The 72089-nt window shown below is 41.7% G+C and overlaps 2 protein-coding genes across 3 annotated transcripts in view; both read left to right on the top strand.

Moving 5' to 3' along the window:
* The window catches only part of LGI2 (leucine rich repeat LGI family member 2), a 22381-nt gene extending 17131 nt beyond the window's left edge, over positions 1–5250 (top strand). The window contains exons 7-8 of the mRNA XM_070756548.1: positions 1227–1391; positions 4117–5250. Coding sequence (XP_070612649.1) covers positions 1227–1391; positions 4117–4934 — 983 coding nt within the window. The 3' untranslated portion in view covers positions 4935–5250. The remainder of the gene's footprint in view (positions 1–1226; positions 1392–4116) is intronic.
* Positions 5251–31813: 26563 nt separating this feature from the next.
* On the top strand, positions 31814–68342 carry CCDC149 (coiled-coil domain containing 149). Of its 2 annotated transcripts, XM_070756957.1 has the most exons (12): positions 31815–32134; positions 43400–43561; positions 44863–44901; positions 46222–46329; positions 47853–47969; positions 49361–49533; positions 51648–51720; positions 54549–54633; positions 57607–57751; positions 60723–60799; positions 62271–62375; positions 65972–68342. In XM_070756957.1, the coding sequence occupies exons 1-12, from the start codon at positions 32087–32089 to the stop codon at positions 66409–66411; spliced, it is 1572 nt and encodes a 523-aa protein (XP_070613058.1). In that variant the 5' UTR covers positions 31815–32086; the 3' UTR covers positions 66412–68342. The 2 variants fall into 2 exon arrangements, with proteins under 2 accessions (XP_070613059.1, XP_070613058.1); XM_070756958.1 differs by lacking the exon at positions 62271–62375 and having other exon boundaries at positions 31814–32134.
* The last annotated feature ends 3747 nt before the right edge of the window (positions 68343–72089 follow it).

Below are 72089 nucleotides of genomic sequence, written 5' to 3'. Positions count from 1 at the left end.
CCCATCTCAGAAGGACGAAGGCTGAGTAAACTTTGAGCTGGTCAGGATTGAACTCCTGGCAGTGGGCAGTGTTAACCTGCAATGCTGCATGCTAACCACAAGCAAGGAAAGAACGAAGGAATGAAGGAAAAGGAAAGAAGGACAGGGAAGGGAGGGAAAGGAAAAGGAAAGAAAGAAAAGGAGAGGTGAAGGGAAGGGAGGAAAGGAAAGGGGAAAAGAAAGGAGAAAGGAAAGGAAAGGGGAAAGGAAAGGAAGTAAATGGATGAAGAAGGGAAGGGAAGAGAAGAGAAGGAAGGGAAGGGAAAAAGAGGAGAGGAAAAGGAAAGAAAGGAAAGGAAAGAGAGAAGAAAGGGAGAAAGGAAAGGAAGTAAATGGATGAAGAAGGGAAGGGAAGAGAAGAGAAGGAAGGAAAGGAAAGGGAAGGAGAGGAGAGGAAAAGGAAAGAAAGGAAAGGAAAGAGAGAAGAAAGGGGGAAAGGAAAGGAAAGGAAGTAAATGGATGAAGAAGGGAAGGGAAGAGAAGGAAGGGAAGGGAAGGAGAGGAGAGGAGAGGAAAAGGAAAGAAAGGAAAGGAAAGAGAGAAGAAAGGAAAGGAAAGGAAAGGAAGAGTCAACCTTGAGCCTGGTTGGATTTGAACTGCCAAATTGCAGTGAGGATTATACAACAGGCAATAGGACCTAGAAATGGAGAATCTGAATGAATGCGAATGGTACACGCAAGTAGACCTTGCATTACAACCGGTATCTATTCGACTGAAGTGAAACATTTGTCTGGAGAGTTTGGCCCCATTTTACGATTTTTTTTCTTGCCATCGTTGTTAAGCGAATCCTTGAATTGGTTAAGTCAGTAACCAGGTTTTTAAGTGAATCTGATTTCCCTGTTGACTTCGCTGATCCGACAGTCGCAAAAGGGGAAAACACATGACCCACGGGGGGACATGGGCCACTGGTCATAAGTGTGAGTCGGTTGCCAAGCCTCTGAATTTTGACCATGAGGAAGGTTGCCACAGTCATAAGTCTGAGAAATGGTCATTAAGTCGCTTTTTCCAGTGCCGTCCTAACCTAGAAAGGTCGCTAAACAAACCGTCGTAAGTTGGGGACTGCTCGTAGGTTTTATTTTATTATATTTTAGTGCAGGGTTAGGGTCCCCAAATCAGCGACGAACAGCTTCCTGCCTCCTGCCGAGTTCCATTGTAACACGCTTGTTTTCGATTAAATATGATTACAGATTTTGTTGTCCATCAGATTTTGCCCTATCAATCCGTCTCGATTGACACCTTCAACTCCAAAAACGACGTCTACGTAGCCATCGCGCAAACCAGCATGGAAAACTGCATGGTGCTGGAATGGGATCACATTGAAAAAAACTTCCGGAGTTATGACAACATCACCGGTAAAAAAGAAAGAAAGAAACTCGATGTGCCACTCTTTAAGAATCACGGCTTACTTTGGGGTTCATGCAGTACAGTGGTACCTCCACCTAAGAATGCCTCTACTTACGAACATTTCTAGATAAGAACCGGGTGTTCAAGATTTTTTTTTGCCTCTTCTCAAGAGCCATTTTCCACTTACAAACCAGAGCCTCCGAAACTGTAACTGGAAAAGGCAGGGAGAAGCCTCTGTGGGGCCTCTCTAGGAATCTCCTGAGAGAAAACAGGGCTGAGAAAGATGGGGAGAAGCCTCCATGGGGTCTCTCTAGGAATCCCCTGGGAGGAAACAGGGCCGGGAAAGGTGGGGAGAAGCCTCCGTGGGGCCTCTCTAGGAATCTCCTGGGAGGAAACAGGGCTGGAAAAGGTGGGGAGAAGCCTCCATGAGGTCTCTCTAGGAATCTCCTGGGAGGAAACAGGGCCGGAAAAGGCAGGGAGAAGCCTCCGTGGGGCCTCTCTAGGAATCTCCTGGGAGGAAACAGGGCCTCCACCCTCCCTGTGGTTTCCCCAATCGCACACATTATTTGCTTTTACATTGATTCCTTTGGGAAAAATTGCTTCTTCTTACAAACTTTTCTACCTAAGAACCTGGTCACGGAGCAAATTAAGTTCGTAAGTAGAGGTACCACTGTATTGGGTTCCCATCTGGATGGGAGGGGGGCAGTGTTCCAGTAGCGAAAATGGAGCTGTGCGCGCAGCTCCGGGTGACCAGTGGGCAGGGGAATGGGACTTTTTGCCTCTGCCAGTTGGAGGAAGCTCTTTCCTCCGCAGCAGCTGATCGGCTGCTGCCTTCACTCCCTCGCCCAAAGGCCCCTAGCTCTTTGCCCCAGCCGTGGGCAGGCGGGTGTGCCCAAATGAGATTTTGCTTCTGCGCAAGTGCAGGAAGCAAAATTTGTGAGAGGATGCACAGCTGGGCGAGATTGGGCGATTTTCAAGATTTTTTGCTTCTGCGCATGCGTAGAAGCCAAGAAACCTCCCAAATCTCATGAGTGCATGCGCCCCCTCATGAGATTTTGCTCCCTCTGCATGCACAGAAGCAAAATCTTACTTGGGCAGGTGTGCATGCGTGCCAGAATCACAGAGCTCTGCGGGAAACACACTGGTAGCAATGGCAAGCGGAATCCGCCCCTGGGTTCACAGGGTGGGTTTTCTCATTCTGTGAAGGTGGTATTGTGGATTTGGAAAAAGTTGACTTTTTGAGGAGAGCGTTTCAAGAAATTACTGTATTTTTCGGAGTGTAAGACGCACCTTAGTTTTGGGGGAGGAAAACAAGGGAGAAAAAAATTCTGCCTCTGCCTCCCAGCAATTTGCCTCCTTGCAGCAAACAGCGCAGATGATATACACTGTTTGCTGTGTATTTCTGTACAGGTGTGCCTGACCCATAAAAGTAGCAAAGCATTGAAGAAATGTACATTATGGCAGTATACTAATGCCAGAAAGTTTTCCTAAATGTAGTCACACTAACTCCTCCCAATTATTTAAATATATCTACCCCTCTCAAGTTCCCATCAACATCAGGCCTTCATCAGACAGAAACGTTCTCCTCAAAGGTATTCTAAACCGGTAGAAGCTGAAGGTGCTCCTGAGGATATGAAGAGTCCCAAGAAGTTTCACAAAGACAAAAAATGGTCTTGAGAGAGACCTCGGAGTCCTAGGGGATGATCCCTTAAACACGATCCAGGCATGTGTGGCAGCAACCAAAAAAGCCAACACAGTTCCTTGCTGGGTTGTGTAAACAGAGGCATCGAATCAAAATCATAAGTCCTAGTTACTGCTTCGTAAAGATTGTGTGACTGAATTAGTTGTATTCAATTCAATTGCTTAGCCGAATTCATGCATTTAAAGCTATATACAGTGATACCTCGTCTTACAAACCCCTCGTCATACAAACCTTTCAAGATACAAACCCGTGGTTTAAGATTTTTATGCCTCTTCTTACAAACTATTTTAACTTTACAAACCCACCACCACCGCTGGGATGCCCCGCCTCCGGACTTCCGTTGCAAGCGAAGCACCCGTTTTTGCGCTGCTGGGGTTCCCGAGGCTCCCCTCCATGGGAAACCCCACCTCTGGACTTCCATGTTTTTGTGATGCTGCAAGGGAATCCCAGCAGCGCAAAAACGGGCGCTTCACTGGCAACGGAAGTCCGGAGGTGGGATTTCCCAGTGAGGGGAGCCTCAGTGAAATCACAGCATCGCAAAAACACAGAGGTCAGGAGGTGGGGTTTTGAGGACTTTGGTGTTTTTGCGATGCTGTGATTTCACTGATGCTCCCTTTGCTGGGAAGCCCCACCTCTGGACTTCTGTTGCCAGCAAAGCACTGGTTTTTGTGATGCTGGGATTCCCCTGCAGCATCGCAAAAACACGGAAGTCCGGAGGTGGGGTTTTCCATGGAGGGGAGTCTCAGGGGAATCCTAGCAGTGCAAAAACGGACGCTTCGGCTGGCAAAAGGGGTGAATTTTGGGCTTGCACGCATTAATCACTTTTCCATTGATTCCTATGGGAAACATTGTTTCGTCTTACAAACTTTTCACCTTAAGAACCTCGTCCCAGAACCAATTAAGTTTGTAAGACAAGGTATCACTGTACATTAACACAGCGAAATCTTCATATATACATTGTTGGTTTATATATTGCCAACCCAATTGTTTGGGCAGAGTCCTAACACTTATCCTTTTGTTTGAGTCAACAGGTCAGTCCATAGTGGGTTGCAAAGCTATCTTGATTGATGACCAGATCTTTGTGGTGGTAGCTCAGCTCTTTGGTGGCTCCCACATTTATAAGTACGAGGAAAGCTGGACCAAGTTTGTCAAATTCCAGGACATCGAAGTCTCCCGCATCTCCAAGCCCAACGACATCGAACTCTTCCAGATAGACAGCGAAACTTTCTTCATCATCGCCGATAGCTCGAAAGCTGGCTTGACCACGGTTTACAAATGGAACAACAAGGGGTTTTACTCCTACCAGTCCCTGCACGAGTGGTTCCGGGACACGGATGCCGAATTTGTTGATATTGATGGGAAATCTCATTTGATCCTGTCCAGCCGCTCCCAGATTCCAATCATCCTTCAGTGGAACAAAAGTTCCAGAAAGTTCCTCCCGCATGGCGAGATAGCCAACATGGAAGACGTGCTGGCGGTGAAGAGCTTCCGAATACAAGACAACCTCTACATCTCTCTCACCAGGTTTATCGGCGATTCAAGGGTTATGAAATGGAACAGCAAGGAGTTCGTGGAGATCCAAGCTCTACCTTCCCGGGGTGCCATGACCCTTCAGCCTTTCTCGTTCAAAGACCGCCATTACCTCGCTCTGGGGAGTGACTACACCTTCTCCCAAATATTCCAGTGGGACGAGGAGAAAAACCTCTTCCAAATATTTAAGGAGATCTACGTGCAGGCGCCCCGCTCCTTCACCGCCGTGTCGACAGATAGGCGAGATTTCTTCTTCGCCTCTAGTTTTAAAGGCCAAACTCAGATATTTGAACACATTGTCGTGGACCTGAGTTTATGAAGCAGCCTTGAGCGCGGGAACTGATGTAGGACAGATACTTTTACATGAAAACAAAGTGGGAAGGTGGGGCGGGAAGAACAGATTATTCACTTTTGATAGCTAGAGAGAGGAAACCATTGGCGTTACTCAGCAAAGGGTTGTTCTTTTGTTTCTGGAACTTTTTAGAAGTTTGCCTATTTAATCAGGAAATGCATTAACTCTGTTAAGCGCATGCCATGCCAATTTTACCCTTGGCCAGAGGTATTTTTTTAAAGCCTATTATTGCTCATAGACTGGGGTGCAGGGCATTGGTTCTAAAAAAACGACGCAAAACTGAAAGGAGGAACAAATGAAAAAGTGGGATGAATGCCGGTTGAAACAAAGACAATGAGAGGTGGTAATGATGCTGCTAGGAAAAAACGATGGTGTTTTGTCTCTCCTTCGGGACTTGTGAGGTTGAAAGCTATTCCTTCTGAGTGGTTTGTGATTTGCAAGTGGGTGAGCATCCTGTTGAGAAAACCCGCTTGCAGGATTCTGTGAGAACGAAGTCGTTCTGGTTTCTGGAGCCTGGGAAATTAAGGGGAGGAAATCTCTAAGTGACATCATGGAAAAGAGATTGGTAAAAAGAAGGGAGAGGAGAAGGAGGAAGGGGAGGAGGAAAACGATGACGACTGTGGGGTCATTGGTGTTTTCTGAGCTGGGTTGTTTTCTTGTAATAATATCATAGCCCAGCTAGGTGATATCGGTACTAGAAGGCAGGAGGTGGAGGAAAAGGAGGAAAAGGAGGAAAAGGAGGAAAAGGAGAAGGATTATGTGTCCTCATTCCCCAAGAGTTGTTTTCTTGCAAATGTTTCATAACCCAACTAGGTAATATCATCAGTATTCGAAGGGGGTGGGGTTTGCAAAGAGGAGGAAGAGGGGAAGAAGGAGAAGAAGAAGAAGGAAGAAGAAGATGAAGACGAAGTAGAAGAAGAAGAAGAAGAAGAAGAAGAAGAAGAAGAAGAAGAAGAAGAAGACTACTTAATTAATATTCTTCCTTGGTTGGCTAGTTGATAGACTTGCATTCAGTAGTCCATCAGAATAAATAGGATAAGATTGATCGGTAAATTAGATTATATTAGGTGTTTTCAGCTGCTGAAGAAGATTCTATCTTTTCAATATTGACAGCAAAAAAAGGCATTTGACACATTTAACGTGACAGCTCTGCGTCCAGCCTTTATCTCCCTCTGTTTTTTTGTACTCTGGGGTCTAGGCACAAGTCAAGCTTAAATTCTCATTTTAAACTTTCAATCACAGTGATAAAAGGTGTATACATTCCTTTGAAAGATTCTGGGAAATTGTAGTCCATTGGCTGAAACTCATCCCCCATGAAAGGATCAATACATATCTGAGACAGAGCATGGATTTGAAGTCGATTTGATTGAGTTGAATTTCCAGATCAAATGGATCGATCAAAAAAAAAATTGATTTGAATTATTGGATTGGTTACGTTCTCATTTATTTCAACCATTTTTCAGTATTTCGGTTCTACAGATGGGAATAGCTTTTTCTGAATTTGATAGGGAAATCCAGCTTCATTCAGCTAAGCAATTGAATTGAATTCATTTTCCAAATCTCTTTGAACGTTTAAATTAATTGATGCATAAATTACATAGTTCGGATATTTTGTATGTAATTTGTTAATTGGGGTTCCCTCACCCCTGGTTGCTCACCTGTTTTATTCACCGCAAGCTTGAAAAACTGAATCTGGCAGAGTTGATTGGATAATTGGGCAAAAACATGTCAATTTTGAACGCAGCTATCAATTTTCCAATGATTAAAAATCCCAATACTCTGTTGCAAGAAAAAAAAAGCTCTTTATTGCATTAGAACAATACAATTCAGAGCTTTGTAGCATTTGAGGATTTGGCAGTAGAGGAACGTTGGGTCCCAAAAGTCTATTATAATTTTTGAAATGTCCTGATGGATTTTTTTTTTCAACTAATGTATTCCCGAACAGAAAATGAACCTTATTATGATCATTATCAATAATAATGACAGCATATTAACTTGTCCAGACCCATCTCGAAAAGGCTTTACAAATAATAAATATATAGTCTAAAATGCTTTAACAAAATAAATATATAATATCTATGTGCTTTGTTCTGTTCGAGGTTAAGACAATTCATGGTTACATACATCTGAATATCTTCCATTTACGGCCTAAATGCTTATCCAGACATTGTTTGTTAGTTAGTTAGTTAGTTAGTTAGTTAGTTAGTTAGTTAGTTAGTTAGTTACTTACTTATTTATATGCCGCCCTCTCTGTGGACTCAGGGCGGCTAACAACAGTAATAAAAACAGCATGTAGCAATCCAATAATAAAACAACTAAAAAACCCTTATTATAAAAACCAGACATACATACAGACATACCATGCATAAACTGTAGAGGCCCAGGGGGAAAGAATATCTCAGTCCCACAATTCCTGACGGCAGAGGTGGGTTTTAAGGAGCTTACGAAAGGCGAGGAGGGTGGGGGCAATTCTGATCTCTGGGGGGAGTTGGTTCCAGAGGGCCGGGGCCGCCACAGAGAAGACTCTTCCCCTGGGTCCCGCCAAGTGACATTGTTTAGTTGACGGGACCCAGAGAAGACCCACTCTGTGGGACCTAACTGGTCGCTGGGATTCGTGCGGTCTTGTGGTCTTGGCAACCCAATCTTGTCTATTTTCCCAAATTCAGTAAATCTTAGCAGGGATTCTGTTTCCTTCTGGCTAATGGGAAATTCAAGCAATGCTACACTCCTGGCCATAATGCCAGCAAAATAACTTTGTGCTTCTGAGCCCCAAAACATCCTTAGCATGAAGCCTTTCCAGAGGCCCCTTGTTTCTTTATTCCCAAAAATAGAATCATCATCTGTGTTTAATGACCCCATAATGTCTTATAGCATGGAGTCAGGGCAACTGAACGCAGCTAGCAGAGTATTTACTGGTGTGCTGCCCTTCCCTGTCACCAATGAGGAGTTTTGTTCAGCAGATATATTCTCATTGTGCCCAGAGAGAGAAATATCTGCCTCTACCTAGAATCGAACTCATAGCCTCCTAATTTTGAGGTGAGAGCTCCACCTCTAGGCCACCGCACCACTCAATACCCAATGACTCTAAAGTGTGCAATAGGGTTGATATTGCTGGAAGGTTCTGTAATGTGGTAAATGATTTAGCTTTACTAGATAAATGGTCAAAGCAATGGAAACTGCAGTTTAATGTTTCCAAATGTAAAATAATGCACTTGGGGAAAAGGAATCCTCAATCTGAGTATTGCATTGACAGTTCTGTGTTAGCAAAAACTTCAGAAGAGAAGGATTTAGGGGTAGTGATTTCTGACAGTCTCAAAATGGGTGAGCAGTGTGGTCAGGCAGTAGGAAAAGCAAGTAGGATGCTTGGCTGCATAGCTAGAGGTATAACAAGCAGGAAGAGGGAGATTGTGATCCCCTTATATAGAGCACTGGTGAGACCACATTTGGAATACTGTGTTCAGTTCTGGAGACCTCACCTACAAAAAGACATTGACAAAATTGAACGGGTCCAAAGACGGGCTACAAGAATGGTGGAAGGTCTTAAGCATAAAACGTATCAGGAAAGACTTAATGAACTCAATCTGTATAGTCTGGAGGACAGAAGAAAAAGGGGGGACATGATTAAATATGTTAAAGGGTTAAATAAGGTTCGGGGGGAAAGTGTTTTTAATAGGAAAGTGAACACAAGAACAAGGGGACACAATCTGAAGTTAGTTGGGGGAAAGATCAAAAGCAATGTGAGAAAATATTATTTCACTCAAAGAGTAGTAGATCCTTGGAACAAACTTCCAGCAGACGTGGTTGGTAAATCCACAGGAACTGAATTTAAACATGCCTGGGATAAACATATATCCATCCTAAGATAAAATACAGGAAATAGTATAAGGGCAGACTAGATGGACCATGAGGTCTTTTTCTGCCGTCAGTCTTCTATGTTTCTATGTTTCTAATAGAATAACCAAGCATAAAAGAAGCACCTCTCACCATAGTCCATGCCTGTCCTTCTCAATACTCTGCCTGCCGCTTGGATGCCCAGTTCTTGCTCACCTCTCTCAGGGATGGGCCGCGAGCTGGAATAGCGGGAATGCCATTCCGGTGGCGGAAATGGAGAGTGTAGCCTCGCTCTATTGCCACCAGGCGTGCATGTGTCATACACATGCAACCGGAAAAATTCCAGTAAAAATTAACAGGGTTTTTTGCTTCTGCACATGCACAGAATGAATGGAATCGGCAATTTTTGCCCAAGTCTTGCTGTCACAAGGACGTCCGTGTGAGATTTCGGCTGCTGCACATGCGCAGCAGCCGAATCTTTCTGTGGCACCTAGAACAGCAGGTGGGGCCAGCAGCAACAGTGGCCTGCCCAAGCTCCGGCCGCATGGCCTGCTCTCTGCCCTTCCATGCTGCAGGCATCTTTTGGTGCGCATCGGAGAAACAGAGCAGGGGGCGCAGCCGGAGCTTGGGGCCACCCAGCCTGCTCCCCATGCCATGACCCATCGACCTGCAGGAGATTGCAAAACAGCAAGGTAAGGGCCCGGCAGCGGCACAGTGGAGGGGTGAGCGGATGGAGCTGCTGCTCATGGTGGAGTGGGCAGGCCACTTGCGGCACCGCCACAATGAGCGGAGCGGTGAAACAAGCGAGCAGATGGGAGCGGAGTTGGAGTGGGCCGTCTGCTCATGGCAGTGCCAACATGAGCAGATCCACGCAGAGTAGCAGACGGGACCAGAGTCGGAGCGGGCAAGCAGACAAGCCATTCGCAGCAGAGTGGCCAGCAGCTCTTACCTTGTTTTCTTTGGTTTCCGGGCCTTTTTGCTTCCACGCATACGCAGAAACAACCCCCCCCCCTGAAATCTCACATGCGCGCACCCTCGCACGATAGTCGGTCTTTGTCGGATAGAGGTCAGTGGCAGGCCACCATTCCCAGCCCACGTGGAACGGGTGGGGAGCGCTTGCGTTTGTGGGCACTCGCTCCCCACCCGTTCCAGGAATAGTGGCCTGCCGCTGACCGCTATCCGTCAAAGACTATTGTGAAGATTGCAACTTACATTGGTGTTTAAATGGAGCACTCAAACGTTAAAACAGTAGGTCACCATTGGGTTAGTGCCAAAAACGATAATTTGGGAGGCAGATTTTAAGCAAGAAATGTTAGAATGCAGGCCATAACCATCATCAATCCAAACTGGGGTGGCTTTGCAACACGAGGAGACCTTTGTCATGGCTTCTTGGGTGAGAAGTGAAACATCTTCAAAGAAAAACCAGAAAGTCCAGGCGCCTCTTGAAAAAAAAAACTTTTGGGACAGCCATGACCTGGATGACGGAAAATCTCCATGGACGTTAAATCTGGAAAGTGAACTCTGAACAGCTGGATTCCTGCAGTAGAAGAAAGTAATTAAGTTAAAGGTATGGAAAGGGTCATGAGTTTAACACCATGAATGGCTTGGCTTTTAAAGTCAAGAACTGCTCTCATGAATTGTGTATTGTTTCCAATCAAGATTTATCCATTTCAATCAAATTGGCTTCAAGTAGGGATAAAAACTTCCAGAAAATAAATCAATCAATTGTCCTGATCTAGCTGCAGGGAGTGTAGTTAAAAGTTGACAAAATTGAACGGGTCCAAAGATGGGCTACAAGAATGGTGGAAGGTCTTAAGCATAAAACGTATCAGGAAAGACTTAATGAACTCAATCTCTATAGTCTGGAGGACAGAAGGAAAAGGGGGGACATGATCGAAACATTTAAATATGTTAAAGGGTTAAATAAGGTTCAGGAGGGAAGTGTTTTTAATAGGAAAGTGAACACAAGAACAAGGGGACACAATCTGAAGTTAGTTGGGGGAAAGATCAAAAGCAACATGAGAAAATATTATTTGACTGAAAGAGTAATAGATCCTTGGAACAAACTTCCAGCAGACGTGGTTGGTAAATCCACAGGAACTGAATTTAAACATGCCTGGGATAAACATATATCCATCCTAAGATAAAATACAGGAAATAGTATAAGGGCAGACTAGATGGACCATGAGGTCTTTTTCTGCCATCAGTCTTCTATGTTTCTATATACCCACTAAAACCCTCATTGCGTATTGGACTAAATAAACAAACAAACAAACAAACAAACAAACTTTTTTGTCTAAGGTGGCATTCTTACCTCTCCCGCCACCCCAACCGCCACCCCCATTAGAGCCGAAGATCGTTTGATGGATTGCTCTTATATAACATCGTGTTTTCTTGTTGAGATGTCGGACTTTCTGGTTGCTTTCCACAACGTCCCCTCTGAAACAAGAGCTCGATAATTTATTTGGGAACATGTGAAAAACCTGAATTCTGGGCACGGCCGGCTGGAGATTCTGGAGCAGCCTAAAAAGCATACTACAATCCTTTTCGGGAGGAGTGGGGTGGAGGGAGAAGCCCCCAGGGAGCTTCTGCCAATGGATCTCCCCATGCTTTGGCAGGCCTCCATGTACCTGCTCGCAATAATTTACAGCCTAGGAGAAAGGAGAAAACTCAGAAAAATAAACAATGGAAACAAGGTCAGTGGAAATCTACAGCTTTCAAACTTTGGCCTTCCTTCAGGTTTCAGACAACTTAATCTTTTTTTAAATCCTTCCTTCCTTTCTGTAGTGGTCAGTTCTTAGTATATTATCACCTCAAGGTTCGATTACTGCAATGCTCTCTACATGGGGCTGACTTTGAAGACTATTCAGAGACTATAGAATACCCTACGAGACTAGACTTTAAATCCTGGGCCTAGAAAGTTTAGAACTAAGATGCCTTAAACAAGATCTAAGGATTGCCCACAAGATCATATGCTGCAACGTCCTGCCTGTCGGCGACTACTTCAGCTTCAACCACAACAACACTAGAGCACACAACAGATTTAAACTTAATATTAACCGCTCCAAACTTGACTGTAAAAAATATGACTTCAGTAACCGAGTTGTCGAAGCCTGGAACTCATTCCCGGACTCTATAGTGTCATCTCCAAACCCCCAACACTTTACCCTTAGATGATCTACGGTTGACCTATCCAGATTCCTAAGAGGTCACTAAGGGGCGAGTACAAGTGCACTAGAGTGCCTTCCGTCCACTGTCTTATTGCTCCCCTATATCTCCTATTCCTTTCTTCTATTCCTATATCTCTTCTTCTGTTCTTTCATTGATATGTTCTATTACTATATCTTCTTTTCTATTATTTCTTAGATATATTTTACTATGAGTATCTCCTCTATAACCTTCATCATGTATATATATATATATATATACCCACTAAAACCCTCATTGTGTATTGGACTAACTAACTAACTAACCAACTAAATAAATAAATAAATAACAAAAACTATAAATTGTGCAAAATGCAGCTGTGCAAGCTATAGTGGGGTTACCAAGATCTACCCACTTTTCAACATTACTCCGCAAAATGCAATGGTTGCCAATTGGTCTCCAGGCTGAATTCAAAGTTCTGGTTATGACCTACAAAGCCCTACATGGCTTAAGACCAGATTATCTTCGGGACTGTCTTCTGCCTCATGTATCCCAGCAGCCAGTTTGGTCCCACACAGTCGGCATTCTCCAGGTTCCGTCAGCCAGACAATGTCGACTGGTGGCGAGGCCTAGGGCCTTCTCTATGGCAGCCCCGGCCCTCTGGAACGAACTCCCTCCGGAGATACGTACCGCCCCCTCCCTCCTGGTCTTTTCCGACCCAGACGAGGCCCTAGCTGGGGGTTCCACAGGCACTGCAGGGCCTCCACCTCTACTTCTCCAGCACCTTCCGTAAACTCCTTAAAACCCACCTTTGCCGTCAGGCATGGGGGAACTGAAACATCTTCCCCTGGGCATATTTAATTTATATATGGTATGCTTGTGTGTATGTCTGTTAGTATATGGGGTCTTTTAAAAAAATCTTTAATATTTTAAATTGTCAGATTATTTATGATTTGTTTCCACGTGTTGTGAGCCGCCCCGAGTCTTCGGAGAGGGGCGGCATACAAATCTAAGTAATAAATAAATAAATAAAATCTCTCCTTCCCCCTGTCTGAGCCCTCCGAGAGCCACACAGGTCTCCGATGCTCCGACAGACCCGGCTCATTCGGTTCAAAATCTGTTACCAGAGGAGCTGGCTGTGAGCCAACCACAACACCATGTAACCTTACTTTCCGTATAACCCTTGTACAACCCCAATCATTGTTCGTGTTTTCTTTTCCTTTTCCGCATCTTTCCAGTTCTGTTGGTACTTTTCTGCAAATTCTCTTTTTTTCCCTTCTGCCATCCTCTTCCAAGGTCACTCTGGAAAAGCTTTGTTGATAGCTAGCGTTATTTGTTGATTTGCGTCCATCCATAAATTTCTATTTTCTGCTTGGAGATTATTACCGGATGGCGTGAAAAAACGAGCGTGTTTTATTTCCTCCGCGTGGCTGTTTCAGTATTTTTTTTTTTTTGAGGATGCGGCTCTGCTGACTGAATAATTTCCAGCAGCAGGTGCCCGTATTGCAATTTCTGAACTTCATTGTGGAGAATGTGAGGTCAGTGATTAATTACAAAAGCCTCTCGCCATCTGCTATTATCAATACACGCCTGATTTTAAATGTCCACGGAAGAAATGTGCTAGCGGATGTGAAGGGGTATAAACTCCTCCATATGCTAATTATGATAACAACCCATTTCATAATCTCGAGCCTTCAAATTAAGGTTTGGCAATCTCACACAAATCCATAGTTAGCATTTGCTGGCTGCAGAAATTTCGACTTTAGCAAGCATATCAAAAACGTGATCAAAAAAGCACGACAAAGAATGTTCTTTCGGCGCCAACTCAGGAAGCTCAAACTCCCGCTATATAGAGAGCTGGTGAGACCCCATTTGGAATAATACTGTGTTCAGTTCTGGAGACCTCACCTACGAAAAGATATTGACAAAATTGAACGGGTCCAAAGACAGGCTACAAGAATGGTGGAAGGTCTTAAGCATAAAACGTATCAGGAAAGACTGCTCCACTCGAAATAGAATACCCTATGAGACTAGACTTTCAATCCTGGGCCTAGAAAGTTTAGAACTAAGACGCCTTAAACAAGATCTAAGTATTGCCCACAAGATCATATGCTGCAACATCCTGCCTGTCGGTGAATACTTCAGCTTCAACCACAACAACACAAGAGCACACAACAGATTTAAACTTAATATTAACCGCTCCAAACTTGACTGTAAAAAATATGACTTCAGTAACTGAGTTGTCGAAGCGTGGAACTCATTACCGGACTCCAACACTTTACCTTTAGATTATCTACGGTTGACCTATCCAGATTCCTAAGAGGTCAGTAAGAGGCGAGTACAAGTGCACTAGAGTGCCTTCCGTCCCCTGTCCTATTGCTCTCCTATATCTCCTATACCTTTCTTCTATTCCTATATCTCTTCTTCTGTTCTTTCATTGATATGTTCTATTACTTTATCTTCTTTTCTATTCTTTCTTAGATATATTTTACTATGAGTATCTCCTCTATAACCTTCATCATGCATTTTACTATGTGTGTGTGTGTGTGTGTGTGTGTATGTATGTATGTATGTATATATATATATATATATATATATATATATATATATATATATACCCACTAAAACCCTCATTGTGTATTGGACAAAATAAATAAATAAAATAAATAGGAAAGACTTCATGAACTCAATCTGTATAGTCTGGAGGACAGAAGGAAAATGAGGGACATGATCGAAACATTTAAATATGTTAAAGGGTTAAATAAAGTCCAGGAGGGAAGTGTTTTTAATAGGAAAGTGAACATGAGAATAAGGGGACACAAGGGGGAAAGATCATAAGCAACATGAGAAAATATTATTTTACTGAAAGAGTAGTAGATCCTTGGAACAAACTTCCAGCAGACTTGGTTGATAAATCCACAGAAACTGAATTTAAACATGCCTGGAATAAACTTATATCCATCCTAAGATAAAATACAGAAAATAGTATAAGGGCAGACTAGATGGACCATGAGGTCTTTTTCTGCCATCAGTCTTCTATGTTTCTATGCCCAAGGAGCTGCTGATCCAGTTCTACAGAGGAATTACTGAGTCTGTCATCTGCACCTCTATAACTGTCTGGTTTGGTTCTGCAACCCAACAAGACCGACACAGAGGAGAATCAGAACTGCAGAGAAAACAATTGCTGTCAACCTGCCTTCCATTGAGGACCTGAACACTGCACGAGTCAAAAGAACAGTTTTTCCCCCACACGCCATCACTCTGCTAAGCAAATAATTCCCTCACAACTGTTAAACTATTTACTAAGTCTGCACTACTATTACTAGTTAGTCTTCTCATCGTTCCTATCACCCATCTCCTCTCACTTATGACTGTATGACTGTAACTTGTTGCTTGTATCCTTAAGATTTTAAAATTAATATTGATTGTTTCCTGATTGCTTATTTGACCCCTATGACAATCATTAAGTGTTGTACCTCGTGATTCTTGACAAATGTATCTGTACTGACCGATTGGCCACCACCTTCACCCAAATCTTCAACAAATCACTAGGGTTGTGCTATGCTCCTTCCTGCTTCAAATGCTGTACTATATAATTCCAGTGCCGAAGAAGCCCTCCATCAAGGAACTGAATGACTACAGACCTGTTGCTCTAACATCTGTAGTTATGAAAACATTTGAAAGGCTGGTGATGGTTCACTTGAAAACCATCACGGATACACTGTTAGACCCCCTGCACCAAAGACAAATTCCTTATGTGTCCAATTACACATGGCCAATAAAGAATTCTATTTTATTCTATTCTAAATTCTATTCTGTTTTAAATTCTATTCTTTTCTATTCTAAATTCTATTCTATTCTATTCTTGACAAATCTATATTTTCTTGTATGTACACTGAGAGCATCTGCAGCAAAGACAAATTCCTTGTGTGTCCAATCACACATGACCAATAAAGAATTCTACTCTATTCTATTCTGTTCTAAATTCTATTCTATTCTATTCTTGACAAATCTATATTTTCTTGTATGTACACTGAGAGCATCTGCACCAAAGACAAATTTCTTGTGTGTCCAATCACACATGGTCAATAAGAAATTCTATTTTATTCTATTCTATTCTAAGTTCTATTCTATTCTAAATTCTCCCATTCTATTCTATATTCTATTCTATTCTATTCTATTATTTTATTTTATTTTATTTTATTATTTTATTGTATTATTTTATTTTATTTATTATTTTATTTTATTTTATTTATTATTTTATTTATTTTATTTATTTTATTTATTTTATTTTATTTATTTTATTTTATTTTATTTTATTTTATTTATTTTATTATTTTATATTTTATTTTATTTTATTTTATTTTATTACTCTAAATTCTATTCTATTCTACTCTATTCTACTCCATTCCATTCTAGAATAGTATAGAAATAGAAAATAGACTAGGACAGACTAGAATAGAATATAGGGTATAAAACAGAGTCGGAAGGGCCCTTGAAGGTTCTCTAGTCCAACCCTTTTCCCAGCAGGAATCGTATCCCTTAAAGCGACCAACATGGCCCTGCAGATGGGATCGGACCAACAGATATATCCAAAGGAAGGAACCAGAGGAGGGGAGACCGAGAACGGAGGTCCTGCCTGGAGCAGAGTCAGCAAGGGAGCCCTTCTGTATCCCCACAGCTGATCTCCAGGCAGCTGCAGGAGTTATTTTGCTTCTCTAATTACAGACTAGGCAGGATGTTCATTAAGCCGAAACCTCCCCTCAGCTCCTTCCTCACAGGAACCGGGCAAAGTGGCTTAATAGGCTTTCGAAAAGTAGCCCGTTATTTCTAATGCAGAATTACCTCAGGGACGCTCGCTGAAAGAAATCTAAGAGGAGCTGCAGGTCAGTTAAAAGAGATTTGGCACCCGTTTTAAAAATAGATAATAAAATTAGCATTTTCCATGGTTTTATTATTTTTTTAAGAGATACAGATACGTCACATGTTTTTTGTGGAATTTGAAGATCAAGGGAGACGAGGATAGATCTATTTCGGCCTTATTTTGGCCTCATCAGCTAGCCATACCCACTGGGATTTGAACCTGCAACCTTTGTCTTGTAAGGCAGAGAATTATCCTCTAGGCTACAGTATCCAATCCCTTCAGCTCTGCACCAGGGAAGGGTTACATATTTTTGTGTATATATATATATATGTGTGTGTGTGTGTGTGTGTGTGTTTTCTGTCCCTTAATTTTCAAACTCAGCAAAAATCTGTGACATACACACACACACACACACACATACAGAGGGTGGACATAAAAATGGAAACACTTCACCTTTCTGGCATCATAACGTTTGAACATGTTCAAATCAATCAAAACCTGACATATTTTAATGTTTTTTTTAAAAAAAAATCTATTATTTGATATGTTTCTTTAAACTATTTTTTTTTACAGAAATTTAAGGGAATCGGTTATAACCTTCTAGAAATGGCAGACCTCTCAGACTTTCAAAGAGGCCAAATTGTTGGTGCTCGAATAGCAAGCGCTAGTGCAACAGAAAGTGTCCAAATGTTTGGCGTTTCAAGAGGTCATGTCTCAAAAGTAATGACTGCTTTTGGAAGAGAAGGGAAAGCCTCCTCACATACATACAAGAATTGTCCTAAAAATGCAAGTTCCGGGCGTATGTACTGTATAAATGAAGAGGCAAAAGCTATTGTGATCTCCAGAACATTAGTAGAGACTAACAGAAGCTTAGTTAATTTTAGTAGTTTTTAATGAAATTTAAACGTTCTGGAGATCGTGATGGCTTTTGCCTCTTCATTTATACATACATACATACATACATACATACATACATACAATACGTACATACATACATACATACATACATACATACATACATACATACATAAACACACATTGTAACATATTTTTGCTGATAATGAAAAGGAAGGAATTATTATCTTCCAAATCCGGAGAAGTAATTTGTTGGAAGCTTAAGTTTTAGTCCTGGTTTCCGTGACCAGCTTTATCATCCCTGGCCAAAGTCACGTTAAATAAGCTGAGTAAAGCAAAATAAAACACACAGTTGAGTTATTTCCCTTGGAGGCACTGTATTTGAACAGAATTTAATAGAAATGGTGGCAGCACTAGTTGCTAATGTAAGGGACCGCCTTCTGCCACACGAATCCCAGCGACCAGTTAGGTCCCACAGAGTTGGCCTTCTCCGGGTCCCGTCGATTAAACAATGTCGCCTGGCGGGATCCAGGGAAAGAGCCTTCTCTGTGGCAGCCCTGACCCTGTGGACTGGAACCAGCTCCCCCCAGAGATTAGGATTGCCCCTACCCTCCTTGCCTTTCGTAAACTCCTTAAGACCCACCTCTGCCGTCAAGCATGGGGGAACTGAGACGTCTTCCCCAGGCCTATATAGTTTATGTATGGTATGTTGTGTATATGTTTTTTAAATTACGGGGTTTTAGTTTTTTAAATATTAGATTTGTATTTTACATTGTTTTCTACTATTGCTGTGAGCCGCCCCGAGTCTGCAGAGAGGGGCGGCATACAAATTAAATAAATAAATAAATAAACAAACAAACAAACAAACAAACACAAATCTAAGATAGTTCATGTTTTTGCATTATTTTACATGGGAAAATTATTCTCCTTAGGGAATCAGCTAAATGTTGGAGTGAGAGGGATTTTGTTTTCTTTTTCTTTTCTCTTTCCCTTTCTCCGTAAATAATGATGAAAATGGGATTTATAGAATTTTAGATATTGAGGATATATTTGGGGGTTTTCTTTTTCTTTCTTTGTTTTTGTTTTCAAACATTTAGTGCTACTTATAATGTTGGAGAGACGGAGTTAAGGGGAAGGTAGAAAGTAAAGAAACTCCTTAAAGCACATTAATAATATGAAAATTTGGCATATCTGGTTGGATATTGGTATTGTGTTTTGTTATTTACGTATGTTTTATCTTAAGTTGGAGAATTTTTTTAAAAAAAATTATACCCCAAAAGGTTAGCCATCACTGCTCTAGGCCTTTTAACTGAAAACATTTCGGATTGCAAATCAAAAAAACAAGCCAAAAAGTTAACATGGTAAAAAGAACATTTTGTTCATTTAATGCAATTTTAAAAAAAATCCATCCCCATTACGGTAGCCGGATTTAATGCATAATGCGTCCTTTATTTTAATAGATCACAAGACTGCCATCTGGTGGATTTAATAGCCATTTCATTATAGCTAAATAAGGAAATTGCTATAAAAGAAACAGAATTTACACCCCAATTCTAGTACCATCATATCAATAAACAGTACTTAATGAATGGGGTTATGCACAGTAATGGGCTTTTGCCTCAATGGGTGGGGGACAGAGTGGGGGTAATAAATTTATGCACTATTTATTGAATGTGAAATCTATTTCTATTTCTGTGAAATCAAACACTTAGGAAGCAACACTGATTGACAATCAATTTCACATGCTGTTGTGCACATTCAACTTTGTACAGAACAAAGTATTCAATGAGAATATTTCATTCATTCAGATCTAGGATGTATTCTTTGAGTGTTCCCTTTATTTTTTTTTGAGCAGTATCGTGAGCTTGAATTAAGACATGTGTCTTTAAGACATTGCATTAGGGGAATTGTAGTTAGATTGCACACTGGGTAATGTAGTTTTACATATGACCAGTAATGGGCTGCTGCCCCCAGGGGGGGAGGGGCGGAGGGACACAGTAGGATGGTAAATTAATGCATTGAATATTGAATACTTAATAGTTTTTTTATTGTTCTTCCTTCTCTAGTACCTTAGTATGATCCTTAATTACTTTTAAAATAGGAAATATTTAAATAGTATGTTTTCACTCATAAACGCTTTGTTTTAATCGTTCTCTAGAACTGAACTTTGATAGCAATGAAAGAAAATTGAGCTACTTGCCTAATCTTTTTATTTATTTTTTATTTATTCATTTGTCCAATACACAAATACATAGGAAGAAAAATAGACATGTGATGGTGAAAGAGAACTTAGAGGAGAGGATATAAGAAAGGAAGAGAATATATAAGATAGGTGAAAGAAACGAAAGATAATTGGACAGGGGACGAAAGGCACTCCAGTGCACTTATTTACGCCCCTTACTGGCCTCTTAGGAACCTGGAGAGGTCAATCGTGGAGAGTCTAAGGGAGAAGTGTTGGGGGTTAGGGGTTGACACAATTGAGTCCGGTAATGAGTTCCACACTTCGATAACTCGATTGTTGAAATCATATTTTTTACAGTTAAGTTTGGTGCGGTTCGTATTAAGTTTGAATCTGTTGCGTGCTCTTGTGTTATTGCGGTTGAAGCTGAAGTAGTCATTGACTGGTAGGACGTTGCAGCATATGATCTTGTGGGTAATACTCAAATCGTGTTTTAGGCGCCGTAGTTCTAGGCTTTCTAGGCCCAGGATTGTTAGTCTATTTTCGTAGGATATTCTGTTTCGAGTGGAGGAGTGAAGGGCTCTTCTGGTGAAATATCTTTGGACATTTTCAAGGGTGTTGATGTCTGAGATGTGGTATGGGTTCCAGACAGATGAGCAGTAGTCTAGGATGGGTCTGGCAAAAGTTTTGTAGGCTCTTGTGAGTAGAGTGAGATTGCCTGAGCAGAAGCTACGTAGGATCTGTTATCATATTGAACCTTGTGGGTTAAGTACAAATATTACTGTGCTCCTCAACCAATAATGCTGTCTATCATTTGTCCTTTTTGTGGCTATTCACATAATGGGACTTAATCAATTGAAAAGAAGAGTACAAGCACCTATTTGAAAACTTACCTTGCTCTGTAAGCCACTCCCACCCAGTCACATGCTCTTTAAACCACCCCGTCACATGATTGTCAAACCACTCCCACCTGGTCACATGGCCTGCAAGCCACACCCACAAAATAAGCCACGCCCACAACTAGTGTTCCCTCTAACATGCCCGGCCGCGCACAGAAAACCAACCCCCTGTGCAGCCTTTTCCAAGGCTGCGCAGCAGAGCCGGGCATCGAAGTGGGGTGGGGGAGCGACAAGGAAAGTGCAGGGAAGTCTTCCACCAGCGAAGGTTTTTCTTCCCCCAAATGTTCTACTTGCTCCGAATGTTTCTTTCCAGCCCTAACTAGGTGCTAACGCTGTTCCCATGTCTTATGGGCTTGCAAGGTCTTTCATTGTTACTCTCTGCAAATAATGTTTTTCAAGCCCTACGTCTTCGCAGGGTACTTGTTGTGAGCTGCCCCGAGTCTTCGGAGAGGGGCGGCATTACAAATCCAAATAATAAAATAAATAATAAATAAATAAATTTCCCATTGCTCTACTTGCTCCAAATGTTTCTTTCCAGGTGCTAATGATGTTCCCAGCTCTTACTGGCTTGCAAGCTTTTTCATGGTTACTCTCTGCAAATAAGGTTTTTTAATTCAATTCAATTCAATTTATTACATTTGTATGCCGCCCCTCTCCGAAGACTCGGGGCGGCTCACAACAATGGTAAAAACAATATTATAGTGGCAGAAATCTAATATTAAAAGAAATAACTAAAACCCTATCATATTAAAACCAGACAACACATACATACCAAACATAAATTATAAGGAGCCTGGGGGAAATGTCTCAAATCCCCCATGCCTGGCGGTATAGGTGGGTCTTGAGTAGTTTACAGAAGACAAGGAGGGTGGGAGCAGTTCTAATCTCCGGGGGGAGTTGGTTCCAGAGGGCCGGGGCCTCCACAGAGAAGGCTCTTCCCCTGGGGCCCGCCAGACGAAATTATTTAGTCGACGGTACCCAGAGAAGGCCAACTCTGTGGGACCTTATCGGTCACTGGGATTCGTGCGGTAGCAGGCGGTTCCGGAGGTACTCTGGTTCAGTGCCATGTAGGGCTTTAAAGGTCATAACCAACACCGGAAATTTTAAAACTCTAACCAGGGAATAAAATTATGTGCTGGTTAAGGATGCTAGCCAGATGAATACCTGGTAAGTAGATTATTTTTCCTATTTTCCTCCCCCAAAACTAAAGTGTGTCTTATACTCTGGTGCACCTTATACTCCGAAAAATAAGCTAATATGTCCTTGGTTTACTAGAGGTAGCATCTTAATATAGATGTAACCTTCTTTCTCATGGACAATATGGATACTTTTATTTCTACATCATAATATCGCAGGACACGAGTGATAAAAACAGACTGATTGCTTAGATTTCCGCTTAGAAAGCTTTCTTTATCCAGGAAGATAATAACTTTGCTTGCTGCGATCTTCAGCATTTTCCAGGGCCGCAAGAATATGAAAGATCCCGATCTTTGAAGAATTAATACTCCAATTAAACTGTTCATAAAATGTTAAAAGTCATTTAGTTCAGCGACGATGGGCAGCAATCCATCTCTTGGTGCCCTCTCTTTCATTGCCCTCCATCTAGATTCTTTTTCTCCTTTGTCCTTCTCTGCCATTAACTTTTTAGAGATACATCGATCACCTCTTTATGGTTTTCAAGAGGTTCCTTTTAACATTTTTATCGCGCCTTAGAATGACTGGGCTATGAATCGTGGCTAGCAGTTCCTCGCATATTTCTTTTCAAGGATGGGCACTTAAGTGGCACTTCCTCTCGGTATTCAAATGCATTCGATTTATACCCTGTTTCCCCGATAGTAAGACACCCCCGATTGTAAGACGTATCGGGGGTTTCAGGGGGGTCGGCTAATATAAGCCGTACCCCGAAAGTAAGACATATGTCTTACTTTCGGGGAAACACGGGGGTATTGCCGCCTCCCTCTCATCTAGCTGCCCACCGCCTCCTGCCCACTTCCGCGCCGCCCCCCCTCCATACATCACCGCGTCTGCCGCCTCCGTCTGTTCAGGTTGTTAATAAATGTTAATTTTATGGTTAAAACAAAAAATTCGACAATTTTTTTCCAATATAAGACATACCCCGAAAGTAAGACATAGTGGGGCTTTTGGGGATAAAAAGAAAGTAAGACACTGTCTTACTTTCAGGGAAACACGGTAGGCCTAAAGAAAGCTACGCCTATTTTTTAAAATTGTTGATTATTGTTTATTGCTTGTTGTATATGTTTTGTATTTCATTTAATATTATTATTATTTATTAGATTTGTATGCCGCCCCTCTCCGTAGACTCAGGGCGGCTCACAGCAATGATACCTTACGAAAATAGACTAACTATCCTGGATCTTGAAAGCTTAGAACTGCGACGCCTAAAACACGATCTAAGTATTGCCCACAAGATCATATGCTGCAACGTCCTTCCGGTCAATGACTACTTCAGCTTCAACCACAACAACACAAGAGCACGCAACAGATTCAAACTTAACATCAACCGCTCCAAACTTGACTGTAAAAAATATGACTTTAACAATTGAGTTGTCGAAGCGTGGAACTCATTGCCAGACTCAGTGGTGTCAGTCCCCAGCCCCAAACATTTCTCCCTAAGACTCTCCACGATTGACCTCTCCAAGTTCCTAAGAGGCCAGTAAGGGGCGTACATAAGTGCACTGATGTGCCTATCGTCCCCTGTCCAATCTTCTTTCTTTATCTCATATCTCATACATTTTCTCTCCTTTCCTCCAACCTCTCTTCTTTCTTACTTTCTATCATTATATATATCACTTAATGTCTATTCTCCTTCATATGTATTGTATATTGGACAAAGAATAAATAAATAAAAATAAATAAAAACAATATTTAACGACAAATCTAATAGTTAAACTCTAAAATAACAATAATACATTTAAAAAGTCTAAAAAACAAGAAACCCCAATATATAAAAAACATACATACAGTCATATCATACACAGAAAACTACATAGGCAGGGGGAGATGTTTCAGTTCCCCCACGCTTGACGACAGACGTGGGTTTTAAGGTGTTTACAAAAGGCAAGGAGGGTGGGGGCAGTTCTAATCTCTGGAGGGAGCTGATTCCAGAGGGTCGGAGCCGCCACAGAGAAGGCTCTTCCTCTGGGTCCCGCCAAACGACACTGTTTAGTTGACGGGACCCGGAGGAGACCAACTCTGTGGGATCTAACCGGTCGCTGGGATTCGTGCGGCAGAAGGCAGTCTCGTAGATACCCTGGTCCGGTGCCATGAAGGGCTTTATAGCACTGAGAAAGAACCAAAGACTGCTAGTGTGATCTGACACATTATTCATTTTGTTTTATTGGATTATTTTATGAACTGAGTTTGCCTTTTTCTTATATAAGAAAGACATTAGGACACGGGATGGAAGGCAGGCTGGTGCATTTACGCACACCCCTTACTGATCTCTTAGGAATCTGGAAAGGTCAACCGTGGATAGTCTTAGGGTAAAATGTTGGGGGTTAGGGGATGACACTACAGAGTCAGGTAAAGAGTTCCATGCTTTGATAACTCGATTACTAAAGTCGTATTTTTTGCAGTCAGGTTTGGAGCGGTTAATATTAAGTTTGAATTTGTTGTGTGCTCGTGTGTTGTTGTGGTTGAAGCTGAAGTAGTCGTTGACAGGGAGGACATTGCAGCATATGATCTTGTGGGCAATACTTAGATCATGCTTAAGGTGTCATAGTTGTAAGCTTTCTAGACACAGGATAGTGAGTCTGGTTTCGTAGGGTATTCTGTTTCGAGTGGAGGAGTGAAGGGCTCTTCTGGTGAAGTATCTTTGGACATTTTCAAGGGTGTTAATGTCCGAGATGCGGTATGGGTTCCAAGCAGATGAGCTGTATTCAAGGATGGGTTTGGCGAAGGTTTTGTAAGCTCTGGTAAGTAGTGTGAGATTGCTGGAGCAGAAGCTACGTAGGATTAGGTTAACAACTCTTGAAACCTTTTTGGCAATGTTGTTGCAGTGGGCTTTGGCACTTAGGTCATTTGATAGGAATATTCCAAGGTCTTTTACGGAGTGAGGGTTATCTGCGAGGTCTTGTTTACTCAGTTTATATTTGGAGTTCCAGGTTATTGTGAGATTTGCTTTCACCAGTTAAAGTGGTTTGATTTCTCAAGCTGCATTATAGTTTATTTCAGGTGCTTTGGAGAATAGGTTGACTCCTTATTTGTGGCAACCCCTGAGATATTGGAAGACTCCTATCCTGTCTCCCCTGGTCCTTCTTTTCTTTAAACTTATGCAGTTTTATGTTAATAGTGGTTAAGGATTTTATGATAGCCCCGAGTTAAGGTATTATTTTGAGTATGATCAATAGAGATCCGTTAATCGAAGATCATGGGTAACAAAAAAAAAATCCAGCCCATTATGGAATGGATAAAGTTATATCTATGGATATCATTGCATGGATAAAGATATATATTTGAGAGCGGTATGGTCCAAAGCACCTGAGGGTAGAACAAGAAGCAATGGGTGGGAACTAAACAAGGAGAGAAGTAACTTAGAACTAAGGAGAAATTTCCTGACAGTGAGAACAATTAACTAATGGAACAGCTTGCCTCCAGAAGTCATGAATGCTCCAACACTAGAAGTTTTAAAGAAGTTGTTGGATAACCATATGTCTGAAGTGGTGTAGGGTTTCCTGCCTAAGCAGGGGGTTGGACTAGAAGACCTCCAAGGTCCCTTCCAATTCTGTCATTGTTATTTGTTATGGAGGCCTAGTGAAGATGGTTGCCCCTCACTATGAAGGTTGGGAGTTCAATCCTAGGTAGAAACATAGATTGATGGCAGAAAAAGACCTCATGGTCCATTTAGTCTGCCTTTATACTATTTCCTGTATTTTATCTTAGGAGGGATATATGTTTATCCCAGGCATGTTTCAATTCAGTTACTGTGGATTTACCAACCACGTCTGCTGGAAGTTTGTTCCAAGGATCTACTACCCTTTCAGTAAAATAATATTTTCTCAGGTTGCTTCTGATCTTTCCCCAAACTAACCTCAGATTGTGCCCCCTTGTTCTTGTGTTCACTTTCCTATTAAAAACACTTTCCTCCTGAACCTTATTTCACCTCGAGGCTCGACTACTGGGGCTACCTTTGAAAAGTGTTCGGAAACTTCAGATCATGCAGAATGCAGCTGCGAGAGCAATCATGGGCTTTCCCAAATATGCCCATGTAACACCAACACTCCGCAGTCTGCATTGGTTGCCGATCAGTTTCCGGTCACAATTCAAAGTGTTGGTTATGACCTATAAAGCCCTTCATGGCACCGAACGAGATTATCTCAGGGACTGCCTTCTGCTGCACGAATCCCAGCGACCAGTTAGATCCCACAGAGTGGGCCTTCTCCGGGTCCCGTCAACTAAACAATGTCGTTTGGCGGGGCCCAGGGGAAGAGCCTTCTCTGTGATGGCCCCGGCCCTCTGGAACCAACTCCCCCCGGAGATTAGAATTGCCCCCACCCTCCTCACCTTTCGTAAACTCCTTAAAACCCACCTCTGCCGTCAGGCATGGGGGAACTGAGATATTATTTCCCCCTAGGCCCTTACAATTTATGCATGGTATGTTTGTATGTATGTTTGGTTTTACAATAAGGGTTTTTTAGTTGTTTTAGTATTGGATTGTTACATGCTGTTTTTACTACAAATCCAATAAATAAATGAATAAAGAAATAAATGAATAAATAAATAGATAGATAGATAGATAAATAGACAAACAAACAAACAAACAAACCCTTTAAGGTAGCAGCAGATATTTCTCACCAAGGGTGCACAGAAAAAAAATCTGCTGTGAACTCAGAACTCAGCTCAACTCCATCCTGTTGCTCCACCCCAAAATAAAGGTTTTAGCATCATAAAAAGAGAGATTTTTGAATGGATAAATGGATAAAGATGGACGTATTAATAGTACACAGCCAGATTTCAAATGATGAACCCAGGCTATGGATTTGCAAGGTTAGAAAAGTTTAGAGTTTAAGTTTAAGTTTAATCAGATTTGTATGCCGCCCCTCTCCGCAGACTCCGGGCGGCTCACAGCAATAACAATATAATGTAAAACAAATCTAATTTTAAGTTAATTTAAAAAGAGGCTAAGCTCAAAAAGAGAGTACAAATTGGTTTCAGCATAAGAAGCAGATGGTGTCAGGAAACGATAACAATTGATGGTGCAGAAAGTTAGGAATAAAAAAAAAGGAATAAAAAAGACGGGTAGTTGCACGATTCACCTGTTATGTAGGGAAAGGCAGGAAAGGCAAATTACTTGAACCAAGTTATTTTGTGAATGTTGCGCACGGTAACTGATCCAAAACTATGCAAATCTGTCATACTGGAATCTCATGTTCTCTCCATGCTAGCTTTCGGCAAGAGGCAGGGGGAAATTTCCAAAGCTTCACAGGTTATTAACCGTTTCCTGCTTAATCTTTAGCTCCATCTGTGTATCGGATTAAACACCAAATGGAAAAATACCTCCAAAATATAAGAAGCGCAAACAAATGACACAGTACAGAAGATGCTGGGATTTCCCTGAGGCTCCCCTCCATGGGAAACCCCACCTCTGGACTTCCGTGTTTTTGTGATGCTGCGGGGGAATCCCAGCAGGGGAATCCCAGCAGCACAAAAACGGGGGCTTCGCTGGCAACGGAAGTCCGGAAGTAGGGTTTCCCAGCGAGGGGAGTCTCAGCGAAATTGCAGCATCGCAAAAACACGGAAGTCCTCGAAACCCCACCTCCTGACTTCCGTGTTTTTGTGATGCTGTGATTTCGCTGACGCTCCCCTCGCTGGGAAACCCCACCTCTGGACTTCCATTGCCAGCTAAGCGCCCTTTTTGCGCTGCTGCGATTCCCAGCAACAGCTGTGGCGAGGGGGGTGTTTGCCCAGGTTAGCCTGGTGCACCAGTTGCGGCCCTATTTGGACCGGGACTCACTACTCACAGTCACTCATGCCCTCATCACCTCGAGGTTCGACTACTGTAATGCTCTCTACATGGGGCTACCTTTGAAAAGTGTTTGGAAACTTCAGATCGTGCAGAATGCAGCTGCGAGAGCAGTCATGGGCTTCCCTGGGTATGCCCATGTTACACCAACACTCCGCAGTCTGCATTGGTTGCCCATCAATTTCCGGTCACAATTCAAAGTGTTGGTTATGACCTTTAAAGCCCTTCATGGCATCGGACCAGAATATCTCCGAGACCGCCTTCTGCCGCACGAATCCCAGCGACCGATTAGGTCCCACAGAGTGGGCCTTCTCCGGGTCCTGTCAACTAAACAATGTCGGTTGGCGGGCCCTAGGGGAAGAGCCTTCTCTGTGGCGGCCCCGACTCTCTGGAACCAGCTCCCCCCCAGAGATTAGAACTGCCCCTACCCTCCTCGCCTTTCGCAAACTTCTTAAAACCCACCTTTGTCGTCAGGCATGGGGGAACTGAGATATCTCCCCCAGGCCTATACAATTTATGTATGGTATGCTTGTGTGTATGTCTGTTTAATAATGGTTTTTTTAAATATTTTAAATTGTAAATTATTAGATTTGTTATAAACTGTTTTTATTGTGTTGTGAGCCGCCCCTAGTCTACGGAAAGGGGCGGCATAAAAATCTAATAAATAAATAAATAAATAAAATAAATAAATAAATAAATAAAGTCTGGAGGTGGTGTTTCCCATGGAGGGGAGCCTCAGGGGAATCCCAGCAGTGCAAAAACGGGCGCTTCGCTGGCAACAGAAGTCCGGAGGCGGGGCATCCTAGTGGTGGCAGCTTGGGTTTGTAAGATGAAAATAGTTTGGAAGAAGAGGCAAAAAAATCTTAAACCCCGGGTTTGTATCTCGAAAAGTTTGTATGACGAGGGGTTTGTAAGATGAGGTATCACTGTATCACCCTCTACCTAGGATTCAAATCACAGTCTCCTGATTGTGAGGGGAGAGCTCCACTTCTAGGCCACCACATCAGTTGTGGAGCTAGCTAATGGTCTGGCCCAGGGGTGGATTCCCATTACCGCCACTACCAATGCGCTGCGGGCACAGCTTCGGTCCTCTTGCGTGCGTGTGTGTGCATCCCCAGGTGTTTTTCTTCTGCACATGCACAGGAAGCAACAATGCGCTGAAGTTCCATGAAGGGACCCGTGCATGAGATTTTTTTTGGGAGGGGGGGTTGCTTCCGTGCATGCGCAGAAGCAAAAAATCACCAAAATCTCCCTTGCATGCTGTTCTGTCTGGGTCGCTCCAGAAGCAAACACCAACCCAAAAAGAGAATCCAGACACACTGGTAAAAATCAAAGGCAGTTTATAGAATTCAAAGCAAACACAGGTAACAGAAAATGTCCTTACAAACAGGAACACGCTGAAACTTCAAAGATGTTTCACGAAGGCCATGCAGTAAAAGAGGATTCTTGCTGTCAAAAACAACGCTGGAGATAACAAACATACGCCTCCCCCAAGTCTTCCAGTCTTCTAGGCCACAAGCCAAGATCAGAGACGCCGAGAAGCAAAGCAGGGTCACAGAACTTCCAGTTGATAACACTCCACATGGCTGCAAGGGCTGGCCTGCCTTTTAAACCCTGCTGAGGAGAACCACACCCAAACCCAGCTGTTGCCAATTCAGTGATGCCAATACCTTTCTAATTGGTCCCGTCTCTGAGCTGCACGTCGCTGTCTCATGTCAATTGTAGCCTGTGCTTCCTCATCCAATGAGGCCAGGCTACTGGCTGGGGAGAGCCCCCCCCCAGGGCTCTCAGGCTGCTCCCCCTCATCCTCTTCCTGACTTTCCTCTCCCCCATCTGCCTGGTCCTCCCCCTCCTGTTCACTGTCCTCCTCCTCCGGGCCTGGATCCAGCAGAGACGCAGCCGGTCCCTGAGGAGCCTCAGGCTGAATCACAACACATGCACATCCCCTCATGAGATTTTGCTTCTGCGCATGTGCACGAAGCAAAAAAATTGCTTGGATGTATGCACATGCACACAAGAGGACTGAAGCTGCGCACGCAATGGACCGTTCGCTATTGGTGCACCAACGTCTACCATACCAGTAGCAACCCACTACTGGCTCTGGCCAAATCCTTATGGATGAGTTACATTGATAACTGATAAATTATAATAATTTATATTATAAATTATTATATAAATACAGTGGTACTTCTACTTAAGAACTTAATTCGTTCCGTGACCAGGTTCTTAAGTAGAAAAGTTTGTAAGTAGAAGCAATTTTTCCCATAGGAATCAATGTAAAAGTAAATAATGCGTGCAAACCCATTAGGAAAGAAATAAAAGCTCAGAATTTGGGTGGGAGGAGGAGGAAGAAGAAGAGGAGGAAGAAGAGGACAGTCGCTGCTGAAGGAAGAAGGTGAGGTGAGGGGAATCAAAAAAATCCAAAACTTTAAGGCTTTTTTTTAAAAAAAGAGGGACTCTGAGGCACCGAGGAAGAGCACGCGCCTCCCATACCCCCTGCACGAGGCTGCCTCCCATACACTGCGCCAGAGAGAGAAACCCAGGGGGAATGGCAGGAAACTGGCCTGGCCTTCGTGCCGCTCTCAAATTTCCTGGGAAATTTTTCCGGGCTCAGGTTCTTAAGTAGAAAATGGTTCTTAAGAAGAGGTAAAAAAAATCTTAAACACCCAGTTCTTATCTAGAAAAGTTCTTAAGTAGAGGTGTTCTTAGGTAGAGGTACCACTGTATAATTTATATTATAAATATATAATATTCAGTTTATCGTATATAATATGATAAACTGATAACTAATACATTGATAAATTCTAGAAGATACCACAAAGAAATTTGTCTATAAGCACCTTGAAAACATTACTATAAAAACCAGAAGACAGCAGCCAAACCTGAATTCAATGCTAACTATGGATCATAGGAAGCTTTTGAGAGTCCGTCATAAACTCTGAATGGGTCACTTAGGAACAAATCATAAATTGAGGACTAGCTGTACACAGACTGTATAATTTCTGAGGGGCACATGAAATGACTTTGTACTTGGTTAGCTAACACAGGTACTTCACATTTTATTTTGCATTTCAAACATAGCTGCCTTATATTTTACCTTGTATATTAAACATACTTTATATTTTACTTGGCATTTCCGTTACTTTATAATATAAAGTAAAATATAGAATATAAAGTAACAATGTTTAAAATGCAAAGTAATATATAAACATACAGTATTTCACTTGGCATTTTAAACATAGTTACTATAATATAAAGTAACTGTTTAATATACAAGGTAAAATATAAAGTAGCAATGTTTAAAATGCAAAGTAATTTTTTTAAAATTACTTTGCAAAGTAAAATATAAAAGCACTACGTCTTCTCATCGTTCCTATCACCCATCTCCTCCCACTAATGACTTTATGTCTGTAAATTTGTTGCTTATGTTCTTACAATTTATATTGACTGGATCCTAATATGATTTGATTGCTTATTTGAACTCGGATTATCATAAAGTGTTGTACCTTATGATTCTTGACAAATGTGTCTTTTCTTTTATGTACACTGAGAGCAGATGCACCAAAGACAAATTCCTTATGTGTCCAATAAAGAATTCTATTCTATTCTATTGCATTCCAATTTCTTATTCCTATTCTATTCTATTGCATTCCAATTTCTTATTCCTATTCTATTCTATTCCATTCCTATTTCTTATTCTATTCTACCCCAACCTATTCTATTGTATTCCATTCCATTCCTTATTCTATTCTATTCCATTCCTAGTTCTTATTCTATCCCAAACTATTCTATTCTATTCCATTCCTAGTCCTTATTCTATTCTACCCCAAACTATTCTGTTCCATTCCATTCCTATTTCTTATTCTATTCTATCCCAACCCATTCTATTCCATCCAATTTTTATTGTATTGTATTGTATTGTATTCCATTCTTTCAGGGTCTCCTGCCATCCCTTTGTGCTGCCGGAGTGTTTTATTCTATTTTTCTGAAACCCCATTGTGTGTATATATGCGTGTATTCGCTTGGCGACCGCCGTTAATACCTGAACAACTGCAACGCTTCACTTAACAACATTGGGGAGGGGAGGAATGGCTTCGTCCCTCAGGCGGGGCAAAGCCTCGTCTCGCTTAGCGGCGGCAACCCGGGGCCGGAGGGCGGCCCTTAAGCGGAAGACCGAAGGCAGCGCGCAGGTGGGGTCAGACTGGAGGACCTCGAAGTCCCCTCCGGGCCCGGATCTTCCCCGCGCCGGCTTAGCGGGCCGTGGCGGAGCGGCAGCGGCGGCGGCAGCAAGGAGGCTTTCCGCAGGGCCCGCCTCTCTCGCCGGCCTGGCCGAGGCGGCCTGGAGGCGGCGGCGGGGCGACCATGAACGGCAGCCGCAGCGAGAGCGACTGGCAGGGGCTGGTGGGCGAGGTAAGGGCGGCGGCGGGACGGGCGGGCAAGGCCGCAGGGGGAGGCCTAAGGGAGGGCGGGGGGCGCTGGGCCTGCTGCCTCCTCGGCCGGCTCCCCGGGATGCCCGCGGTTGGAAGGGAGGGAGGGAAGGAGGGCGGCTGGCCTGGCTGCGGGGGGGGGGGGCTCCGATGGACGGAGGAGGAGGAGGAGGGAGAGAAAGAGAGAAGGAGAAAGAGGGGAGAGGAGGAGGAAAAGGAGGAGGGGAGGAAGAGAGAGAAGGAGGAGGGAGAGAGAAAGAAAAGGAGGGGAGAGGAGGAGGTAGAGAGAGAAGGAGAAAGAGGGAAGAGGAGGAGGAGGAAAAGGGAGGAGGGAGAAGGAGGAAGGGAAGAGGAGGAGGAAGAGATGGAGGAAAAAGGAGGAAGAGATGAAGGAAGGAAAAAGAGGGAAGAGGGGGAGGGGGAGGAAAAGGGAGGAGGAGGAAGAGAGAGAAGGAGAAAAAGGAGGAGGAATGTAAAACATGGAAGAGGAGGGAGAAGGAGAAAGAGGAGGGTGAGGAGGAAGAAAGAGGAGGAGGGAGGAAGAGGAAAAGTGAGGAGGAGGAAGAGAGGGAAAGAAAAAGAGGAGTAGGAGAAAACCAGAAGGAAAAAGAGGGAAGAGAAGGAAGGAGGTGGAAAAGAGAGGAGGCGGAGGAAGAGGGAGAAGGGGGAAAGGAAAGGAAACCAAAGTCAAGGGAAAGAATTAACCAGTGGAACGCCTTGCCACTGGAAGTTGTGATTTGCCTGAAATGAGAATAGGGTTTTCCTGACTGAAGCAGGAGGTTGGCCTAGAAGACCTCCCGAGGTCCCTTTCGGCTTTGGTTCTACAGGATTGGGTGGAATAGAAGATGGATATATTATATTATATTATATTATATTATATTATATTATATTATATTATATTATATTATATTATATTATATTATATTATATTATATTATATTATATTATATTATATTATATTATATTATATTATATTATATTATATTATATTATATTATATTATATTATATTTATTATATTATATTATTATATTATATTAAATTCTTCTGAATTCTATAGGGATTCCTTGGGAAATCACGAGGCGTGTTGCGATTGTTCGGTAAACTCGCAACGTGTACTTTCTTGCTGAGTGGCTATGCACACACACACACACACACACACACACACACTGGAACAGTTGTTGAATTTCACCTTCCTTTATTGACTTTAAATACTAACCAAACAGGTTCCGAACAAACAAACCAAAAAAAATTTCGCAAAAGGGCAACAGGAATCAAGACGTAGTGAAACCTCCATGAACAGTTGCTCCAAAAACTCTTGCAAACTCTTGCAAACTTCAGGTCCGCAATTGGGCTGGAAAATTTCCGTTCCGCTAAGTGAGACAAGTTGTTAAGGGAACGTTGTGCCATTTTGCGACCTTTCTGGCCTCCGTTGTTAAGTGAATCGTTGCGGTTGTGAAGTTCATATAACACACTTGGGAAGGGAATCCGCCTTCCCCATCGCATTTGCTTAGTCTCAAAAGAGGATCGCGTGGCCCTGCGACTGTCGTAGATATGAGTCAGTTGCCAAGGCTCTGAATTTTGATCACAAATAATAATGAAATGATCATAAATCACTTGTTTTCGGTGTCGTGGTAACTTTGTATGGTCGTTAAATGAATTGTTGTAAGGCGAGGACTACTTGTAAATGGTCAAGTAAGAGATGTGTGAACAGCCAAAGAAGGGGCTGTGAAGGATGGGCTGTATACTTTTCCTTCCTTCCTTCCTTCCTTCCTTCCTTCCTTCCTTCCTGTTCTTTCTTATTTCCCTCCCTCTTTCCCTCCATTGGTTTCCTTCCTTCCTTCCCTCCATCCTTCCCTTCCTTCCTGTTCCTTCTTTCCCGCCCTCCCTTCCTTTGTTCTCCTCCCTCCCTCCCTTCCGTCTATCTTTTCCTTTCTATCATTCCCTTCCTTCCTTCCTTTCCTCCCTCCCTCCTTTCCTCCTCTTGCCCTTCCTTCCTCCCTCCTTCCATTCTATCTTTTCCTTCCTTCCTTCCTTCCTTCTTTCTTTCCCTTCTTCCCTCCCTCTTTCCCTCCATTGGTTTCCTTCCTTCCCTCCATTCTGGGATCTGGGGATGACAAAACCCTTTTTTTCCTTGCTTAACATTTTTGAAATCTTGGTGCGTCTTTCTCTATAATAGAGAAAAGCCAGAATTCTTTTTATTAGGGATTTTCAACAAAGGGTATAAAAAAGAAATTAAATATTCCATTACCCATATTGTAACGACGGCTAGGATAACCTACACCCAGTTATGGAAAAGTGAGAAGAAATGATAATCAAAAAAGTTATGGAATGCGTTGAGATGGATATGCTGACCAAGAAATTAGAAGGGAAAGAGGAAACAGGTTATTATAGGGTATGGGATAAATTTTATAATTGGCTAAAACAAAAGAAATGGCTAACTAAGTGAAGTAAAATGAAAGGTTTAAAAAGATTAACAACCGATAACGTCTGTTATTCCAATTGAAATTAGATGTTTTGTTGGGTTTTTTTGAAATGTAAACCAAAATATGCAAGCAAAAACGTTAACAAAAGAATGTAAAAATGTATACTACTCAAAAAAATAAAGGGAATACTCAAATAACACATCCTAGATCTGAATGAATGAAATATTCCCATTGAATACAGTGATACCTCATCTTACAAACGCCTCATCATACAAACTTTTCGAGAAACAAACCCGGGGTTTAAGATTTTTTTGCCTCTTCTTACAAACGATTTTCACCTTACAAACCCATCGCTGCCGCTGGGATGCTCTGCCTCTGGACTTCCGTTGCCAGTGAAGCACCCATTTTTGCACTGCTGGGATTCCCCTGAGGCTCCCCTCCATGGGAAACCCCACCTCTGGACTTCCATGTTTTTCTGATGCTGCAGGGGAATCCCAGCAGGAAAGTCCCAGCAGCACAAAAACGGGCGCTTCGCTGGCAACCAAAGTCCAGAGGTGGGGTTTCGCAGTGAAGGGAGCCTCAGTGAAATCACAGCATTGCAAAAACACAGAGGTCCGGAGGTGGGATTTTCCAAGGAGGGGAGCCTCAGGGCAATCCCAGCAGCGCAAGTTTTAGGCTTGCACGCATTAATCGCTTTTCCATTGATTTCTATGGGAAACGTTTCATCTTACAAACTTTTCACCTTAAGAACCTTGTCCCCGAACCAATTAAGTTTGTAAGACAAGGTATCACTGTACTTTGTTCTGTACAAAAGTTGAATGTGCACAGCAGCCTGTGAAATTGACTGCCAGTCGGTGTTGCTTCCTAAGTGGACAGTTTGATTTCACAGAAGTTTGATTTACTTGGAGTTATATTGTGTTGTTTAAGTGTTACCTTTATTTATTTTTTTTGAGCAGTGTATGTATCTCCATTTGAGCTTCTAATAGAAACTGGGATGTAATTATCCCAATTTTTTTTAAAAAAGAAATCTTGGTGCATCTTATTTACTGGTGTGTTTTATAGTCCGAAAAATACGGTATGTTGGAGGAATTTTTTAAAAAAACAACAACACATTTTTTTTTAAAAAAAAAGCAATAGGTGCTTGTGTTTATACTGTATGTGTCCCCCCACATATCTGTTTGTTCTAGCTAGGGCATAGTTCCCTCTAAGCTGAGCAGTGAGCAATCGCTCACTTAAAAATCATCATCAACTCAGAGTTTTCCAAACCTGCCCAGAAGCCGAGAGGGAAAGAGTGAGAGGGAAGGAGAGAGAGAGGAAGAGAGGAAGAGAGCGAAACAGATAGAAAAAAGAGAGGAAGGAAAAGAGAAAGAAAAAGAATGGGAGTAAGGAAGAGAGAAAGAAAATCAAAATCTAGTTTGAAACTAGCTCAACTATTTAAGTGGCATTTTGATATTGATAGAGTTGCCCTATTATGAGCTCACTGTTATAGACACACAGTATTTATTTATTTATTTATTTATTTATTTATTTATTTATTTATTTATTTATTTATTTATTTATTTATTATTTCTGTGCCGCCCAGTCCCGAAGAGACTGCCGCTCAGACACTATACTTTTCTGGCCACTCCAAAAAAAAATTAGAGGGAACACTGAGCTAGGGTGTAATATTTAACCAACCTTCGCTTTGATAACTTAAGAGCTAAGCCGAGATGGATATGATGACCAAGAAATTAGAAGGAAAAGAGGAAACAGGTTATTATAGGTTTTATAATTGGCTAAAACAAAAAAATGGCTAACTAAGTGAAGTAAAATGAAAGGTTTAAAAAGATTAACAACCGATAACGTCTGTTATTCATTTATACATTTTTTTTAAAAAAAAGCAACAGATGCTTGTGTTTGTACTATGTGTGTCCCCACATATCTGTTTGTTCTAGCTAGGGTGTAATATTTAACCAACCTTCGCTTTGATATCTTAAGAGCTAAGCCGAGTCACACCTGGTTAGGATTTGGATTCAAAACCACCAGGGAATTTTAGACTTCGGTAGAAAATTATCCAGATGTTATGCCCCGAAATGAAAATACAGTGATACCTTATCATACAAACTTAATTGGTTCCGGGACGAGGTTCTTAAGGTGAAAAGTTTGTAAGACGAAACAATGTCTCCCATAGGAATCAATGGAAAAGCATTTAATGCGTGCAAGTCCAAAATTCACCCCTTTTGCCAGCCGACGCGCACGTTTTTGCGCTGCTGGGATTCCCCCGAGGCTCCCCTCCATGGGAAACCCCACCTCTGGACCTCTGTGCTTTTGCGATGCTACAATTTCACTGAGGCTCCCCTTGCTGGGAAACCCCACCTCCAAAATTCCGTTGCCAGCGAAGCGCCCGTTTTTGCGCTGCTGGGATTCCCCTGCAGCATCAGAAAAACATGGAAGTCCGGAGGTGGGGTTTCCCATGGAGGGCAGCCTCACGGGAATTCCAGCAGTGCAAAAACGGGCGCTTCGCTGGCAATGGAAGTCCGGAGGCGGGGCATCCCAGCGGCTGTGGTGGGTTTGTAAGGTGAAAATAGTTTGTAAGAAGAGGCAAAAAAATCTTAAACCCCGGGGTTGTATCTCAAAAAGTTTGTATGATGAGGCGTTTGTAAGACGAGTTATCACTGTATATTGGACTAAAATATACAAATGGCTACAGGAAATAATTCAAATGCTAATAGAATTTACACCAGAGTTTTTCCTCCTGGGAATCTTTAAAGAAAATCCTACATTATTTTGAAAGTAATTTAAAAGAATTCGAAATTGGATGGTAGAAATCTGCATGAAAAAAAGACGAACGTTGGCAGGATTAGATAATTATGTAACACAAATTTACAGTAGTTTTAGATTTACATTATTTTAAGTTTTATGTTTAAACTAATACTGTATAAATCTAAAACTACTTTAAATTTGTGTTATTATTATTGTTTAGCTTATTTATTTATGTATGTATGTATGTATTGATTGATTGATTGATTGATTGGATTTGTATGCCGCAGACTCGGGGCAGCTAACAACAGTAATAAAACAGCATATAATAATAATCCAATACTAAAAACAGTTAAAAACCCATTATTATAAAAACCAAACATACATACAGATATACCATGCATAAAATTGTAAAGGCCTAGGGGGAAAGAATATCTCTATTCCCCCATGCCTGGCAACAGAGGTGGGTTTTAAGCAGCTTACGAAAGGCAAGGAGGGTGGGGGCAATTCTAATCTCTGGGGGGAGTTGGTTCCAGAGGGCCAGGGCCGCCACAGAGAAGGCTCTTCCCCTGGGTCCCGCCAAGCGGCATTGTTTAGTTGACAGGACCCGGAGAAGACCCACTCTGTGGGACCTAACTGGTCGCTGGGATTCGTGCAGCAGAAGGCGGTCCCTGAGATAATCTGGTCCGGTGCCACTAAGGGCTTAGTTGTTGGAGAGATGGAGTTACGATCGATTCAATGAAGATAAAATTTTAGGACGTTTTGTTAACTTTTTTAAGATAATAAAATTTTATATGTAGATCATTTATGTATGTTTTTTAAAAGGAGAGAAAATAAATTAAAAAATTTATACCCTCCCCCCCAAAAAACCCCCTACAACAAAAGCATTAAGTATTGGTGTGTGAAAAATAGCCACCCCCTTTTTCATTGCTGTTTTGTAACTTCAAATGGTCATTAATTGAACTGTTGTAACTTGGGGACTCCCTATATCCACCCCCCAGTTTAACATTTTTAATTGAGTTATAAATTAAGATACAAAACACAAAAGTAAATAAGGGAAGGGTGGGGAAGAAGTGAGGAAAGATAAGAAAATAAAACAAAAAACCCAAGATTTCAAGTAGCAACTTTCTCCCCCCACCATAATAATATAAACATGTCATTTCTATAAAGATCTGTCAATCTAATCGGTGAAACACACAAAAATGGAAGAACATTTTGATTCCTGCCATGGATGAATGGTTGCAGAGGTTGATGGAGTTGGCTGAAATATTCATAAATGATCTGTTCATCATATGTCATATGTTCTGACATATTCCTCAACAACTTGGACATGGGGATAGATGGAAGCGGTATCTAAGTGCTATAACTAGTCCTTCGTTCCTTCGTTCCTTCGTTCCTTCGTTCCTTCGTTCCTTCGTTCCTTCGTTCCTTCGTTCCTTCATTCCTTCGTTCATTCATTCCCTCCCTCCCTCCTTCCATCCCTCTCTCCTTCCCTCCGTCCTGCCCTTTCCCTTCCTTCCATCCCTCCCTCCCTCCCTCCCTTTCTCCCTTTCTTCCCTCCTTCCCTCTTTCCCCCCCCTCCCTCCCTCCCTCCTTCCTTCCTCCTTACCTCTCTCCCCCTTCCTTCCTCACTCCCTCCTTTCTTCTTTCCCTCCTTCCGTCTCTCTCCCTTCCTTCCTTCCTTCTTTCTCCTCCCCCTCTCCCTCCCTTCTTTCATAAAAATTGAATTAATAAACAAACAAACAAATGTCACCCCTAGTCCTTCTTTTAATTAAACCTTCTTTTCATGCCCAATTCCTGCAACCCTTGGCTGTATGTTTTAGCCTCTTACACCCCTAATCTGTTGCTTCTCTGTGGACTTCATTCATTGTTAGAGTCCTGATGTTTCTATAAACTAATACGTGCTTGAATATTCAGTAGCCTTCTCCATTATATGGTCAACACAAAGTGATCGTGTCTATGGTATCCAATTTTATTCTAATATTGAGAGTTTTGAAAGCTGGGTCTTCCTTGGGTTTCAGGTATCGAGGTTTCAGGTATCGAGAGATGGGATGGCTCAGGAAGTCCGGGAAAATTTATTTTATTTATTTTTATTTTATTCATTTGTCCAATACACAAATACATAGGAAGAAAAATAGACATGTGATAATATAAATGAGGGTGAAAGTGAACTTAGAGGAGAGGATATATGAAAGGAAGAGAATATATAAGATAGGAGAAAGAAAGGAAAGACAATTGGACAGGGGACGAAAGGCACACCAGTGCATTTATGTACGCCCCTTACTGGCCTCTTAGGAACCTGGAGAGGTCAATCGTGGAGAGTCTAAGAGAGAAATGTTGGGGGTTAGGGGTTGACACTATTGAGTCCGGCAATGAGTTCCACGCTTCGATAACTCTATTGTTGAAATCAGATTTTTTACAGTCAAGTTGGAGCGGTTCGTATTAAGTTTGAATCTGTTGCGTGCTCTTGTGTTATTGCGGTTGAAGCTGAAGTAGTCATTGATTGGTAGGATGTTGCAGCATATGATCTTGTGGGCAATACTCAAATCGTGTTTTAGGCGCCGTAGTTCTAGGCTTTCTAGGCCCAGGATTGTTAGTCTATTTTCATGGGATATTCTGTTTCTAGTGGAGGAGTGAAGGGCTCTTCTAGTGAAATATCTTTGGACATTTTCAAGGGTGTTGATGTCTGAGATGTGGTATGGGTTCCAGACAGATGAGCAATAGTCTAGTATAGGTCTGGCAAAAGTTTTGTAGGCTCTTGTGAGTAGTGTGAGATTGCCTGAGCAGAAGCTGCGTAACTCTAGATGCTTTTTTGTCGATGTTTGGTGGGCAGTGAAAAATTGCTTTCATGTAAAGATGTTGAAATAGAACGCTAGGAGATTATTCCTTTGTGAACTGGCTTTATCTGGTTGTAAAACTATTTGGGTGTCAGAATTAATGCCTAAACAGGTTTAGCGATAAAAATAGCTCGGCAGAACTAACTGCCATCTGATACAGAAAGAAAATGAGTCTCCTTTTGAAAACAGTCATAAGTCACTATTTTCAGTGCCGTTGTAACTTGGAACAGACACTAAACGAATTTCCGGAAACTGAGAACTATCTGTGGTTTTGCCCAGCAGGGACACTTCCTTGTGGAAAAAATAAAATAATAATAAAAAAAGTAAGGTAAGCTAAAGTAAAGAGTGTAAAATAATAAAATAATAAAAAGTAAAGTAAATAATAAAAAATGAAATATTAATAATAATAATAATAATAATAATAATAATAATTTATTGGATTTGTATGCCACCCCTCTCCGCAGACTCGGGGCGGCTAACAACAATAATAAACACAACATGTACAATCCAATAATAAAAACAACTAAAACCCCCTATTATAAAACCAAACATACATACAAACATACCATGCATAACTTGTAATGGCCTAGGGGGAAGAGCTATCTCAACTCCCCCATGCCTGGCAGTATAAATGAGTCTTGAGTAGTTTATGAAAGACAGGGAGGGTGGAGGCAATTCTAATCTCCGGGGGCAGTTGGTTCCAGAGGGCCGGGGCCGCCACAGAGAAGGCTCTTCCCCTGGGGCCTGCCAAACGACATTGTTTAGTCGACGGGACCCGGAGAAGGCCAACTCTGTAGAACCTTATTGGTTGCTGGGATTCGTGCAGTAGCAGGCGGTTCCGGAGGTAATCTGGTCCATTGCCATGTAGGGCTTTAAAGGTCATGACCAACACTTTGAATTGTGACCGGAAACTGATCGGCAGCCAGTGCAGGCCACGGAGTGTTGAAGAAACGTGGGCGAATCTTGGAAGCCCTATGATGGCTCTCGCGGCTGCGTTCTGCACGATCTGAAGTTTCCGAACACTTTTCAAAGGTAGCCCCATGTAGAGAGCATTGCAGTAATCGAACCTCGAGGTGATGAGGGCATGAGTGACTGTGAGCAATGACTCCCTGTCCAAATAGGGCCGCAACTGGTGCATAAAAACTAAAATAAAATTAAAATAAAAACTGAGATATAATAAAATAATAAACTAATAAAATATAATTTAAAATAAGTAAAATAATAGTAAAATAAAATATAAAATAAAATAAAATCACATCATCGCATGATAAAATAATAAATTAAATAAACTAACAAAATAAAATTGAAAATAAATAAAATAATAATAAAATATAAAATAAAACGAAATCTCATGATCAAAACTCGCATTCTTGGCAACTGACTCACATTTACAACATAACGCCTTGTCCTGGGATCACGTGATTCCCTTTTGTGACGTTCGGATGGGCAAAGCTAAGGGGGAAACCAGATTGAACGACTCGGTTGCTAATTTAACATCTGCAGCGATTTGACTTAACAACAGCGGCAGGGAAGAACGGGGTGAAAGCACAGCTCAACAAATATCTCACTTCACAACAGAAATGTTTATTTATTTATTATTTATGTTATTTATTAACTAGATTTCTATGCCGCCCCTCTCCGAAGACTCGGGGCAGCTCATAACACATGAAAAACAGAAAATTATAATAAAATTAACCCAATTAAATTAAAACTACCGGGTTAACTAAAATCCCTAATTGTATTAAAAATTAATTCCAGCCATTTGTGCAGAAACCGTACAATCATTCGTTGGCCAGGATCTAATCAGCACAAGCCTGATGACATAAGTGAGTCTTTAAACTCTTGCGGAAGGCAAGGAGGGTGGGGGCAGTGCGAATCTCCGGGGGGAGTTGATTCCCGAGGGCCGGGGCTCCCACAGAGAACACTCTTCCCCTAGGCCCTGCCAGGCGACTAGTTGATGGAACCTGGAGAAGGCCGACTCGGTGGGATCTGAGCGGTCCCTGGTATTCATACAGCAGTAGGTGGTCCCAGAGGTAATCTGGTACCGTGCCATGTAGGGCTTTATAGGTCATAACCAAAACTTTGAATTGCATCCAAAAACCAATTGACAGCCAGTGCAGACCATGGAGTGTTGGAGAGACATGGGCGTACCTAGGAAGACCCATGACGGCTCACGCAGCTGCGTTCTGCACGATTTGCAGCTTCCGAACACTCTTCAAAGGTAGCCCAACGTAGAGAGCATTGCAGTATTTGGACCTCAAGGTGATAAGAGCACTGTTGACTTCAATGGTGGTCCAACCCCCTGTTTAAGCAGCAGACCCTTGAGTACCATTTCAAACAAATCCATTCCGTCCATTCTTTCCTTAAAAAAAATCTGCCATCTTCTCGCTATTTATTTATTTGATTGTTTGTTTGTTTATCTATCTATCTATCTATCTATCTATCTATCTATCTATCTATCTACCTACCTACCTACCTACCTACCTACCTACCTACCCACCCACCCACCCACCAACCCATCCATCTATTTATTTATTTATTTATTGGATTTGTATGCCGCCCCTCTCCGGAGACTCGGGGCGGCTAACAGCAATAATAAGACAGCGTATAACAATAATCCAATACTAAAAACAATTTAAAACCCATTATAATAAAAAACCAAACATACATCCAGACATACCATGCATAAAATTGTAAAGGCCTAGGGGGAAAGGGTATCTCAATTCCCCCATGCCTGGCGGCAGAGGTGGGTTTTAAGTAGCTTACGAAAGGCAAGGAGGGTGGGGGCAATTCTAATCTCTGGGGGGAGTTGGTTCCAGAGGGTCGGGGCCACCACAGAGAAGGCTCTTCCCCTGGGTCCCGCCAAGCAGCATTGTTTAGTTGACGGGACCCGGGGAAGATCCACTCTGTGGGACCTAACAATTGTCCTTGGAAGTACCCAGCGAGGTGAAATACGAACTTCATCAACGCAGCCCAGGATCCGAAATCATATTTTGTGCATCTGCGTAAATTATTCTTGCGTATCATTGTCATTTCAGCTTCAAACGTCCTTTCACAAGTTCGTTTTGAGATTGGGTTTCTAGTTTTTTTCGCTTTCGTTTTAAGAAAAATTATTCTCAAAGTGTGGCTCCCGCTATATTGAGGAAAGTGCCAAGCGATCAAGTCGAGAACGTTTACGGCAGGTTTTCAATATTCAATATATCCGTAAGGAGCAAGTGCTAAAGTTTGGCCTTGGTTTCCTTTTTAGTACCTGGTGTGTAAACGGAAACTGGAGAGCAAGAAGGAAGCGCTCCTCATTCTTTCGAAGGAACTCGATTCATGTCAACAGGAAAGAGACCAGTTCAAGCTGATGGCTAACCAACTCCGGGAAAAGCACCAATCGCTAAAAAAGAAATACCAAGAACTAATTGTATGTAGCCGGTTTGAAAATTGGGATAGGGTAAAACCTTTTCCTTCTGGAAATAAAATAATCTTCCTTTAAAGACCCTGTAATCCCATGTGGGGTGGAGTCTAGGCAACGGAATGGAACTGAGTGTTTAATGGCCCACTGCCTTTCCCTGTCGCCAATGTAGAGTTTTCTTCAACATATATATTCTTCATTGTGCCCAGAGAGAGAAATACAGTGGTACCTCATCATACGAACTTAATTGGTTCCAGGAGGAGGTTCGTAAGGTGAAAAGTTCGTAAGATGAAACAATGTTTCCCATAGGAATCAATGTAAAAGCAAATAATGAGTGCAAATCCTTCAGGAAAATCCCAAACTTTAGAAGGGAGGCGAACAGAGGGCAGGGAGGAGCAGCTAAAGGGGGCGGGTGGAAGAAGCAAGGCTAGGCTAAAGGGTGAGTGGGAAGGAAGAAAGGCAAGGGGGGCGCCCCTCCCTTTTCTTTCTTCAAAAGACACCGTTTCAGTGCCTTTGCAAGCAGTTCTTCTCTGCAAAATCTTTCCTCCAAGCTGCCCCTCCCTTTTCTTTCTTAAAAAGACACCCTTTCAATTCCTTTGCAAGCACGTTGTTCTCTGCAAATTTTTTCCTCCCCCAAGCTGCCCCTCCCTCCTCCCTTTTCTTTCTTAAAAAGACACCCTTTCAGTTCCTTTGCAAGCACGTTGTTCTCTGCAAAAATTTTCCTCCCCCAAGCTGCCCCTCCCTCCTCCCTTTTCTTTCTTAAAAAGACACCCTTTCAGTTCCTTTGCAAGCACGTTGTTCTCTGCAAAATGTTTCCTACTCCAAGCAGCCCCTCCCTTTTCTTTCTTCAAAAAAGGGGGGGGGAAAGAAACCCCTTCATCCCAGCAGCAGCTGCTTGGGTTCGTAAGGTGAAAATAGTTCGGAAGAAAATCTTAAACACCGGGTTCGTATCTTGAAAAGTTTGTTAGAAGAGGCGTTCGTAAGATGAGGTACCACTGTATCTGCCTCTCCCTAGGATCGAACTCACAACTTTCCAATTGTGAGGCGAGAGCTCCAACTTTAGGCTACCATGCTACTCCTTCCTTCTGGCAATGCAACGAGCGAAGTTAAATATTCCACTAACGTCGTTTAAATTCCGATTTTCTCAAATAAGTTCCCGTTTATTATTCATATTAATCACATTATGCAAACTTCGAACAGGCTTAGAGCGGAAACATTGTAATACCTAAGGTTCAGGGGTATTAAAGGTTTGGCACAATTAGAATTTCTTTCTTCAAATTTATTTTCCTGTCTCTTTCTTTTTTTAAAAGGATGGCGATCCATCTCTCCCTCCGGAAAAAAGAAGACAAGTAGGTTTTATTTCTGACTAATATAAATGATATGTAACTAATATAATGTTTCCAGGTCATGAATTCTTTCAAGAATAGAATAGAATAATGAATTATAGAATAGAATAGAATAGAATAGAATGAAAATAATAGAATAGAATAGAATGAAAATAATAGAACAGAATAATGAATTATAGAATAGAATAGGGAATAGAATAGAGTAGAGTCGAATAGAATAATGAATTATAAAATAGAATAGGCAACAGAATAAAAAAGAATAAAATTAAAATAATAGAATAGAATAATGAATTATAGAATAGAATAGGATAGGATAGAATAGGGAACAGAATAGAAAAGAATAAAATTAAAATAATAGAATAGAATAGAATAATGAATTATAAAATAGAATAGGCAACAGAATAAAAAAGAATAAAATTAAAATAATAGAATAGAATAGAATAATGAATTATAGAATAGAATAGGATAGGATAGAATAGGGAACAGAATAGAAAAGAATAAAATTAAAATAATAGAATAGAATAGAATAATGAATTATATAATAGAATAGGGAATAGAATAGAATAGAGTAGAATAGAATAATGAATTATAGAATAGAATAGGGAATAGAATAGAATAGAATAGAATAAAGGATTATAGAATAGAATACGGAATAGAATAGAATAATGAATTATAGAATAGAATAAAGAATTACAGAATAGAATAGGGAATAGAATAGAATAATGAATTATAGAATAGAGTAGAATAGAATAATGAATTATAGAATAGAATAGAATAAGGAATCAGAATAGAATAAGGAATAGAATAGAATAATGAATTATAGAATAGAATAGAATAAGGAATCAGAATAGAATAAGGAATAGAATAGAATAGATTAGAGTAATGAATTATAGATTAGAATAGGAAATAGAATAGAATAGAATAATGGAATGAAGGAATACTATAGAATATAGAGTAGAGAATAGAGGCAGAGTGGAGTAGATTAGAGAATAGAGATTGGAATGGAATAGAATAGGGAACAGAATAGAACAGATATTAGAATAGAATAATGGAACGAAGAAGATAGAATAAGATAGGATAGGGTAAGGTAAGATAAGATGATAAGAACCTGGTAGATTTGCTGCCCCGTGCATTCCTGCGTATTTGAGTTGCTATCTGTTGCTATTTATCTATTACCTGCGAGCTATATATGCACATATGGCTTGCTGCTTCCCTCCCCCCCCCTTGCATTAATTTTAATTCTAGAAAAGCATCCAATGCAAAACTGTTTTTGTTTTTTTTAATGTTTCCCCTCAGCTGCATCTTTTGTTACCCTTTTCCCAGGCAAACCTCACCCAGCTTCTGAGTGATTCCCGGGATCGCAATAAACACTTAGGGGAAGAGATCAAAGAGCTGCACCAAAGACTGGGAGAAGTGCAGGGAGACAACAAGGTAGGGTGCAAATGAAATATAATTATGCAAGCAGCCCTTGGTTTATAACCGTTAATACATTTTTGTTAGGAATAACTTTGACAAAATAATGTTAAATTAAATATCTTGACCGCAGCAAAATGAAGCCTTGGAATGGAAAAAATAAAGATACCCCCGCAGGCAAAAACATAGAAACATAGAAGATTGACGGCAGAAAAAGACCTCCTGGTCCATCTAGTCTGCCCTTATACTGTTTCCTGTATTTTATCTTAGGATGGATCTATGTTTATTCCAGGCATGTTTAAATTCAGTTCCTGTGGATTTACCGACCACGTCTGCTGGAAGTTTGTTCCAAGTGTCTACTACTCTTTTAAAAAGTCAAATAATATTTTCTCCCGTTGCTTCTGATCTTTCCCCCAACTAACCTCAGATTGTGCCCCCTTGTTCTTGGGTTCACTTTCCTATTAAAAACACTTTAACGTATTTGCCTTTCACATATTTGCCTTTAACATATTTGCCTTGCCTTTCGTAAACTTCTTAAAACCCACCTGTGCCGTCAGGCATGGGGGAACTGAGACATCCCGCCTTGCCTAGGTAGCTGTATGTATGATATGTTTGTGGGTATGCTTTTTTATATACTGGGGTTTTTAGGCTTTTTAATGTAAAATTGTTATTTTAAACTTTAATATTAGATTTGTTACTGTATATTGTTTTTGCCATTGCTGTGAGCCGCCCCGAGTCTGCGGAGAGGGGCGGCATACAAATCTAATTAATAATAATAATAATAATAATAATAATAATAATAATAATAATAATAATAAATGTTTCAATCATGTCGCCCCTTTCCCTTTTGCCCTCCAGACTATACAGAGTTCATGAAGTCTTTCCTGAGAAGTTTTATGCTTAAGACCTTCCTCCATTTTTGTAGTACAGTGTTCCCTCGATTTTTGCGGGTTCGAACTTCGCGAATAGCCTATACCACGGTTTTAAAAAAAAAATTAATTAAAAAATACTTTGCGGGTTTTTTTCTATACCACGGTTTTTCCCACCTGCTGACATCATACGTCATCGCCAAACTAATAATTTTTGCAAATAAATAAAAAAAATAATTATTGTTAATAAATATTTATGTTTATAAATATCAGGATCACTAATTGTCTTATTCCATGGTGAGTACCAGTAATAATGGTGAGTAAATGGTTGTTACGGGAATGGTAAATGGTAATTTAGGGGTTTAAAGTGTTAAGGGAAGGCTTGTGATACTGCCCATAGCCAAAAATGGTGTATTTACTTCCACATCTCTACTTCGCGGAAATTCGACTTTCGCGGGCAGTCTCGGAACGCATCCCCCATGAAAATCGAGGGAACACTGCATTGGGTTCCTACCAGATTGGGGTGGGGCACCATTCTGGTAGTGGAAATGGAGCTGTGTACACAGCTCCGGGTAACCGGCGGGCGGGCGCATGTGTCGGAGGGAGATTTGGCCGACTCTATGCGGGATGAGATACTCGAATGCTGCTAGCAATTTACCCCTTCTCTTCCAGCTTCTTCGGATGACAATTGCCAAGCAGAGACTCGGAGATGAAGAAGTCGGCGCCCGTCATTTTGCGCCCCACGAGCGCGAAGATCTTGTGCATCAGCTGGAGAAAGCACGAGAACAAGTAATCGAACCAAAAATTTCCCGCTTGGTGAATGTAGGGTAGATTGGGTAGATTGTTAGCAGCTAGTTAGGGCTGAAAAAAAGGGCTACAGTCAGAGTATAAGACGACCCAAATTATCAGCCTCTTTTAGGGAGGAAAAAGGTGCATCTTATACTCCCAAAAATATGGTATTTACTTTGGCAAATATCTTAGTCAAGAACAATCCTTGTCATACATAATTACATCAATCAGTCAATACTCACAATACATATACGATACTATAAGACTTACTTACAAAATACATTAAACCATCATTTGAACGCACTGTTCTACAGCATAGTCACACAGACAAACCACAAGAGAGAGAGAGGGAGAGAGAGAGAGAGAGAGAGAGAGAGAGAGAGAGAGAGTGAGTTAGTTCTGGTTCCCTCTTGTGGTTACCTGCAACACTAGCTCGTAAAGCTATAGTATTATAATTCATTTAAACGTACATTGATGGTTTATTTAACCCAACCAGTTACATACATAGTACTAACACTGCTGTCAGGCCGATATTTTCAAAACCTGGCAAGGAGTTTCTGAGAATCACGAACCAATTAAGCGAACTAAGTGTCTCCTGCAAATTCTCCTCCCCTTTCACTCCCTATAGGAGGGGCCATTCATCGTCCACCTGTGGCCTTACTTCCAAATCGACCCTTGTTCCTCAGCTGTTCCCTTTGTCTGGCAGCTCTGCGCATGCTCACACTGGGAACAGACTCCAGCTGCTCCTCTGCTTCACTGATGTCTGACTCCAAAGGCAGCTCATAACTGTCAGACTGCCCTGGCCCTGTCGCTGCCTTGGATGTAGAGCTCTCGTCAGAGCCTTCCCCACACTCCAGGACTGGCCCATGTTTCTCCTCAACCTCCTCACTGTCCGAATCTGCCACAGAGAAGGCCCTCCCATGTGGTCCCACCAGCCGACACTGTCTAGCCAACGGCACCCTGAGAAGGCCAACCCAATGGGCCCTAATCGGTCACTGGGTGTCTGGCAGTCCCATAAATACTCTAGCCCTAAGCCATGTAAGTTTTAAAGGTAATAACCAACACCTTGAATTGCATCCAGAGACTGATTGGAAGCCAGTGTAGCGCGCGGGGTGTTGTTGTGATGTGGATGTAACTAAGCACACCCGCAACAGCTCGCATGGCTGCGTTTTGGACCAGTTGCAGTCTTGGAATGTCTTTCAAGGATAGCCCCATGTAAAGTGTGTTGCAGTAGTATTTCCAGTCTTTCCTCTAACTTCCTCACGTTGGTTCCTGAAAATACACATCGGAGATAGAAGAATTCTTAGCAAAAATTAGCGGGATGAATTGGTCTGGAGGAACAGGTGGAAGTTCTCCTTATCTTCATTAATGCTTTTGAGCTCTCTTGCCAGAGGGAGACCCTGCAGTTTGACCTTCAAGCATCGCTGGATGAGTTGCAGGATGTGAAAGAAGAACGTTCTTTTTACCAGGATAAATCCGAAAAATTAAACCAAGAGCTCAACCACGTTCTCGGGGGACACGTTGACCGCATTATTGATATAGATGCTCTCTGCATGGAAAATAGGTGAGTACACTTGGAATCGTGGGTTCCTACTGGTGCACCCTGGTGCGGTAGTCTGGTAGTGGCCCAATGATTTGCACAATTTGCGCACGACAGCTCCTGTGCTGTCTTTGCCGGTTGGTGTGTGGCACCATTTTTTAAAAAACTAATTTTCAGGGGCGATTTTGCTTCTGCGCATGCACAGAAGCAAAGTCGTGTGATGGGACACTTGCGATTTCAGGCAATTTTTTCAATCTGCACATGTGCACCACTATGGAGGTAGCGTGGCGGCAATTTTTTAAAACTAATTTTCAGGGGTGATTTTGCTTCTGCGCATGCACTCTTGTGATTTTGGGCAACTTTTTCAATTTGCGCATGTGCACCAGTATGGAGGTAGCGTGGCGCCAATTTTTTTTACTAATTTTCAGGGGTGGTTTTGCTTCCGCGCAGGCGTGGAAGGAAAATTGTGGGAGGGGATGCTCGCATGTTCGTGATTTTGGGTGATTTTTTGCTTCTGCGCATGCGCATGAGTATGGAGGTAGGCCGAACCCATCCCTGGACAGGATGGGACATCAAAGTACAACTGCATTTACACCAAAAGGATTAATCTAGGGTCCATCTTTGCAACAAATACTGTAGGCGGTAGTAATGCGGCAAAAAAACAACTTCAAAAAAAATATTAATCAAAAATAAAAATATTGTAGCCGAATTGGCCCGTGCGCTTCCCGCGGAGCTCCGTGACTCCAGCGCGCGCCCTCATATGTCTGAGAGAAATTTATCTTCTGCGCATGCGCAGGAAGAAAAATCTCAAAAGGGGTCACCCGCCCGCGAGAGATTTCGGTGATTTGTTTTGCTTCCGCGCATGTGCAGAAAATACACCTCACTCGGACGTGCATGCGAGTGTGCTGGGGGCGCTGAGCTGCACACACAGCTCCACACCACTTTGAAATCGGGGTGAAATGCTTCCGGTTCGCTCATTCCATGTCAGTTGTCGGAGAGCCAATTTCAAAAGCTCCGCCCATCAGCTCCTAGACGTCGCCACTTGGGATCTTTTGCCCACTACGCATGCACAGACAGTATAAGAGTGCTCACAGTCACTCATGGCCTCATCACCTCAGGCTCGACTACTGTAACACTCTCTACATGGGGCTACCTTTGAAAAATGTTCGGAAACTTCAGATCGTGCAGAATGCAGCTGCGAGAGCAATCATGGGCTTTCCCAAATATGCCCATGTCACAACAACACTCCGCAGTCTGCATTGGTTGCCGATCAGTTTCCGATCACAATTCAAAGTGTTGGTTATGACCTATAAAGCCCTTCATGGCACCGGACCAGATTATCTCAGGGACCGCCTTCTGCCGCACAAATCCCAGCGACCAGTTAGGTCCCACAGAGTGGATCTTCTCTGGGTCCCGTCAACTAAACAATGTCGCTTGGCGGGACCCAGGGGAAGAGCCTTCTCTGTGGCGGCCCCGGCCCTCTGGAACCAACTGCCCCCAGAGATTAGAATTGCCCCCACCCTCCTTGCCTTTCGTAAGCTGCTTAAAACCCACCTCTGCCGCCAGGCATGGGGGAATTGAGATCCTCTTTCCCCCTAGGCCTTTACAATTCTATGCATGGTATGTACTGTATATATGTATGTTTGGTTTTTATATTAATGGGTTTTTTAATCGTTTTTAGTATTAGATTATTATTGTACACTGTTTTATTGTAGCCGCTCCGAATCTCCGGAGAGGGGCGGCATACAAATCCAATCAATCAATCAATCAATCAATCAGTCAATCAATAAAAATAAAATAAAATAAAATCCCAAATGGCGACGTCTGGGCAGGTGGGCGGAGCCTTGCGCTCCCTTCACAACCAGCTCACCAACGACCTATAGACACAAGTGAACCGGGAGCATTTTTTCACCCCTGTTTAAAATACTTAATTAATGGTGTCTGAGTAATATTATTAATATTTTAAAATGATTTTTAATGTTCCAGGGTTTTTAGAGTAGTGAGTTATATTAATTGGATTTTAGATTTTGATATTGCATACTGTTTGTTATTATGTTGTGAGCCACCCCGAGTCTTGCATACAAATACAAATCCAATAAATAAATAAATATATCATTGTTTTCATCCCCAAAATTCAGATACCTTCATGAGCGATTAAAACAAGTTCAAGAAGAGGTTAATATTCTGAAATCGAACATCGTGAAATACAAGGTAAATTATACTGTGGACTATACTGGGAATTACAGTATATGGTAATCTTCTCGCAATGTAATATATTTCAAACTTATTACAAGGCTAATTAAAGTGGGATTTTTTTTTAAAAAACTTCATTAATCCTTGAAATATTTATTTCTTTTGCTAAAAAAATCAAAACACCCTGCTAATATTTCTGCGTAGTTTTTAAGTGCAATTAAGTAATTTTTCTTTTTAAGAAACACAAGACTGAAGCTTTAGGCAGCTTTTAAACATAGTGTTTTCTGTTTATATTGGTAGAATTATTCTTTTGTATCATTTGGAGCTGTTCTTAGGTAGAGGTACCACAGTACTTTCAATGTGATACAGCATGATACATTTAAAAAATTATTATTATTAGGGCTCAAATCACAGCGCGTTGTTTTGTATAAGCCCCATTTAAATTAATAATCACAGAGGTTCCCATTATGCCTTTCGTTTAATTTATAGTCAATTGGTATCCTCCTTCCTTTCTTATTATAGTTCAATTGCTTCTTATATCGTTTTCTGGACTTCCAGATACGTCCCCATTTCTCTGTGATAAAAAAAAATATTCCACATTCTCCAAGTTTACTTATATTACACATATTGCACATATTATGCAACGCTCTCTACATGGGGCTACCTTTGAAAAGTGTTCGGAAACTCCAGATCGTGCAGAACGCGGCCGCGAGAGCCATCGTGGGGCTTCCCAGATTCGCCCACGTATCTACAACACTCCGTGGACTGCATTGGCTGCCGATCAGTTTCCGGTCACAATTCAAAGTGTTGGTCATGACCTTTAAAGCCTTACATGGCATTGGACCAGAGTACCTCCGGAACCACCTGCTACTGCACGAATCCCAGCAGCCGATAAGGTCCCACAGAGTTGGCCTTCTCCGGGTCCCGTCGACTAAACAATGTCGTCTGGCGGGCCCCAGGGGAAGAGCCTTCTCTGTGGCGGCCCCGGCCCTCTGGTATCAATTCCCCCTGGAGATTAGAACTGCTCCCACCCTCCTTGTCTTCCGTAAAGTACTTAAGACCCACCTATACCGCCAGGCATAGGTGAGACATCTTTCCCCCAGGCTTATTATAATTTATGTTTGGTATGTATGTGCTGTTTGGTTTTTAATTATGATAGGATTTTTCGGTTTTTTAATACATTAGATTTGTGCCATTATAATATTGTTTTTATTGTTGTTGTGAGCCGCCCCGAGTCTTCAGAGAGGGGCGGCATACAAATCTAATAAATAATTATTATTATTATCTATGGAACCCCATAGGTATATAGTTTAATGACTGTAAGTAGTGACTTATATTCAGTTAAAAAAACCTGCAAGACCAAAATTGTACTTCTTGTCAGAGTTATTTTTCAACTTGTGTTGGAAACGTAGAAGATTCCAGTCAGTGGACAGTTTTCTTAATAAAGACGCTACAGCCGGAAGTTCTTTCTTTAGAAGACTTTTACTTCTTCTTGGTATCAAAACTATTTGCTCTGTACTATATTACAGAATACCTAATCAAACTATTACACTAGACGACTCTCACCATAAACTACCATAGATCATAAACCACACCACAACTAACCACAAACCACATCTATGCAAAGGTGCATTACAATATATACAAGTATTGACCAATCACGTTGTAGCATATTCTGCTGATGCACCATGGCTCAGCATTCCTTTTACTTTACAGTAATTACAGTGTTTTCACTGTACTGTACCTGGAATATTATCTCAGGTTGTAAATCCTGACCTTTCTTTCTTTCTTTCTTTCTTTCTTTCTTTCTTTCTTTCTTTCCTTCTTTCTTTCTTTCTTATTTATTTATTTATTTACTTACTTATTCACTCGCTCATTCATTCATTCATTCTATTTTTATGCCGCCCTTCTCCTTAGACTCAGGGCGGCTTACAATACGTTAGCAATAGCACTTTTGAACAGAGCCAGCATATTTCCCCCACAATCCGGGTCCTCATTTGACCCACCTCGGAAGGATGGAAGAAGGCTGAGTCAACCTTGAGCCGTTGATGAGATTTGAACCGCTGACCTACAGATCTACAGTCAGCTTCAGTGGCCTGCGGTACTGCACTCTACCTGCTGCGCCACCCCGGCTCTAGAATAAGAATCTAGCACTGATGATATTACCTAGTTCGGTAATTAAATGTTTGCAAGGAAATAAGCAAGGTCAAGAGAGCTCATTTCAACCCTGAGCTACAAATATTTTCCTTTATTAGTAATTATTATTATTATTATTATTATTATTATTATTATTATTATTTATTAGATTTGTATGCCGCCCCTCTCCGTAGACTCGGGGCGGCTCACAACAATAACAAGAACAATGTAAGAACAAATCTAATAATTTTAAAAATGCAAAAAAAACCCTTATTAAAAGCAAACATACACACAAACATACCATGTATAAACTGTATAGGCCCGGGGGAGATGTGTCAGTTCCCCCATGCCTGACGGCAGAGATGGGTCTTAAGAACTTTACGAAAGGCAAGGAGGGTGGGGGCAGTTCTGATCTCTGGGGTGAGCTGGTTCCAGAGGGTCGGGGCCGCCACAGAGAAGGCTCTTCTCCTGGGTCCCGCCAAATGACATTGTTTAGTCGACGGGACCCGGAGAAGGCCCACTCTGTGGGACCTAACTGGTCGCCGGGATTCGTGCGGCAGAAGGCGGTCCCGGAGATATTCTGGTCCGATGCCATGAAGGGCTTTATAGGTCATAACCCACACTTTGAATTGAGTAAATTAAGAATCAGATTTTCTTCCCCCCGTTTTTAATACACATTTTTCCCTTGGGCTCCCCCTTTCTTTCTTTAGAACGCTCTAGAAAGAAGGAAGAATTCGAAGGGTCACAGCAAATCGAATAGCAGCGCCCTGACCGGAATCCTTTCTGCAAAGCAAGGTACGGCACAGTTTTCTCCTCGCATTTTGTCTCCTGAAATTTATATACATGATACTAGTAAAAGAGAAACATTAGGACAGGGGATGGAAGGCACGCTGGCAACCTTATGCACGCCCCTTACTGACCTCTTAGGAATCGGGATATTACTAGAGGTGCATATAAAGAACACCACTTAAATTGAATACGTTTTATATGTTGTTTAAGTTTATATAGAAACATAGAAACATAGAAGTCTGATGGCAGAAAAAGACCTCATGGTCCATCTAGTCTGCCCTTATACTATTTCCTGTATTTTATCTTAGGATGTATATACGTTTATCCCAGGCATGTTTAAATTCAGTTCCTGTGGATTTATCTACCACGTCTGCTGGAAGTTTGTTCCAAGGATCTACTACTCTTTCAGTAAAATAATATTTTCTCATGTTGCTTTTGATCTTTCCCCCAACTAACTTCAGATTGTGTCCCCTTGTTCTTGTGTTCACTTTCCTAATAAAAACACTTCCCTCCTGGACCTTATTTATAAAAACACTTCCCTCCTGGACCTTATTCTTTCAGTAAAATAATATTTTCTCACGTTGCTTTTGATCTTTCCCCCAACTAACTTCAGATTGTGTCCCCTTGTTCTTGTGTTCACTTTCCTATTAAAAACACTTCCCTCCTGGACCTTATTTAACCCTTTAACATATTTAAATGTTTCAATCATACTCATTTGTCTTGTCTTTCTATTTTTATATGTAGAAACTTAATAAAGATTATTTTTAAGTTGAAAAAAAAATGAATCAGGAGAGGTCAACAATGGATAGTCTAAGGGTAAAGTTTTAGGGTTTAGGTGATGATACTACAGAGTCTGGTAGTGAGTACCATGCATCAACTATTTGGTTACTAAAGTTGTATTTCCTGCAGCAGTCGGGTTTAGAGCGGTTTACTTTAAGTTTGTATCTGTTGTGCTCGTGTGTTGTTGTGGTTGAAGCTGAAGTAGTTGTTGACAGGAAGGACATCGTAACAGATGATTTTATGGGCTATGCCCTTAATTGACAATTAAATTGACAGTGGTGGGCCCAATAGGACATTTGCAGGATCTCATAATCGCTTTGCATTTGTCTCTATCGGGAAGCAGACTTGGTTCATCTCTGGTTCTAGTGGGCTTTATTTAAAACAGCAGATTTTTCCTTGGTATTCACATGGATCTGCATCTTCACAGATCACAGGGTCTTTTAAATGAACAGCAGAACGATGGCTGGCCAGCCAGGGAGCTTCCCCTCAAAATAACCCCTCAGATTTAATTTTCTTTTTAAATGAATCATTTTTTTTTAATGAATCAACCAGCGAAGGGCTCCACTTACTTTTCCCTACCGGTATGGGATTCTGAGGTTGGCACAGGTGCGCACAAGCCCGACACATATGTCTGTGCCCCCATGCGAGATTTCGCTTCTGCACATGCACCCAAAATGATATATCACACGAAGACATTCATGCAGGTGAGATTTTGGCAAATTTTGCCCTTTCTGCGCATGCACAAAAACAAAAATAGGCCTTCTGCCGCACGAATCCCAACGACCGGTTAGGTCCCACAGAGTTGGCCTTCTCCGGGTCCCGTCAACTAAAGAATTTCCTCTGTCGGGGCCCAGAGGAAGAGCCTTCTCTGTGGCGGCCTCGACCCTCTGGAATCAACTCTCCCCAGAGATTAGGATTGCCCCCACCCTCCTTGCCTTTCCCAAACTCCTTAAAACCCACCTCTGCCGTCAGGCATGGGGAAATTAATTCTCCTGGGCCGTTTTCGCTTTACGTATGGTTTGTATGAGATGTATGATTGTTTTTTATATTAAGGGTTTTAAATTGTTTTAAACAATGGATTTGTATTGTTTTGTTGTTGTGAGCCGCACCGAGTCTCCGGAGAGGGGCGGCATACAAATCTAATAAATAAATAAATAAATCCCCTGTTGCGATCTTCAGATGAGCAATGTCTACAGCAGTGATGGCGAACCTTTTATTCCTCGAGTGCCGAAAGAGCATGTGAGCACGCTATCACACATGCGCGAGTGCCCACACCCATAATTCAATGCCCGAGGAGGGCAAAAACAACTTCCCCCACCCTCTGGAGGCTCTCTGGAAGCCGAAATCACCCTCCCAGAGCCTCTGTGTGAGCTAAAAATCAGCTGGCTGGCACACACTTGCATGTTGGAGCTGAGCTAGGGCTCACATGCCAGCAGATATGGCTCCGTGTGCCACCTGTGGCAGCCATGCCATGGGTAGACTGCTCTACAGCAGTGTTTTTCAACCAGTGTGTCGTGGCACACTAGTGTGCTGCGAGACATGGTCAGGTGTGCCGCGAAGCTCAGAGAGAAAGAAAGCAAGAGAGAGAGAAAGCAAGAGAGAAAGAAAGCAAGAGAGAGAAAGAGTGAGCGAGAGAGAGAAAGAGAACAAGAGAGAGAGAAAGAAAGCAAGAGAGAGAGAAAACAAGAGAAGGAAAGAGAGAAAGAGAGAGAGAGAAAGACATAGAGGGAGGGAGGGAGGGAGAAAGAGAGCAAAAAGAGAGGAAGGAAGAGAAAGAAAGAGGGATGGAGAGAGAGAGAGAAAGAAAGAGGAAGGAAGGGAGAGAAAGAGGGAGGGAGAAAGAAATAGAGTGAAGGGGAGGAAGAGTGAGGGAGATAATTTTTTTGTCCAAACCTTTTTTAGTCCGTCCCCCCCCCCCCGCTCAATGTGCCCCAGGGTTTCGTAAATGTAAAAAATGTGCCGCGGCTCAAAAAAGGTTGAAAATCACTGCTCTACAGGAATGTCATAATAACCATGTTATTAACTTAACAAATACAGTGATTCGCTTAACAACTACGGCAGAAAGAGCCTCAAAAATAGGGCAGAACTCTCTTAACCAGGGCAGCGACAGAAATTTTGGGCTTAATTGTGGTCGCAAATCAAAGACCACCTGTTAAAACATTCCCAAATTTGTGTGGACTTTCTCCAACTGTTTCTTAGTGCAAGAGCTGTTATCCGAGGATCACGGCTGCAGTTTACCTGCGACGCCACAGTCCATTTCTGACCTGAAGTCCTTGGCTACTGCTTTACTGGAGACAATCCACGAGAAGAATATGGTCATCCAGCACCAAAGACAAACCAATAAGTAAGTGCTTCCCCCCCTCCCCCATACAATATGCTGTGGTACCTCTACTTACAAACTTAATTCATTCCGTGACCAGGTTCTTAAGTAGAAAAATTTGTTAGAAGAAGCCATTTTCCCCATAGGAAACAATGTAAAAGCAAATAATGTGTGTGATTGGGGAAACCACAGGGAGGGTGGAGGCCCTGTTTCCTCCCAGGAGATTCCTAGAAAGGCCCCACGGAGGCTTCTCCCCGCCTTTTCCGGCCATGTTTCCCCCAGGAGATTCCTAGAGAGGCCCCACGGAGGCTTCTCCCTGCCTTTTCCGGCCCTGTTTCCTCCCAGGAGATTCCTAGAGAGGCCCCACGGAGGCTTCTCCCTGCCTTTTCCGGCCCTGTTTCCTCCCAGGAGATTCCTAGAGAGGCCCCACGGAGGCTTCTCCCTGCCTTTTCCGGCCCTGTTTCCTCCCAGGAGATTCCTAGAGAGGCCCCACGGAGGCTTCTCCCTGCCTTTTCTGGCCCTGTTTCCTCCCAGGTGATTCCTAGAGAGGCCCCACAGAGGCTTCTCCCTGCCTTTTCCGGTTACAGTTTCAGAGGCTCGGGTTTGTAAGTGGAAAATGGTTCTTGAGAAGAGGCAAAAAAAATCTTGAACACCTGGTTCTTATCTAGAAAAGTTTGTAAGTAAAGGCATTTGTAGGTAGAGGTGCCACTGTACTTGTTCTGTGCACAGCCCTCGGAGTGAAACCCCCGACTCAAAAATCCTTTATTTTATGAATTAGTCAAACTCTTTATTGATGCAAGCACACATAATGAAAGCGGGTTTTAAAAGCCTCGGAGAAGGGAGGATTTTTTCTTTGGGAGCTACATGTCAACAAGGTCTAGGAAGAAAGCGCCAAGCTCGGCCTAATAATTATTCCAAAGATTTATTTATTTTTTATTTATTTATTTTGTCCAATACACAATGAGGGTTTTAGTGGGTATACAGTATATCTATATACACATAGTAAAATACATGATGAAGGTTATAGAGGAGATACTCATAGTAAAATATATCTAAGAAATACAGTGATACCTTGTCTTACAAACTTAATTGGTTCCGGGACGAGGTTCTTAAGGTGAAAAGTTTGTAAGATGAAACAATGTTTCCCATAGGAATCAATGGAAAAGCGATTAATGCGTGCAAGCCCAAAATTCACCCCTTTTGCCAGCCGAAGCGCCCGTTTTTGCACTGCTGGGATTCCCCTGAGGCTCCCCTCCATGGGAAACCCCACCTCCGGACTTCTGTGTTTTTGCAATGCTGCAGGGGAATCCCAGCATCGCAAAAACGAGCACTTTGCTGGCAATGGAAGTTTGGAGGTGGGGTTTACCAGCGAAGGGAGCATCAGAGAAATCACAGCATCGCAAAAACACTGAAGTCCTCCGGACCTCTGTGTTTTTGCGCTGCTGCGATTTCACTGAGGCTCCCCTCGCTGGGAAACTACACCCCGAGACTTCCATTGCCAGCGAAGCACCCGTTTTTGTGCTGCTGGGATTCTCCTGCTGGGATTCCCCTGCAGCATCTCAAAAACACGGAAGTCCAGAAGTGGGATTTCCCATGGAGGGGAGCCTCAGGGGAATCCCAGCAGTGCAAAATCGGATGCTCCGCTGGCAACGGAAGTCCAAAGGTGGGGCATACCAGTGGCGGCGGTGGGTTTGTAAGGTGAAAATAGTTTGTAAGAAGAGGCAAAAAAATCTTAAACCCCGGGTTTGTATCTCGAAAAGTTTGTATGACGAGGTATCACTGTAATAGAAAAGAAGGTTTAGTAATAGAACATATCAATGAAAGAATAGAAAAGAGATATAGGAATAGAAGAAAGGAATAGGAGATATAGGAGAGCAATAGGACAGGGGACGGAAGGCACTCTAGTGCACTTGTACTCGCCCCTTATTGACCTCTTAGGAATCTGGATAGGTCAACCGTAGATAATCTAAGGGTAAAGTGTTGGGGGTTTAAGCATACGATTTACATTCACCGGAGTCTTGGAAATGAGCATCCAGATGAGAATGTGTGTAATTGAGGCAGAAATCATGGTTTTAAAGCTTCGTTCAAGCACACTCCCAGTTTCATATCTCCTCCATTGAGCAACGATGAAACTCCACACCCCATTTCCCAAGATCCTTTGATTTTATGATGCCTGGAAGTGACATCACACCTCAGAGAGGCTAAGTCTAATATTAAATGTTACTTAACATTATATGTTTTATTGTTTTATATTGCCTATGACTGTACTCCGTCCAAAGCTCACTAGGAATTGGACAGCTTAGAAGTTAAATAAATTATTATTATTTATTTATTTATTTATTTATTTATTTATTTATTATTAGATTTGTATGCCACCCCTCTCCGAAGACTCGGGGCGGCTAGCAACAATATAAAAAGACAATGTAAACAAATCTAATATTAAAAACAATCTAAAAAACCCCAATTTAAAGAACCATACATACAAACATAACATGTATAAATTCTATAAGCCTAGGGGGAAGGGAAATTTCAATTCCCCCATGCCTGACGACAGAGGTGGGTTTTAAGGAGCTTGCAAAAGGCAAGGAGGGTGGGGGCAACTCTGATATCTGGGGGGAGCTGGTTCCAGAGGGTCGGGGCCGCCACAGAGAAGGCTCTTCTCCTGGGTCCCGCCAAACGACATTGCTTAGTCGACGGGACCCGGAGAAGGCCAACTCTGTGGGACCTAACCGGTCGCTGGGATTCATGCGGCAGAAGGCGGTCCTGGAGATAATCTGGTCCGATGCCATGAAGGGCTTTATAGGTCATAACCAACACTTTGAATTGTGACCGGAAATTGATCGGCAACCAATGCAGACTGCTGAGTGTAGGTGTAACATGGGCATACCTTGGGAGGCCCATGATTGCTCTCGCAGCGGCATTCTGCACGATCTGAAGTTTCCGAACACTTTTCATTAAATTAAATTAAATATAAAATGTCGAATCCTTGTTTCAGAATCTTAGGCAACCGTGTGTCAGAGCTGGAGAAAAAACTGAGGACTTTAGAAGTTTCCGGCTTATGGAGTCTCCCAGGTTAGTAGCATTTAGTTAAAATTTCCACCTTGTGAATTGCAAAAGGCCGCTCTGCTTGAATCCACACATATACTCTGTTTAAAACAGGTAGGCCTCAACTTAGAAACTTAGAAGATTGAGGGCAGAAAAAGACCTCATAGTCCATCTAGTCTGCCCTGATACTATTTCCTGTATTGTATCTTAGGATGGATATATGTTTATCCCAGGTATGTTTAAATTCAGTTCCTGTGGATTTACCAACCACGTCTGCTGGGAGAATTGGGACCCCTTGTTCTTGGGGTCACTTCCCTCCTGAACCTTATTTAACCCTTTAACATATTTAAATGTTTCAATCATGTCCCCTGTTTATGATCGTCACAATGACTCCGGGGATGTGTTGGTGACCTTCCGACCAGGGGAGCCAATGGGGGAAACCCGATCCACTTAACAACCACGTTACTCATTTAATAACTTTGTTGATTCGCTTAACACATGCGGCAAATAAAGTTGTAAAACCGAGCAAAACTCATTTAGCAAATTTCTCACTTAACAACATGAAAGTTAGGCTCGATTGTGGCTGTAAGCTGATGGATACCTGTAGTTATTTGTGGTGAAGGTAAAGGTGGATTTGCAACCTCTTTTCAAACTTGGGCTTTGGGTTTTGTTCCTATTGTTCTTAACAATACACTCTCTTAATTTGAATGTTTCTCCAGAGGAATTTATAAATGCACGGAAGAGGCGTCTGGCGTTTTTAAAAGCAAAACGATGGTGAAAGATCGGCCGCCATCTTGGTTCTTGTTTAGACATCAAACTAACATTTGATATAATAATGGTTTTCTTTCCTTCTTTTTCTCTTTGCTGCCTGAAGGCCTGAGCTACAATATCTCAGTGGGATTTGGGAGTAGGTTTCTCCTTGACGTATTTACATTTTTTAGTTTACTTTTTTTTTAAAATGTGCACAAAAGTATTTATCCCTGGCACGCGTCAGTAGAAACGTTATCTGAATGTTCTTAAATGCTGCCTTGCCCAATTTAAGATATTCGACTCAGACAGATGCGAGAGAAATAAGAGGTCCCTTGCATAAATTATTTCTAATTGGAAGGAAGTAAAATAAGGGGAGAAATATTTCTGAGTGTAAGGAGAGGCAAATATAATAGTTGAGGAGGGAAGGAGGAAGGAAGGAAGGAAGGAAGGAAGGAGACAGGAAAGAAGAAAGAAAGGATGGAGGGAGGGAGGGAGAAAGGGAGGGAGGGACTGAAGGAAGAAGGAAAGAAGATGATGGATGGATGGATACATATATACATACATACATACATACATACACTGCTCAAAAAAATAAAGGGAACACTTAAACAACACAAAATAACTCCAAGTCAATCAAACATCTGTGAAATCAAACTGTCCACTTAGGAAACAACACTGATTGACAATCAATTTCACAGGCTGTTGTGCACATTCAACGTTGTCATATGTCCATGTCGTATAATTATAGGTGGCAGGGATACGATTACCTTCAGTGATCCAGCTGTTCCTGTGATCCAGAGGTCACGCTCCCCATTACCAGCATTCGTTGAGAAACCACAGCAGAATCTAGAAGGTAAACCTCTGGAGTCATCATAGCAGCTTGCCTTATGTGTGTGTGTCGGAGTGGGGTGCAGCAGTTAGAGGTGCCGCTGTGGTTTGGCTTCTGGATAGTGGTTGTATTTTGTCTGTGGGCTGGGTATGGGTTTAGGTCTGGTGAGGGTGATTGGTGGTTGACTCATCCACTTCCATCCTTCCGAGGTCAGTAAAATGAGGACTCAAATTGTTGGGTGCAAGAGACTGACTCTGTAAACCATTGTTAAAGCACCATGAAGTGGTGCCTACATCTAAGTGCTACTGTTATTGCTAATTAGGACAATAGCAATAGGACTGGGCATAATAATAATAATAATAATAATAATAATAATAATAATAATAATAATAACAATAACAACAACAACAACAACAATAATAATAATAATAATATATTAGATTTGTATGTCGCCCCTCTCCGAAGACTTGGGGCGGCTCACAACAATGATAAAAACAATATTATAGTAGCACAAATCTAATATTAAAAGAAATAACTAAAACCCTATCATATTCAAACCAAACAACACATACATACCAAACACAAATTATAAGGAGCATGGGGGAAAGATGTCTCAAATCCCCCATGCCTGGCGGTATAGGTGGGTCTTGAGTAGTTTACCAAAGACAAGGAGGATGGGACCAGTTCTAATCTCCAGGGGGAGTTGATTCCAGAGGGCCGGGGCCGCCACAGAGAAGGCTCTTCCCCTGGGGCCCGCCAGACGACATTGTTTAGTCGACGGGACCTGGAGAAGGCCAACTCTGTGGGACCTTATCGGTCGCTGGGATTCGTGCGGTAGCAGGCGGTTCCGGAGGTACTCTGGTCCAATGCCATGTAGGGCTTTAAAGGTCATAACCAACACTTTGAATTGTGATCGGAAATTGATCGGCAGCCAATGCAGGCCACGGAGTGTTGTAGACACGTGGGCGAATCTGGGAAGCCCCACAATGGCTCTCGCAGCCGCATTCTGCACGATCTGAAATTTCCGAACACTTTTCAAAGGTAGCCCCATGTAGAGAGCGTTGCAGTAATCGAACCTCGAGGTGATGAGGGCATGAGTGACTGTGAGCAGTGAGTCCCCGTCCAAATAGGGCCACAACTGGTGCACCAGGCGAACCTGGGCAAACGTCCCCCTCGCCACAGCTGAAAGATGTTTCTCTAATGTGAGCTGGACATTAGGAGGACGCCCAAGTTGCGTACCCTCTCTGAGGGGGTCAATAATTTCCCCCCCCACGGTGATGGATAGACAGATGGAATTGTCCTTGGGAGGCAAGACCCACAGCCACTCCGTCTGGTCTGGGTTGAGTTTGAGTTTGTTGACACCCATCTAGGCCCCAACAGCCTCCAGGCACCGGCACATCACTTCCACTGCTTCGTTGACTGGACATGGGGTGGAGATGTACAACTGGGTATCATCCGCATATTGATGATACCTCACCCCATGCCCTTGGATATTATTCTCCCAAAGTCATGGTGTAAATTAGAGGTGTCCAACCTTGGCAATTTCAAGACCTGCGGACTTCAACTCTCAGAATTCCTCAGCCAGCATAGGGAATTCTGGGAGCCGAAGTCTACAAGTCTTCAATCTGCCAAGGTTGGGACCCAATGGTCTAAATTCTGTTAAAGGATGTGCAGAGTCATCTCTGAGTTGTGAAAGATACACATACACAGAGGAAACGTGGAGTTCTAGCAGCTATCCGGCTGATAGCACAGAGATACGAATAATGGTTCAGTAATCCTCAATCTGAGTATTGCATTGGCAGTTCTGTGTTAGCAAAAACTTCAGAAGAGAAGGATTTAGGGGTCGTGATTTCTGACAGTCTCAAAATGGGTGAGCAGTGTGGTCTGGCAGTAGGAAAAGCAAGTAGGATGCTTGGCTGCATAGCTAGAGGTATAACAAGCAGGAAGAGGGAGATTGTGATCCCCTTATATAGAGCGCTGGTGAGACCACATTTGGAATACTGTGTTCAGTTGTGGAGACCTCACCTACAAAAAGATATTGACAAAATTGAACGGGTCCAAAGACGGGCTGCAAGAATGGTGGAAGGTCTTAAGCATAAAACGTATCAGGAAAGACTTCATGAACTCAATCTGTATAGTTTGGAGGACAGAAGGAAAAGGGGGGACATGATCGAAACATTTAAATATGTTAAAGGGTTAAATAAGGTCCAGGAGGGAAGGGTTTTTAATAGGAAAATGAACACAAGAACAAGGGGACACATTCTGAGGTTAGTTGGGGGAAAGATCAGAAGCAACGTGAGAAAATATTATTTCACTGAAAGAGTAGTAGATCCTTGGAACAAACTTCCAGCAGATGTGGTTGGTAAATCCACAGTAACTGAATTTAAACATGCCCGTGATAAACATATATCCATTGTAAGATAAAATACAGGATATAGTATAAGGGCAGACTAGATGGACCATGAGGTCTTTTTCTGCCGTCAATCTTCTACGTTTCTATGTTTCTAATACAATCCAGATACATCAAGTGTATAAAATATTATTTACCCTGCGCAACTAGATTTACCATCCTAGGTTTAGAAAGCTTAGAACTACGTCGCCTTAAACACGATCTAAGCATAGCCCATATAATCATGTGCTACAATGTCCTTCCTGTCAACGACTACTCCAGCTTCAACCACAACAACACACGAGCACACAACAGATACAAACTCAAAGTAAACCACTCTAAAGTCAACTGCAGGAAATACAACTTTAGTAACTGAGTAGTTGATGCATGGAACTTACTACCTGACCCTGTAGTATCATCACCTAACCCCCAAAACTTTACCCATAGACTATTCACTGTTGACCTCTCCCGATTCCTAAGAGGTCAGTAAGGGGCGTGCATAAGTGCACCAGAGTGCCTTCCATCCCTGGTCCTAATTTTATTATTATTATTATTATTATTATTATTATTATTATTATTATTATTATTATTAATTAGATTTGTATGCCGCCCCTCTCCGCAGACTCGGGGCGGCTCACAGCAGTGATAAAAACAATATATATTGACAAATCTAATAATTAAAATCTAAGATAACAATTATACATTTAAAAATCTAAAAGCAAGGAACCCCAATATAAAAAACATACATACAGTCATATCATGCACTAATGTTTCTCTTTTACTAGTATCATATATATAAATATTATTATATCTCTGTATACCACCAATACGTACTTGACAAAACAAATAACTAAATAAAAATAAAATAAATAAATATCTTATCTCAAGAACGCTCCTGGTCGTACACAAATCAGTCAACATATACAAAACTTACTTGTCTTACTTGTTCAGCTTACAAATACATAAACCAGCATTTAACACAGTTTCTATTACAACAGTCATAAAGAACATAATAGAAATAGCACAGAGAGAGAATCATGCTTCTGGCTCCCTCTTGTGGCCATCGGTAACACTAACTCTTAAAGCAATAGTGTTTCAAAACATTTAAGCATACATACCCAACCAGGTATGTACATAGTACTAACCAGTTCTGCCGATGAAAATTACTTTGTCCTTATCTATTGGATGTCCAGACAGAAACATGCAATATTCCCATTTTTTCCTCCTCTAGAAGATCAATCAAGGCAGCCCCCAGTCACGTGTCCTGCTAAAAGAGACTCGACTCTTCCAGAGGAACCTGTTGTCCTCGCAGATGACTTGTGCAGAACCTCAAGGAGTAGTCATCAAGCCAACGATTTCCATTCCTCCTTGTCCCAGTTTCTATCAGAAGAAGAAGACGGCACGATCGGCCTTGAGACGGACAGCTCGAAGCTGGCCGAGGATCTGTCGATTGTCAAGCTGGAGAATGGAGGAATGGAAGATCCGACAGACGATCTGACGGACAAACGAGACGGAAGCCCGGCAGAGCTGGACAGTTTAGCTGAAGGGCACTCTCCCTTGTCCGGCCTTCCGGCCTGGAGTTCCAAAGAAGCGTCCGAGCATCTGGATGAAATCCAGACAGCGGAAGAACGGACAGGCACCCAGGAAAACAGTGTGGCGTTGGGTAGCTGAAAATGACCAAAGAAAATGTATATGACCGTGTTGGATGTTAAAAGAGGCTCCAAAGTTGATTCTTTCATCTTCAGCCTTCTTTGAGTTGCATTCCAAATGAAATGCCTGAAGCTACAAGATGGAAGATTATTATTTCTTTTTCTCCTTCTACTTCTTTTTCTTCCCCTTCCTCCTCCTCCTCCTCCCCTTCTTCTTCTTCTTATTCTTCCTCCTCTTCCTCCTCCTCCTCTTCCTCCTCCTCCTTTTCTTCTTTCTCCTCCTCCTCCTCCTCCCCACTCTTGGTGAACACTTTGATCTTTTTGTCATGTTCTCCATCTTGACCTTTTCCCCACTCCGCCTTTTTGTTTTTCAGATGTGAATATCGCTTCTCCCGTTAACACTATAATGCATACAAGATAAATAAACAAAGGCCTAAATTGCCTCTCTCTCTCTCTCCCTCTCTTTCTCTCTTTCTCTGTCTCTCCTTGTAGAATGTTTATTTTTCTCTTTCTCTCTCTTTCTCTCTTTTCCTTTCTCTATTTTTCTCTCTCTCTGTCTCTCTTTGTAGAATATTTTTCTCTGTCTCTTTCTTTCTGTTTCTCTTTCCCTTTCTTTCTTTGTAGAATGTTTAATTTGTCTCTCTCTCTTTCTCCCTTTCTGTCTCTCTCTTTGTAGAATGTTTATTTCTCTCTCTCTCTCTCCCCCTCTTTCTCTCTCTGTCTCTCTTTGTAGAATGTTCATTTTTTTCTCTCTCTCTTTCCCTTTCTCTATTTCTCTCTCTCTGTCTCTCTCTCTCTCTCTTTGTAGAATATTTATTTTTCTTTCTCTGTTTCTCTCTCTCTCTCTTTCCCTTTCTCTCTTTCTCTCTCTCTTTGTAGAATGTTTAATTTTTTTCTCTCTTTCTCTCTGTCTCTGTCTCTGTCTCTTTCTCCCTTTCTGTCTCTCTCTTTGTAGAATGTTTATTTCTCTCTCTTTCCCTTTCTCTATTTCTCTCTCTCTGTCTCTCTCTCTGTCTCTCTTTGTAGAATATTTATTTTTCTTTCTCTGTTTCTCTCTCTTTCCCTTTCTCTCTCTCTTTGTAGAATGTTTAATTTTTTTCTCTCTTTCTCTCTGTCTCTGTCTCTTTCTCCCTTTCTGTCTCTCTCTTTGTAGAATGTTTATTTCTCTCTCTTTCCCTTTCTCTATTTCTCTCTCTCTGTCTCTCTCTCTGTCTCTCTTTGTAGAATATTTATTTTTCTTTCTCTGTTTCTCTCTCTCTCTCTTTCCCTTTCTCTCTCTCTTTGTAGAATGTTTAATTTTTTTCTCTCTTTCTCTCTGTCTTTGTCTCTTTCTCCCTTTCTCTCTCTCTCTTTGTAGAATGTTTATTTCTCTCTCTTTCCCTTTCTCTATTTCTCTCTCTATTTCTCTCTCTCTGTCTCTCTCTCTGTCTCTTTGTAGAATATTTATTTTTTTTTCTCTGTTTCTCTCTCTCTCTCTTTCCCTTTCTCTCTCTCTTTGTAGAATGTTTAATTTTTTTCTCTTTCTCTCTGTCTCTGTCACTTTCTCCCTTTCTGTCTCTCTCTTTGTAGAATGTTTATTTCTCTCTTTCCCTTTCTCTATTTCTCTCTCTCTGTCTCTCTCTCTGTCTCTCTTTGTAGAACATTTATTTTTCTCTCTTTCTTTCTCTGTTTCTCTCTTTCCCTTTCTCTCTTTCTCTCTCTCTTTGTAGAATGTTTAATTTTTCTCTCTCTCTCTCTGTCTCTGTCTCTTTTTTTCCTCCCTTTCTGTCTCTCTCTTTGTAGAATGATTATTTCTCTCTTTCTCTCTCTTTCTCTCTCTCTCTCTTTGCAGAATGTATATTTTTGGCATGGTGCCTGCCTGAATATATTTTAAGAGATTTAAATGTCAGGAAGACTATTGGACTCGGTTGAACCGGCAGAATGAGAAACAATAAAACACAAAGGGATCTGCGAGCTAATTTTCCTTTTCTTTTTTCCTTGGTACAAATGAGGTAATATTCAACAGCCAATCGTTGGAAACGTTTCAGCAGAGCTGGAAGAAGGACCTTCTTAGAGGATGGATTAATTCCCAACAAGATAAGATTCCTTCCAAATCCGGAGAAGTAATTTGTTTGAAGCTTACGGTTTTAGTCTCGGGCTCCCATGCCAGCTTTATCTTTGGCCAAAGTCAAATTAAAAAAGCTTAATCAAGCGAAATCAATTAATCGGAATAGAGCTGGGAGGGTACTTGGAGGTGATCTAGTCCAACCAGAAGATTCCAGACTAATGACTTTCCAGTCTCTTCTTAAAATCCTCCAGGAATGAAACACCCACAACTTCTGGTGGCAAGCTGTTCCACTGGTCGATTGTCCTCACTTGTTAGGAAGTTTCTCCTTAATTTCAAGTTGCTTCTCTCCTCGATTATTATTTTCCATCCGTCATTTATGTCCTGCCTACAAGTGCTTTGGAGAATAGCTTGACTCCTTCTTCTTTGGGGCAACCCCTCAGATACTGGAACGCGGCTACCGTATCGCTTCAGCCCTAATTCTTCTTCTTTTTCAAAAAATAACTTTTATTAGAGAAAAAATAAGTTTATATACAAATATACAGTGGGGGAAAAAAGTATTTAGCCACTTAAAAAGATGAGAGAGGCCTGTAATTGACATCTTAGGTAGACCTCAACCATGAGAGACAACATAAGAAAATACATCCATGATGTCAATTACAGGCCTCTCTCATCTTTTTAAGTGGGAGAACTTGCACAATTGGTGTGTGACTAAATACTTCCCCCCACACACACTTTACCCTTAGATTATCTACGGTTGACCTATCCAGATTCCTAAGAGGTCAGTAAGGGGCGAGTACACATGCACTAGAGTGCCTTCTGTCCCCTGTCCTATTGCTCTCCTATATCTCCTATACCTTTCTTCTATTCCTATATCTCTTCTTCTATTCTTTCATTGATATGTTTTCTTCCTCTATCTTCTCTTCTATTCTTTCTTTTACTATGAGTATCTCCTCTATAACCTTCATCATGTATTGGGGTGGCGCAGCAGGTAGAGTGCTGTACTGCAAGCCACTGAAGCTGACTGTAGATCTGCAGGTCAGCGGTTCAAATCTCATCAGCGGCTCAAGGTTGACTCAGCCTTCCATCCTTCCGAGGTGGGTCAAATGAGGACCCGGATTGTGGGGGCAATAGGCTGGCTCTGTTAAAAAGTGCTATTGCTAACATGTTGTAAGCCGCCCTGAGTCTAAGGAGAAGGGCGGCATAAAAATTGAATAAATAAATATATATATATGCCCAATAAAACCCTCATTGTGTATTGGACAAAATAAATAAATAAATAAATAAAATAAACAAACAAAAATATACGCACAACTTTAAAAACGACAGATGACCTTGCTCTCTCTTTCTTTACGTATTGTCACTGATACATTTTTAAGTTGTTTGCAGATTTCCATATCGGTGTCATACATGCCTATACAATTTAACTCTATTTCTTATTTTATTTATTTTATTTATTAAATGTATTTATTTATTAAATTTGTATGCCGCCCCTCTCCGCAGACTTGGGGCGGCATACAAGTTTATATTGGTAGTAATAATAACTTAAACTCGTAATAAATACTTAATTATTAATAGCACGTAAAAATCATTCTAAATCTTGGAATGTCTAACATTTAACTAATTTTTGCCTATCTATATTCTATACTCTTAATTCTAAATTCTTCTTTCCTTCGGACTAGCCAAACCCAAATTCCTGCAACCGTTCTTCCTATGTTTTAATCTCCAGACCTTTCATTGTCTTAGTTGCTCTTCTCTGCACTTTGTCCAAAGTCTCAACGTCTTTTTTTGTAACATGGCGACCAAAACTGGATGGAGGATTCCAAGTGTGGCCTTACTAAGGATTTACAAAGTGGTACTAATATTTCACGTGATTTTGATTCTATGCCTCTTGTACAACCAACGATTGGATTAGCCTTTTTGGCTGCTGTTGCACATGGCTGGTTCGTGTTTTGTGATCGTCCACCAGGACTCCAAGATCAGAATCAGAATAGATCTTGGAGAACATCTAGTCCAACTCTCTGCTTAGGAAGGAAACCCTACTCCACTTCAGACAGATGGTTATCCAACATCTTCTTTAAAACTTCCAGTGTTGGAGCATTTACAACTTCTGGTGGCAGGCTGTTCCACTGATTAATTGTTCTAAATGTCAGGAATGTTCTCCTTAGTTCTAAGTTGCTTCTCTCCTTGTATAGTTTCCACCCATTGCTTCTTGTCCTACCCTCAGGTGCTTTGGAGAATAGATTGACTTCTTCTTCTTTGTGGCAACTCCAGAGATATTGGAACACTGTTATCATGTCTCCCCTGGTCCTTCTTTTTATTAAACTAGACATGCTCAGTTCCTGCACTCTTTCTAGCCTTCAGTCCCCTAATCCTCTTTGTCGCTCTTCTCTGTACTCTTTCTAGAGTCTCAACATCCTTTATACATCATAGTGATCAAAATATTCCAGGTGTGGCCTTACCTTGGAATACATATAAAAAATGCTATTAAGTGCCACAAATTCTAATGCTTTATGTTAAATCACCTGCATGTCCACCAGCATTATAGTTGTTTCAATATTCATATCTACCTGTGGTTTCTACCTGTCCCAAAGGAAGCAGATGGAGACTAGGAGAATATTCAACACGGAAGTTAGAGATAGAATAGAATAGAATAGAATTTTTATTGGCCAAGTGTGATTGGACACACAAGGAATTTGTCTTGATGCATATGCTCTCAACGTACATAAAATAAAATATACATTTGTCAAGAATCATGTGGTACAACACTTAATGATTGTCATAGGAGTCAAATAAGCAATGAAGAAGCAATATTAATAAAAATCTTAGGATATACGCAACAAGTTACAGTCATACAGTCAACATGGGAGGAAATGGGTGATAGGAATGATGAGAAAAACTAGTAGAATAGAAGTGCAGATTTAGTAGAAAGTCTGACAGTGTTGATGATGGGCAGGTTGGATTTGATTGAAGTCAAGTCGATTTAAATTGTGATTTAAATCATGATTTAAAGAACTAGTAAAAAAGGCTTTATTTAAATGAAATCAATTTAAATTGTAATTTTAAAATAGCAACCGTTATTTCTGTCCCAGAGCAGCTCCTCCTCTGTCTAACCTGCTATTGACTGACCGACAATCTCAATATTGCAGAATATACAGCCTCACATGCTACGTAGCTAAGATCCATTTTGCGCTGAATAAACTAAATTATTCATGTATCTTCAATAGCAAAACTGTCTTTAGATGGAGTTTTTACTTTCCCAAAAGCATTTTATTAAAATAAATTTCATAAAAATAAAATCGATTTAATTTTTTTAAAAAACCCATTAAAATTAAAAAAATCTGATTTAAATTTTAAAATCTGATTTTTAAAAAAATTTTAATTTGAAAAAAAATCATCAATTTTTTATCCACCCTGATCCTTACTTGTACCTTTGTTGTCTTTAGGTGTAAAACTTTGCTTTTCTCCACATTAAATCAGGGAGTAGAGGGAAGACTGTGTTTTGTCTCTTTTCTAACCATATTAACTTGTGGCCTGTGTCCAAAATGCTGCTTTTCATGGCCATTTCTCACCCGGAATGCTTTTCATGGGGACAATCAATTAACTTCCAATAGGAAAGTTGGAACTCAAGGGTTTTCTTTGCCGCAGAAGGGATC

The sequence above is a fragment of the Erythrolamprus reginae genome, chromosome 7 (assembly GCF_031021105.1).
Source record: "Erythrolamprus reginae isolate rEryReg1 chromosome 7, rEryReg1.hap1, whole genome shotgun sequence".
Classification (NCBI taxonomy): Eukaryota; Metazoa; Chordata; class Lepidosauria; order Squamata; family Dipsadidae; genus Erythrolamprus; species Erythrolamprus reginae.
Note: the sequence above shows the minus strand (reverse complement) of the source record. Positions and strands in the feature narration are given on the sequence as shown.

What these genes read in the sequence shown, in the direction of transcription:
- CCDC149 (XM_070756957.1), top strand. Translation starts at nt 32,087, where the DNA reads ATGAACGGCAGCCGCAGCGAGAGCGACTGGCAGGGGCTGGTGGGCGAG. An exon ending in GGCAGGGGCTGGTGGGCGAG is followed by an intron (nt 32,135 to 43,399) that starts GTAAGGGCGGCG and finishes TTTCCTTTTTAG; the next exon opens with TACCTGGTGTGTAAACGGAA. An exon ending in AATCCTTTCTGCAAAGCAAG is followed by an intron (nt 54,634 to 57,606) that starts GTACGGCACAGT and finishes ACTGTTTCTTAG; the next exon opens with TGCAAGAGCTGTTATCCGAG.